This window comes from Tasmannia lanceolata, unplaced genomic scaffold (assembly GCF_043159265.1).
Source record: "Tasmannia lanceolata isolate RefF3 unplaced genomic scaffold, GAP_Taslan_0.1 ptg000015l, whole genome shotgun sequence".
NCBI classification, from domain to species: Eukaryota; Viridiplantae; Streptophyta; class Magnoliopsida; order Canellales; family Winteraceae; genus Tasmannia; species Tasmannia lanceolata.
The window spans coordinates 63,655,125-63,726,139 of NW_027518692.1; the positions used below are offsets into that span (position 1 = coordinate 63,655,125).

Below are 71,015 nucleotides of genomic sequence, written 5' to 3' on the forward strand. Positions count from 1 at the left end.
TAAGGATACCCTCTCTTTGAATTTTTACCTCAAAAGGATACAAATGGGAAGATGATTATCTCTCTGGTGGTTCTCATTTAATTCTATTTTTTCTACTTCACTAATCCAAGTCCTTGTTTGGACTGCAGGGAAAATATTATTAAAATTTCCTACGCTTTTTTTTCTTCTTCTTTAGGCTACTGATATTTGCTCAACTGTGTTTTTATAATTGCACTAACTTATGCTGTATTTTAGGAAAATGATATCAAATTCGGAGCGGATATGGCTATATCCGAATTCGATTACAGTATACACTATCCGAATTCGGATTCGACGGATATTTAATATCTATTACCGAATTCGTATCCGTCGGATATTGTTCGAATTCGGATATTATCCGTATCCGTTTATCCGGTAAATTCGAACATTTTACTGCAGCACTTCATCTTTTTTCTCGTACTTACTCGAATGAATTTTTCAAACCTTAAAACTAGACCTCAACATTTTCTTCACAAAATTAACTCTCAAACCCTAAAATATATGAGATCATCTTCTTCCTTTTAAAACAAAGGCAGAGAGAGAGAGAGGGAGGTGATGGGGATGGATGATAGTGTTGGTAGTGGTCTTTGGGTTTTTCCTTTTTTTTTTTTTTATATGATGGAATGAGTTTGGGCTATTTTGATGGAATGGGTTTGGGCTATTTTTTTTTTTATATTTTTTTTTTCTAAAAAGAATATTCACTTTTCTTATAGAAACAAAATATAGTGTGTTATTACTAAAAATAAATATTAATGATATTATTAATAATAAATAAAAAAGATTTACTTCTCGGATTCGGATGTTAAACGGATCGGATATACCATTTACCAGATTCGCATCCGCTAAGAGCCGGATATCTCATAAACGGATTCAGATAATAACCGCTTGAAACGGATTCGCTTTAAACGGATTCGGATGCGAACGGTAATCGAATTTCCGAAAATCCATTTACACCCCTATGCAAAAGCATCTTGTGATTTAGTATTTAAAAGGGCTTTCAGAAGGATATTACAGTTCTCAAAGCTGATATCATTTGCCGTATTTTGTTATTTAAACAACTGTCGAAGGTTATTATAGTTCCCAAAAACCTCTCTTAAGCCGATTGAAAAGAAAAGACAAGCTGAGTTTTTGTAATTATTAAAGTATGGTTGTGCCAATATAAGTAGCCGTTTCTTACCATCCAAAGAAGACATTAGTATATCGGTGTGGGTGATATCCACAACTCCTTAGTTTGTTATTGGCACTCGATTATTATTTTATAACTCACTGGTCCTCTTTTCTTAGGGGGCTGCCATGACATTGTACTCAACAATACCCGAGACGCCTTCCCTCCCCGATTTCAATACTACATTAATGGAGACTTTACAAAAGATTTCTGCTAAACAAAGGACATAGTAATCATTTTGGGCCTGAGAAGAATTTGTGACTCTCTGTTTGGGTATGAAGATTATAGATTTCTGGGTAGCTGTTCCTTCTTACCTTTTTGCAAGTTTTGCACAGAATATAACCTTTTGGAAGAATAGTAAAAGAGCCAACAGGAGTTTTAAAACCTGCTTTGATCTGTGATACGGGAAAATCTCAGATGAAGTGGGGACCAGAAAAAAGCATAGCAGATAGATTCAGAGGCCCATTTCCTTTGTTATGAGAGAGAAAGAGAGAGAGGCAGAACTTTCGACAACGACATAAAGGGCTAGTGGAAAGTTCTACCTTTCTCTCTCGTTTTAGAAAATGTTAGGTTGTTGCCTTCTTTCTCACCTACTTGTCTTTTTTTCTGGACTTCGAGTCCTTAAAATCAATAAATTTGATCTTGTTACTTGGGAACCTTAAACAAGAGTTTTAATATGCTAGCTTGTGTAGCCCTGAAGTCCAGTATTTTTCAAAAAATTACAGTGGGGCCCACTTTATAGGATGATCCAAACAGTTCATTTTTGGGCCACAACGTAAATAGGTAGAACATCTCCATAGGATGATCCTAACCAACCAATCATTATAGAAAGCTCTGTAGATTGGAGATGATTTACTGGATGCAGCCTATTTACGTTGTGGTCCAACAAATGAACGGTTTAGATCAACTTATAAATTGAGCTCACTGTACTTTTTTTGAAAAAATACAACTTTCCCTGCACAGCACATAAAATCTCAGTTAAAAAATAGAATAACCATACCGTAGCCAAGTTGGTAACTCAGCATAAAACCAGCAAATAGCTTCTACTCAAGTTTAAAACTTTCTTTATCTTGCTTCTTTTTTGGCATCTTGGGATTTGTTCTCTTAAACTTGGTCTGCCTTTTTTTTTAATATAATCTTGTCTTTCTCACGTCATTATAAAATAATATTTAAGAAAATTATGGATTATTCGCAGATTCATTTTTCAGTTAATCCAAAAATGTGAGAATTTTAAATTTTATAACGGGGCATTGAAAATTCGGTGTATTTCTATAACTTTTCAATTATTGAAGAATTGTATCACTACGTGCAGTATGAGTGGAGATAAGTAAGTAGGCAGTGGTAAGGCTGAGAAAAGTCTCCCGTAACAAAACTTTTACAATCGATTTTGAGTCCAAAACTGATTATTTGACTAAAAATTAAATGCAATTTTGAATCCAATAATCAGTTTTGGACACAAAATCCAAAACGAACTGAAATGGAGGTCGACAGCTATAGATTAACGTGAGGTCCGCCAACACAATGACTGCTAATTAGAAATTCGCATAAAACTATAGCAACAAGAAAGTAAAAGTATTGGAAGAATTTACTTGAAACAATAAGGTAGACAAAAACTTTCCATCTCCAGGTTATTGAAGTTCTATTATAATTAATTATTCTAAACAAAAGAGGATAGAAGCATATAACCGTCACCAGGCAAGCGAACTTATCCGAGGAGGCGTTTTTAGGGAAGATTAATAATCCTTCTTAATTGGCATTCCAATGGCGTGACTTATATGGCTCCATCCCATCTTGCGGATTCCTTCTTTCTTTTGGAGGTGGTCAGAATACATCTCTGCTTCTAGGCCCTGTTTGGTTTGCAAGAAAAAAAAATATGACAGTTTTTTCTTTGGGATTTTTTTCCTTTTCACGTCTTAGAGGAAAGCGATATGATTGTGGTTAATTTAGAAGGATATTAGCACAAATTGAAGGTTCATCTAAGTAAAAATTGAATATGGCTGGTTCAAGTTATTTTTTTCATGTGTAAAAAAAGTAGCAACTTTCAGAAATATTTACCTTTAACCCTCTAGAGAGAACATGGATTGCATTCAATTGACTTGCCCATTTCTAATGGTAATCTTCAACATGCAACTAGAGCTACCAATCACCAATAATTACAAAGGTACATTTGAAGATACTCCAATTTTTACCTGTCTTTTGCGAAAGCAACAATTTCTGGAAGGACAAATGATGCACACAGCATCCATTTTCCAGGAGCGACGAGCCTAACTCTATGCATCTCAACATCCACAGCCGTCTCAGAGAGTGCATTTCTTATCCTCTGTAATGTAAAGCGAACTACGCAATTAGAAGAAACCAAAAAGAGAGAGAAAGAAAAAGGCAAAAGTAAAGTAGGGACGGAACGTACCTCATGAAAATCGAATTCGGGATCTTGAGCCTTGGAGAATCCATAGACATGAATCTTCGGCAAGGATGAATCAATCATCTTAGCCTTGGATTTTCTTCTAAATATGCCCCTGAATGAGTCTACACAAGAACATTAGAAAATAGAGAGATTAGTTGACGCTTTAAGAAAATTGTGGCCATGATTCATCAAAACCTTTTACAAAAAAATAGCAGGTTATATACTCAGAAAGCAATAATCTAGGAATTCATCTCAAGAGATCAACTGAATTTTTTGAGTCCCGATTCTCTTCAGATGTAAAGATGTTCAATTTATACCTCCATGGTCGCTTGGGTAGAAAAATATAGGACCCCTCCATTGCAGTCAGAGGGTTGATGTTTTTAGCAGTGCCCTATGAGTCCACAATTTTCTATAACACGTTTATTACAATGCTAGATCATATTTATATCAAGGGACAGAGATGTTGGGTGATCTGGACCACTTCTGATGGACCACCATCAGGTGACACAGTGGGCTCTGATCCCAAGCAGAACGAAAATCTCATGACAATGCACTAGATTTGTGGGGTCCAACTAGATCCAGCACTGATCAGTATACAAGTGTGCAACAAATATGGTGGGGACATGACCACCCCATTCACGAGGACAACTTCAGCCTTTTAACACGGTTCTTCTTGATAAGTTAGAAAACAGCTAAATAAAAGAATAAATTCCAACTTCTCGGTAAGAAAAAGTATGAATGCTGTATTGGAAATTTAAAAGCATAATAGGACTAGAATATACGAACCAAGATACTCTACAGCATCATTCGGCAAATTCATAACCACTTGTGAGATAGGTTCTACTCTTTGGCTCGCAAATATAGCATTGATGAACCTCCTACCATCCATGTTAAATACCTGAGAGGTGATGAACAAATTTATTAGCACTGCAATCCCAGAAAGTTAAAATTTCAACAGAAATAACGACTGTACAGTAAAAAAGACAAATGTAACTGAGCATCAGCAATACTGAGGAAATAATGAAATATCCATCAGAAGTGCAAGTCACCTGATATCAAAGGTTCAATCCTACCAGTTGGCCAATGCTCAGACGGATACGAACCAGGCATACTGATTGATAGGCCTATAATTTTCTTTTTCGTTTTTCTTTTTCTTTTTTTTCATAAGGTCCAAAAATATGATTCATGCATGATTCCTACCACGATTCCTGTTAAACTTTTTTTTTTTTTTTTGAAAAAAAAGTTAACTTTTATTATTAATGATTTTTGAGATTTTGTTTCACAAATCTCTAGGGTAATTGTTTTTTAATTTCTAGTTCTTGCATTCTATAGGAAATTGGTTTACAAGCAGACATCGAAGGCTGGAATAAAAACCCAAATAGATGCATTGAAAACATAAAAACCCAAATAGATGCATAATTTCATTGATCTACCCTCAATTAAAAGCATTAAACATTAAAGGCATCAAACATTAAAGGCTGGAATAAAATAGAAAAAAAAAAAAACAAACCAAAAAAAAAAAAAAAACAATAAATGGTGAAATATGAAAATGACCGAAACTAACCCTCAAATGTCTCCAAAAGCATGCATACTTAATGAACAAATCATGTTTTTGATGATTTACAAATGATACCGAAAAGGGGGTGAAATTTAGATCATTTGCCTCAAATAAAAAAATCCCAAAATCCATTGATTTGCCTTCAATCTATCAATTCATGCTTCAATTTCTGTTTTTCAAGTAAAGTTTACTAGGATGTGGTCATAGATCCCTTAATCCCGGACGAAATGGTTGAGAATAGTCAGAAATTGTAAAAAAAAGTGAAAAGAATGAGCTTTAGGTTTTTCTTTCATGAAACCCAGATATACGTGCATTTGACAAACATGGCAACCATCTTCGGGGTTTAGGTTTTTCTTTCATGCAACCCCCATGACAGTTCCTAGTCATTCCAAAAAATATTGATGTATATATGTTGCACCCATCTTCGGTACCTATATATTTTTCGTTGAATGGTATCTTCAGTACCTAAATATTGAAAGTAACAGCTAGACTTGTGTCATACACAGTAACTCATGCTCACATCATAACCAATATTTGAATGTGAAAAGACGGGCCCCGACAGGGTCTGCCACATTTAAGTATCGTTGACGACCAAAGACTAATACCATATAATTATATGACTGCTTGAAAGGAAAAAATAGGTAAACCAGAAAGCTACTAAAAACTTCCCTCTGATTAACTAAAGTACTGGCATCAGCAGTTTTTGAACAGATTATGTGTTTTAGGGAGTCAACTTTCACATAAATGTTGGTTAAGCGAAAGATTGAGCTATCAGAATATTGGTAGTTAATGCGCATTACCTCAATTTTTCTCTCGAGCTTGTTGAGAACAACGTTTTCTTCCAGATATTCCACAGCAGAAGGATTTAAATCATTAGCATATACATGCTTTACTTTCTTTGCCGCGGAAATGGCTATTGGACCAACCCCACAAAAAACATCACCTGTTTAATAGCAGGAATACTAAGAGTCATGATGATATGCTCAGGAACAAATACTAGAATATAAAGAAACCAACAAATCTAAGTTATGGGATTCAAATATGCTTAGAGAGGAAATTACAAACAACATCTTTGCTTGTAAAGCTGTTAACGAGCCTTTTTCTTTCAGTCGCCAGCCTTGAGTTCCAATAACTGCATAGGAGAAATCAGGACAAGTGTGTCACTGTATTGCCAATCTAAACATCTAGGAATATAGTTCGCAAGGAACCAAAAAAAGTAAACGAAGGTGTTCAAGTATAAAAGATAAATAACGCCTTTCTCCAACAGCTTAAGTTGTTGGAGTAACTGGTAGTTTAACATGGTATCAGAGCCAAAGGTCTCGAGTTCAAACCTCCTGGAGCAAAAATCCACATGCGATGGTCAGCCCAAAGTGGGACCACATGTGCCACGTGTTTGCCAAGTGGGCTACACGTGCGGGGGAGTGTTAAAGTATAAAAGATAAATAACGCCTTTCTCCAACAGCTTAAGCTGATGGAGTAACTGGTAGTTTAACAGAAGGTATAGTCACTATCTAAATCCATGTATAAAAACTCGGGTTCGGACGAAAAACTGGCTGGGAAAAAGGGAGACGACTCGGACAAGAAACTGATTGACGTGATCAACTTTTCATTAATTATTGATGCAGTCAATTTCTCATTAACCCGGGCAAGTCAAATGAATTTTTGATTGACAGGGCAAGGCAAAACTCGGAATCAAACAAGACCTCAGCAAAGATTGAAACCTCAGGGAATTTTTAAACAGTGATATTGAAACCTCAGGAGTTTTTAAACAGTGATCTAAATCACTAAACTAATACCAGATAACAGACCAGACCAACCAATAACTAAGACTGATCTGGGTTGGATGACTGATCCAATGTTGGTTAATTCTTGAGGCTATAGTTTGATTAAGAAAATATAATCAATGGGTCTATAAAGTCTACACTGTTGAAAGATAGATCGAGATGAAGTTTGGGATGCCTAGCTAAATGAGCAAGCCACTATATGAATGCCTAAACTAAACGAAGACCAGCTGATAGACGGAGCCCACGAATAAATAAGATTGCATGGGGTTGAATGATCCATCAGATGCTGGTAAAGTGCAGAGATAAGAAAAGAGAATCGGTGGCTCCTTATAATCATTTCAGTGGCTTCTCAATTCTCATTCAGTTTTCTGTTTGTAATTATATCACAAAAAATAAATCAGTAAATTTTTTGTCATTACCAATTTCAAAATATAATGGAAAATAATGAAGAACTAAGAAGAGACAACAAGAAATATTGAATTAATCTAATTGTGCATGAATACTAGACTAATAGTACTATATAACACCTATAAGAAAAAATCAGAAGTAGCTATAACATTCTATAATATAAATAAAAAAGACAAATGAATCAGTATGTAGCTTAAAATACATCCTTCTTAATTGAATATTGATATGGAGACTGATTTGGGGACCTGGAGTGGAGCCGAACTAATAGCCTCTTCACAAGTTAGCAATCTTGGCTCCTTGATTTTTGGCTTCTTCCCCTTAAATGGCAAAACTACCCCTCCCATGCCATGTGGCGTGTAGGGAATTGTTCGGTTCCACTCTAGGTCCCCAAATCGGTCTCCATAGCAGCACTCTTCTTAATTTAGTTTTTTCAAGGAATAATGGTCTCTGTGTTAAGCACGAGAAAGGCTGTAGCACAACAGTTGAAGTAGACTTCATCATCCAGTCTTCAGTTGAAGTCAAAGACCATTATGATACTAAATAGAAATGCAGTTCCTAGAGTGTGTTCTTTAAGGCAGAAGGATCTGATGTGCCACCTCCAATGCAAGAATAAAAGCATCTTATGTGGGGGCTATGAATTGAGCATTATCCTTTATCCCTTTCCAATACTCAGATAGTCCAGGCTTTTTGAAGGATCTGAGTATGATAGGTTGAGGCAGGAGAAGGGCAGATAAGCTCATGAGCTTCTACAATGCATGTCCAATATATGTGTCCAGTACATGCGTTTCACACAAGTGTCTGGCACACCTATTCAAATTCAACAGAGCAATTTACAGGGATGAGAAGATCTATCACAACTGCAGAGGTTCTTATTATTACACTATGATTTGATAAATTCGTGTGCAACAAACTAGCAGGAAGCATTTAAACCTGGACTTTACAAATTCCCACGTGCCTACTTCAACCATCATCCACTTATGGAACTTAAGGTTAGAACTAGGGGTGCAACTCGGGCCGTCCTGTCGGGTTCAGTTCAGGTCGGGTTTGGGTTGTGGGCTTGGGCAACCCGACCCAAGTAAAACCCAACATTTTTTATCAAATTTTTTTTTTTTGTAAGCTCGGGTTGGTTCGGGTTGAACTCGGGTCGGGTCGGGTTGAGAAAATGGTTCCTCAGGTCGGGTTCGGGTTGGCCTCAACCCGACCCGAGTTGCACCCCTAGTTGGAACAACGACCATTCACAAAGCAAATAGCCAAAACATCTCATATTATGCTCTTCAGTATGTAGGAAACAGAAAAAGTAAAAAACATATTTAATTTGAAAACATAATCCATTGTACTTTACTTCATAGGAAAACATGCAACCTGCTTCTGTTTGTGTATCAGCTCAAATATTGAAACTTTTTTTTATTTAAAAGGTGATTTTGAAGCATTTATCTCAATATAACCTCTCTTTGATTGGAGAGAAAGATAACATACACTCTTGCTAGGTCGACCTGGAAACGAATTCCGCTCTCGATCACTGTAGTTACGAGGGAATGGTTGCCAGCTAAAACTTCAAGATGCATTGTTCTGTAATAATTTTGAATAGAATCAATCTTATTAACAACTGTTTGTATCTTTGGCTTGTTCTTATCCAAGACTACCTGAAAAGGAAAATAACCGTCTGTTGTCAAAAGATGCATCCTAGGATAAACCTTTTGAAATTTGAGCTCTCACTATAATGTTACCATTTAAGTAATATTTGATAAATTAAGTACCTGAGCAATAAGTTTCTTGTAAGATAGGTGTTCATCTCTGAGATTGAAATGTGCAATGTGGCCAACTGTTTCAAAAGCTGTAGGAATAATAATACCCTTGGGTAGCAAGGCCTCTAATATCTGGAAGTAACACACAGGAGTTAGGATTCTGCACCTCAACAAAGTACAGTAATACAAAAATAAAAATTTTCTTCACAATCAGCATATCGTTCGAGAAACACACAAAAGTTGCACTGGAAACTTAGCATTCTCATCTGCAATCCTAGTATAGCTATTAACTGTGATCCATTAACTTGACTTTACGATCATTTTCTTTGGGACATGGAAGAGTGAATGGCTGTCCGTGCCCCGGAAGAGGAAAAAGTCACCGTCAGTACCCAAAGCAGTTAGTTAGCTTTCCTTGCCTTCGCATGCCAGCTTCGGCTTTCAGACAAGTAGCTAAGGTCAATCTATTCCCTTCCTTTTCCTTTCAGAGAAGACCCCTTCCGTATACAGTGTGTGCATGTGATACAACCACTCTGATGAAATAGGTTGTCAGCAACCTGTCTAAAAAAGGACTATCCCATTTCTACTCTCTTATGGCCATAATGAACAGTAAAACATCATTATTATTTTCAAAAGCACATGAAATATATTGTACATTTTGTCATACATTATATGTGTATGACAGTTCTTCTTTAATGATGAACAGAACCAGTATGTTTCCTGCCAAACCCAACTTAGTTATCAGAGTCCCACGTAAAGGTATGTGTTGTAGAAAAAATATTCACAATAAATGATTGTACACACGGTAACACACTAATGGGCTGATGCATAAATGTTAAGCAGGCTGCGAGAAGCATGAACTCCAAAACTAGACACTAGTATTTGAATAGGAAATGCGAACAAAAATGTTTAATACCTCATTCGATTGCCAGTAGTCATAAAATAGGGTAAGCCTACACTGCACAAGCTCGGCTATTGATGTACGGTGTTGCAAGATGTCCTCTGTTAACAAAGCCTGGAGAGAACAGATGGATGGGCACATACTGTCAGATTCACACTGTGGTAGCTGGGCAAATCACAATGTAAGCACCATCCCAAATTTGAATATCATTAACATTAATGATGTGCCTTATGTCAATCAATAACATAAATACCTTCATTAACTTGCTCGTTTGAACCTACATCGGAAGAGCACTAGAATACGAGAAAAACATATTGGAATTGTGCTACAAAATAGTGTTGTGGCCAGAATGCAATCCTTTGCCACTAATTTATACGTAATAACCAGCATAGATGAAGGCAGCCAGCATAATGCAGACCCAAACACCACCAGAGCTTAAAACTACCGATTCAATTCAGAATTCAAACAAAATCATATCAAACAGAAAAAACCGGAGAATTAACAAAGCAAGAATGCATTGTGCCGCATTAAACAATTCATCAAACATAGGAGCAACTCACAGTGTTGGAACAGCCACCTTAACGGCCTGAGGGAGTTCTTCCATGCTTTTCTTCGCATAACGTTCGTCCAAGAGCAGCAACCTTGTTGAACCTTTCCACCTCATGCCTTTGAAATCCTCTCCAATCAACCCGCTCAGATCCTCATCATCATCAACATCTCCCTCTCCAACAACTTCCACAACCGCAAAATCGTTCTTCCCAATTCTCTTTGTCGTTCTAAATCCGCCTCCCTTATTCTCCCTCTTATTCTTCTTCTTGATTGGCCGCGAGATCCTTGCAAGATTTCTAAAATTCAAGTAACCACGGGAATTGAACGACTTTGTTAGCTTTTCCCTGTACAAAACCGGGCTCAAACGCTCGCCCTCGCCATCTGCTTTCCCGTAAATCCTCCGATTCAATGAATCAAAGCTCTCATTGCCGTCTTCTTCGTTTTTCCGCCTCAATATTTTTTTGAAATCCTCTTCCATTTCGTCACCAGGAACCCTAGCAACGTTACGAACACGCGGCCAGTTCAAGAGATGGCCTCGCAGGCGGTTTTCTAGGGCAAAACATTGCTCTGCAGGGACTCTAATGGCAGCTATGTCAAAGACACGTGCGAAGCTCTCACGATCGATTTCAGTCTCTTCTTCTTCTTCTCCTTCTTCATCTTCTTCGGTGAAGGAATTTTGAGGAGATTGAGAAAGATGGTGCAGATTCGATAGTTTTAGGCCTTTTTTAAGGGATGGACCGTAGGTGAAATTGCCATCTTGGGCTAGGGTTAGGGGTATGTTTGAAGAAATGGAGGCGAAGAGAGGGAGGCGAGAGGGTTTGGAAATGATGCGATTGGCAGAGGAACGGGAGAGTGCAAAAAGAGGTTGAAGTTGGAGAACGAACTTCGTAGCCATGGAGGCAAAAGGCTTTTTCTGCTCGATTCGAAACAGACTCTGGTGGGAAGAAATCAGACCCGAAATCCTCTAACTACGCTCTGTGATCGTTTTGAGGATGGAACTTGTGGGTCACACATGAATAAATATAAAGTATGATGGGCCCACATATTTAGATGATCTAAACCATTCATGGTTGTGCCCAAAAATCTTCTCCATAGGGGTGAGCTAGAGGCTCAACCCCTCAACTGATAAGGGTTCTTCTATATTTGAACTCGGGTTATTGGATTCAGAGTCTAATGTCCTTACCACTGTACCATGGAACTGTTTGTTTATTATTACTATTATTATTCTTTAATAGATATCAGAATCAGCCCCAATCAACACTGCCAAGCAATCTTTGGTGATCGGATGCAACCAACGCTGGCCATGAAAGAGAGCCCAATTTCGAAAACATTTTCCATATAGTATAGAATAAGGTTTTAACTAACTTGGACCTTGTGCAGTTGTGGGCATGACAACTCAGGCTTTCCCCTTTATTCATTTTCAATGTATTTTAAGTTATTTAGGGGCCGCAATTTGGGTCGGGTCAAGCTTTTGCTAAAAAATGAATTGTAAACAAGGTCGACCCGACCTAATTTTATCGTAAAGGCTCAACCCTAATTCCCCAAAAGTAAACACGAGCGCACCTGTTATACAATATTGACATTGATCAGTGATGCGGTTTAGGAAAATATTGAAAGCATGATTGTACAAAAGTATTGTATGATACTGTAGACCTCGGCACTGAAATGGCATAGCCCAAAAATCTCTTTAATCACACCATCTTACCGTTTTCCAGCTTAAGTCTCCATTTGTCGATGGATGGTCTGGATTATTTGTTAAAATGTTGTCTTTAAGCGACTACCATCATCTCCACGGTGGGACCACTAGATGTATATAATGGATCATGGTGTCATAAAGTGGGATGCCTTCACGCCTTTAACTTCATCACACATCGTAACACAATGAGACACATATATAATAGAGGGGCACCCGCCTTTGGCTGATCCGGACCGTCCATCTAATTGATATTTGGATCTCGAATGAACAGGAATCAGATAATCCTAACAAATGTGGACGTGGACCGTCAAAAAATGCTATATAGATGAACGGTCCACACATTTGATTGAATATAGGGATGATATCCGATTTGTAGTGATTTGCGGGCCATTTTATATCCAGCGCTCGACTCAAAGTTGGGCCCACCTTGTAAATGTGGGCCTGTGGAGGTTGCTCCCTAATGAAGCAATTCTCCAATGCCACTAGACCTGGCAAATGGGTGGGTCGGGCCGGGTCAACCCGCGGGTGATGCAGGTGCGGGTCACACGGGTCGGGTGAGGAAATGACCCACATTTTTTCGGGTCAGAATTTAGGTGACCCGCGCGGCCCGCGGGAGGGCGGTATGGCCGGCACCGTGGGATGATCCAAACCGTCCATTAGATGGCCCACAAGCTAAATAGGTGTTGCCCCAAAATCATTTCAATAGGTTGATCCTAACCCTCAGATCTATAGAAGGTTAGGATCAAGTGATCAACCCTCTAACATTCAAATCGGAGGGTTGGGATCAACCTATGGTGCTAGCCATAACCTATTCAGGCATCAAACCCTTAAAAAATAGATTAGCATGACAAAATCACCATCCTCGGCATTAGAAAAAAAAGCTATCTAACTAGATTAGCATAACAAAATCACTACCCTTAAAAAAGCGACCTGACCCGACCCGTGTTTTTGCAGGTTGGGTCACCCGTAGGGTAATTTTGACGGGTCACTAAAACTCAGACCCGTGCCCGCAAATTTGCGGGTGGGTCGGGTCGACCCGCTCGGGCACGGGTCGCGTTTGCAGTCTAAACGCCACTACTTTTGCGTTCATCTATAAAAGTAAAAATTAGTCTACATAGAGTCATAGAGAGAGAGAGAGAGATTAGGAAGACGACTCGAAAATCGGATACCAAAACCAAATCTTTTTTTTTTGCTTTCGGCGCAAAAGAGGCGACCTGCAAAAGCTTATAGCTTAGGGCAAATCCCTTTCCCCTGTTCTCTTTTTTCCCAAAACCCCTTCTCTCCCTTTATCTCTCTCTCTCTCCAAAACCCTATCATTTTGCAGAGAGATGCAACCTCCAATGGAGTTGCTTCGATCGAACTTATCTCGAGTTCGAATCCCGGAACCTACCAATCGAATTTACAAACAGGAATGCTGCATTTCGTTCGATACTCCTGTAAATTTTCTCTATTTCATTTATCTACTTTTCTTGAATGATATAGATTTTCTATTTTTTTTTTCCGTTTTTCATTGATGAGTTATTGGTATTTCAGAAATCTGAAGGTGGATTATTCGTGGACATGAGCTCGTTTCTCGCTTTTGGGAAGGATTGTGTGGGCTGGAATTATGAGAAAACGGGTAATCCGGTTTATTTGCATATAAGGCAGACAAGAAAACTGGTTCCTGAGGACAGACCTCTCAAGAAACCTACGCTTCTAGCCATAGGTATTTGGAGGTTCTTACATTTACATGCACTTTTTATTTACTTCTTTTACTTTGCATTTCATTTTCTCTGTCAAGGAAATTGAGTTTAGGTATTCTATATCTATTGGTATTGCCTTTGTACCCCCATTCATTTTTATGTGATTTAAGGAATGAAATGATTCAATCCCATATCTGCTGATTCTTTGTTTCTCATAAATACTTTGTAAGCATTGGCTGTATAGTTCCTACAAACGGATAGCTATCTATTACAGTATATGATCTTGGTGTGCCCTTTAACGGACCGGTGACTGATGACTGACGTGGATTGAGTAGTGCTGTATGTTCTTAAATTACGCTATGCGCGCGCGCGTGTGTATTCGAATTAGTCGGTGATCTGTTTGCCAGGATGAAGTGATTGCATCCTCTATCAGATGATTCTTTGTTTCATACTATGAGCACACTCGTTTTATAGTTTCTGCAAACGGACATCTATAATTACATTGTCTGATTTAGGTATTCTGTGATTTCTGGCGAATGTTCTTAGTTCCTACATGGGTGCATGTCAACAATCTATGCCGGTGTGTCCTGTCATGGGCTTGTTTTTGAAGGAAAAAACCATTTATTGATAAAAAAAAAAGAAGGAAAATTACAAGCGCACATCGCCGGGGGGGGGGGGGGGGGGCAGAAATTGCCCCACAAAAATAAAATAAAATAAAACAAAGCAATGATCGGATCGCTCTCAAAAAAAGAAAAACCAAAGCAATGATTGGATGGACAGCCATGGGAAGGAATGGGAACAGAACAGTTTTTTTTTCCTCTGAAATTCAGGGAAGAAAATCCTTTCACGGACTTATGACGAGCTACATGGGTTGGGTAATGTATGTTCCGAAAATTGTACTGCATTACAACAGAATTTTAAAGACTGGAAGTTTGACCTGATTACCTGTTACTTCTTGAGTCTCTGTTTTTCATTATGAATGTTGTTACAAGCTTTACTTTCCCGTGCAAAGGGCATGCTGATTTTAGAATTCTTGTTTTAAAAGCTGGTTTGTTCCAAGGTGTAGATACACATCTAAGGTACTTCATTGACATGTATAACTGTGATGGGTAAGTGGTTCCATATGTTTTTTATTTTTTTGAAATGGGTGTTTCCACATGTTCTTGTTGCTAGCTTGGTCTCAATCTTCACTGCATTATGACAAAAATGTGCTTGTTTTTGGTCATAAATTATTGCAATGTATTTGGGGGTTCGATTAATCTTTTTTGGGGTATTTCATGCAGAAAAATGAGCACAACTGTGTTGTGTTTGTTTTATGGGAAGAGGTTCTTCTCATAAGATGTAGTAATGTAACAATTCAAAAAAAAGAAAGAAAGATTTAGTAATGTAATTCCATGATTATTTTCTACATCAATTCATTATGGTTTGCAGGTGTGGATGGGGGATTTGATAACCACGAACCTGAATACGAAGAAACTCACAGTATTGTAATATTGCCTGACTACGTGTCCCTTCCATTTCCATCCGTCGAGTTGCCAGAAAAGGTAGTTATTGTTATTTTGCTAATTTGAAGGCAAATTACTTTTGGCTGTAGGTGTTGAATCCTTATCCATTTTATATTTTATAATCGCAGGTAAGGTTGGCAGTTGATGCTATTTTAATGGCTGAGGGTGCTGAACGGAAAGAGCAAGTAGCAAGTTGGGCAGCTGATAAGAAGAAAGTTAGTATGCATGCCATGGATCTGCAACAAATTGACAATGGTGTCATTGTGCCTCCATCTGGGTGGAAATGTTGCAAATGTGACAAGGTTGATAATCTATGGCTTAACCTAACTGATGGAATGATCTTCTGTGGGAGGAGAAATTGGGATGGGAGTGGTGGCAATAATCATGCAATTGAACACTACAAAGAGACAAACTATCCTCTTGCTGTAAAGCTTGGAACTATAACAGCTGATCTTGAAGGGGCAGGTAATACTCTCTTGCATATCATAACTAGGAAGACTCCTTTTGGTACTCAATTTTCATTGTTAACAGGTTTTAGATGGCTTTTGTTTTGGTTGACTAATGCGTTGCTGCAACTAAATAAATTGATAATTGGGGCTATTTTCCGTTCTAGCCTTCAAGTTTGAAGGCTATTATTGGCTAAGTATGTATACAACAAAATTATGGTGATGTGACTATGGCATTATTTGTAAGGGTCTTTAGTCTATGTAGAGAGTTTAAGAGACCGGGTCATCGATGTGGAACATGTTTCAATAGTTTTAGGATGTGCTGGTGATGTTTTAGAAAGGATTCAATACATCTCACTTGCTAAATTCGGAATATTATTAATTTTATGCAACTGGAAATTTTAGATAATTCTTTGGATCTGCGAATGTATTTTATTTATGGAAAAATGTTTACTACTTCTAAGTACCAAAACACTTTGAAATTTATAAGCCATTTTAGGTTCTTTTTTGGCTTGAAGATGATGAACGCATTTCTTGGTAAAGCCACCCAGGTAAAGAAGAACTCATAAAGAAGAGTTGCTATTGTTGATAACTACAAGAATCGATTTCTTCACATTGAAGAGATTTCCCATCCTTCAAAGGGATCTGTTAAACATTACATAACAACTGGTATTAGAAAATATAGAGACTGAACTTCAAATTTATGATGCTTTAGGAGTGTGCACTTGTTCCAATTCGTGAATAAATCTATTTTCATATTGGTGTAAGCCCTGCAGCAACACATGTGGGGTTCCATGCATTTCAGGAGGCCCAATCTCACTTCCCTCAAAGCGGTGTTTGTTCCTGAATTAGTACATTAGTATTATCATTTTTCTCAATGGTTCGAATTAGTACATGTGCCCAATCTCCTATTTCATTTAAAATCTCTGTTGCCCACTGATGCAGATAATAGGCCAATAAGTGGCATATTTGCCCATTAGGATTTATATTTTCATATTATTTAGTTTAGGAATTCATTTTCCATGTTATTTTAGTTTCTAGGAATTTTATTTCAATATTTACTTTTTAGGGATTCTTAAATTAGGCAGTTTCCTTATTTTAAGAACTTCTAATTGCCTATATATAGGCCTTATGTAGTAGAGATTATTAACTTTGATTGATATTGAATAAAGATTCTTCTCCTTCTAATTCTGGTTTTCTTCTTCCCTCTTCTGATTTTTTCTCCTCTCCCTAAATTCGTCTATTCTTCTCTTCTTTTTCTACTTCTCCCTAAATTCGTCTCTTCTTTAGGTTATTTTCGTCTCTTCTTCCCCTATTCTTCTATTTCTCTCCCCTTTCCTCAATTTCTCTTCACGGTCCTACATCAATTTGGTATCAGAGCGAAAGATCCAAGTTTCCAAACTGTCTCGAGCCGCAAAATCTCCATCCTTACCTCTTCTAATATTCCCTACAGATTTTTCAGAAGGCACAGAGATTTCTTCAAAAGGCCGGAGTTTTTTTTTTCCTTCATAGGAAAAGGCACGGAGAGACGATTTCAGTCCGAGAATACGCACAACAACAACATTCAGATTTAACACAAAACGCATCACCTAAACAGCCGCTTCCATCTCACCCTACACCTATCTTCCCTTCTCTGTTCAGCCACCCAAAACCATTACCATCACCCTTTGAGGCTTTTCATCGAACACCTTACAGACATAAATTCATAATCCTCGTCACCCCTTTCTTTCTCAGCCCTACAACCGAGCCGTACTAACCACCCAGAAATCAGTCTCTTTCTATCGCCCATTATCCTTTCTGTTTACCTAAGCTTCTAGGTGCAGATCCTAACCTAAAACCAGTCCCGAGCACCATCTATCTTCATCCTTCGAACCCTGAAATTGTACAGCACCTTGCTGCCCAGAAATTCACCCAAACCTGCTGAAAATTTTCAGCCAGAAGCCAACGATTTAGAAGCCCAAAGCAGCAGGTTTTCACCCTCTTTTTTCACCCATATACACGCAAATCAGTTTACCCAAGCCCATCTCCTTCACCCTTCCTTGCCTATTACCAGACCTTTTTTTCTCAGGCCACCAATAGAAACCCATAACAGACCTTTGCTTTATCTCTAATCTTCTGTACATCTTTACCCAAACCCTATTTCTGCCCAGTTGGTTCCGTGAAAGAGGAGGAAACTCACGGATTTCCTTATTCTTTCAGCACGTAATAAGGTAAGTGTTTCATCTTACCAAAATTACTAAAGAGGAGGTCTTTAAATAAAATCTTACACTCCATTCTATTGATATTTCCACTCTCTTGCTTTATTTAGTGACTCACTTAACTTTTTAGTCGGTGAGTGAAACAGACACAACATAAGAAACAAAGAAAGGCTTCTTTTCACACCCCCTTTATTCCCTCGGGCACCCTCTCTTCCATTAGTAATATTAGTTTAACCCCCCTATTTTTACTTACGTTTTCACGCGAGTCTGTCAAATGTCAAGTGAAGGGGGAAAAAAAAATAGAAATTGAATTTTCTTTTTCTTTCTCTTCTCATTCTCTCTCTACATTTTCTCTCTCCTCTCTCCATCACATTTTATCTCTCCTCACATGAGCTATTTCCACTCAAAATTGGCCCTCGACCTCAACACGCATTCAGCCTATTTTCAGCAGCGGACCGTAGTCTTCCGCACAGTTTCAGGACCCATCTCAGCCGTTGATTGCACCCATTCTTCCGATCATTAGCTTTCACTCATCCGATTTGAGATCCGAGACAGGTGTTGTGTTCCTTTCGACATGACAAATAAATCAGACGATTGATTTTAGTTTTCGACGCCGATCCCAATGGCTCCGCCCTATGTTCCATATTTTGATGGGTACGACGAAAGCTATTGGAATGGCTGCACTCACTTTCGATATTATGAGGATACATGTTTACGTTGGATTGATGCTCTAGACTCATATCATGAGTACAATGGCCATGATCACCGCCAGACTATTTACTGGGCTAAAGAAACTGTGCGACGACAAGCCCGATGCTCATGGAGCCACATTGAAACGAACCGTCGTAGAAGACGTGAACAGCCAATCTGTCGCTGGGAGGATGTTCGTGATGCATTTATGAATATTTATGCGCTCGACTATTTGAATCAACAAAGATTGAATCGTGAGCAAGAATATAGTGTTGTGTAGTGTTGAAAGTATAGTCGAAGCCCTCCTTGAACGACTAAAAGAAGACCGTCATTATATATGCGAAGCTAAAATTATAGCTGAAAATTCACTGCGTCGTATACATGAGCAGAGATAGCTTCACACTTCTAAGGCAGATATTGTAGTAGATCCATGTGAGGCTTTTCTGTTGACAGAGTTGATCGAGCATCGTCCTGAGTCAGAGCCGAGTGAAATGACTGTTGATCCATTACTTGAGACCGATGATCGCGAGCATATTACAGATGATTGCCCTATATTTATGCTGATTGATCAGATTGCGGAGACTTGTGCCGATACAGATGAACTTGTTCCGCAGATTGATCATGAGGTCCATCAGCCTGACATCACTGCCCAAGCTTCAGTCCTAGACTATGATTTTATCATTGATTCTACTGAGCCTGATGAGATAATAGCGGATGACTTCCATGTAAATTCTCCTGTGCCTACTGAGTTACCAGTTGATGTTGATTATGTGGAAGATGTTCCCCGATTGGTACCACCCATAGCTGTTTTGCCGATCATGTCGATCCAGGACCGAGTACATTGTCATCTTCCCAGCTTCCCTGATTCTCACGAAAGGCGTGTATTTTGATGATTTTGTATGGATGCTTTCTTCCATATTCCGTCGCCAGCCTTTCAGATCGCTTTCATTGCTGTCTCGAGCATTAGCCATCAGGATTGCTTCAGACAGATTGCGCCTCATTCTGCTTCATTGGATTATTTTCATATTTGACCCAGGCAGACTAGAACTCGAGGGCGAGTTCTTTTCAACCGGGGGAGAATGATGCAGATAATAGGTCAATAAGTGGCATATTTGCCCATTAGGATTTATATTTCCATGTTATTTAGTTTAGGAATTTATTTTTCATGTTATTTTAGTTTCTAGGAATTTTATTTCAATATTTACTTTTTAGGGATTCTTAAATTAGGCAGTTTCCTTATTTTAAGGACTTCTAATTGCCTATATATAGGCCTTATTTAGTAGAGATTATTAACTTTGATTGATATTGAATAAAGATTCTTCTCCCTCTAATTCTGGTTTTCTTCTTCCCTCTTCTGATTTCTTCTCCTCTCCCTAAATTCGTCTATTCTTCTCTTCTTCTTCTACTTCTCCCTAAATTCGTGTCTTCTTCAGGTTATTTTCGTCTCTTCTTCCCCTATTCTTCTATTTCTCTCCCTTTTCCGCAATTTCTCTTCACGGTCCTACATCACCCACCCAGGTAAAGAAGAACTTATAAAGAAGAGTTGCTATTGTTGATTACTACGAGAATCGATTTCCTTACATTGAAGAGATTTCCCATTCTTCAAAGGAATCTGTTAAACATTATAACAACTGGTATTAGAAAATATAGAGACTGAACTTCAAATTTATGTTGCTTTAGGAGTGTGCACTTGTTCCAATTCGTGAATAAATCTATTTTCATATTGGTGTAAGCCTTGCACCAACACATGTGGGGTTCCATGCATTTCAGGAGGCCCAATCTCACTTCCCTCAAAGCGGTGTTCTCAATGGTTCGAATTAGTACATGGGGAAAGTGATTGTGAGCGGCCCCTCATATAAGCTTATATGAGGTGACCGCTAAAAACTTGGTGGGCCCACATTTTTGGGGTGATCCGAACCGGTCATTTGATAGGCCCTGACTTAGATAGAGGGTGCCCAAAAAATCAGCTACATAGGATCATCCCAACCCTTCAAACTGTGGAGGTGAAAGAGGGGAAAATGGGCGGGTATAAATTTGCCCACTTACCCGTCCATTTCCCCCCTCTTTCACCTCCACAGTACGAAGGGTTGGGATGATTCTATGGAGCTGATTTTTTGGGCACCCCTTATCTACTGCAGGGCCTATCAAATGACCGGCTCGGATCACCCAAAAAATGTGGGCCCACCAAGTTTTTAGCGGTCACCTCATATAAGCTTATATGAGGGGCCGCTCACAATCACTTTCCCTTTAGTACATTAGTATTATGATATTATCATTTTTCTCAATGGTTCGAATTAGTACATGTGCCCAATCTCCTATTTCTTTTAAAATGTCTGACGCATGCTGATCTTATTTTATTTTATACTCCACATTTTTTTGAATGTGCAGTCTTCTAAATCCAAGATAATTTTAGGATTAATTATTTTGAACCTATTGTGGCAGTTCAGATGTTTTCTCTTATCCGGAGGATGAAAGTGTTGAGGACCCATTGCTAGCTCAACACCTGGCTTTTTTTGGCATTGACTTTTCATCATTGCAAAAGGTTATGTCCTGCTTTCATGAAGCATTTATTTGCCTAACATGTCGTCTTCAAGTTGTACATATATCAATGATTATTGAAAAACTTGCTATATCCATGTTAACATCCAAACAATTTACCTACCAGAATTACTTAGCCATCCTTGCGATTTAATAAGGGATCTTTACTTCCTATGATACACGTCTACTTTCTATGATTATTGTTCCTTAAACTATTAATGTTGGAAAATATTTTCTCGGATGGTGTTAGCAATATGATTGGGCATTTGACATCATTTCTTTCTCTCTCTCACTATCAAACGTGCTTATCTATCTATCTATCTATCTGTATATATAGATGGGGAGATTTTAACTTGTCACAGTCAGTGTATGATAACAAGTCCTGAGCAATTTTTGGACAAAATCTTCCCTTATATTTAGACTGGTGATCGCTTGAATGACTACTTTGTAGGCATGTTTTGTTCAAGTTATGACACTGCAATATTTATAATTATTTGAGACGTGTAACAGCTCATAAGAGGTCTTGTTGAAACTATCTTTTATAATTTACTGGCTGAATGTGTTTTACATGTTGGTCAATTTTACAAGGGTAAGTGACATGAATGTATTTTACATGATGGTCAATTTTAGAAGGATAACAAATACGTTTCACACAACCGGACTAAAAATTATTATTTACAAAAAAGTGCATTTTTTCAAGTTACATGCAACATCTTTTGGGTGTGTTTGGATCTGCATAATTTGAGTGCAGACGTAAATCTCTTTACCTGAAATAGATTTATAGTGAAATCTTTTACACCATTTGGATGCATATGCTGTTTCCTGTGGAAATCAATTTACACTGTTTGGATGGCATCCAAATAATTTCACTAGAATACTTAAATAATTGTCTATTGATAAAAACCTATGATTTATCCGAAACTTTGAATTTTCAGCACACATGTTTAGTCCTTTCAACACATGTAAATGTATTGCATGAACTGTTATACCTAATGTGGGCACTTCATGACGTTATTGTACTGTGTCAAGTGAAATACTATTTATTATCAAATGGTGGTGTTTACCTCCCCTTTTATCATTTACTAATATTTATTATCTCTTCTTTAACTAATGTTTGGTGTTATCCCCCCTCCACTAAACCTAAAACGCTAAACAATAACTTATTTCAACTGTTGGTGGAGTGTTGTTTGTTTCTCTTCATTTTCAAAGAGCCAATAATAAGTTGCTGACAAAGGAGGAGCGTTGTTCCTTTCAAAGAGCCAATAATAAGTCGTCGATAGAGTCGATTATCTGAATCTAATGGGCATTTTACTAAATCCATATGGTATTTTCTAAGCAATTTCACGGAAAACTATTCTGCAACTCACTTCTGCAGGAGACAACAGCCACCTCAGATGATTTAAATGAATATGACAAAATCTTCTAAAAAGTGAGCCTGTGTGGCTGTTGTCTCCTGCAAAAGTGAGCCGTGAATTATGAGTCTGAGTCTAGATTCTGTAGAAAATGTGAAGGAGCATCTACACCCGTCCTCTATCCAGCGTTCACTATTCTTTAAGTGGCCACCTTCTGCATAATATTTTCCTCTGAAACATAGATAGGGATGCGTAGAACTTATATGTTCCGACATGGATCCAAGTATCTTGCGAATATCACCTTAGCAGTTTTCAATGCTAAGGCATTTTATCATCCAAGTGCATGAGGGGAGTAAATAATTTTGTTTCAGACTGAAATGACAACTGCTGAAAGGGAGCTTGACCAGAATACCAATTTTGACTGGAATCGCATACAAGAAAGTGGGCAGGAAGTTGAACCACTTTTTGGACCGGGCTATACAGGACTTGTCAATCTTGGAAACAGGTAATTTTTTTGTCTTGAAGCTGATGTAAGTATTTGGATGCTTTTTTTTATAACATGTTTAATATTTAAATGCTATTTGGTTTTTCATGTAATTTTCATCAGTTGCTATTTGGCATCAACCATGCAAGTTGTGTTTACAACACGTTCTTTCTGTTCAAGGTCAGAATCACCACATTGGAATCCGTTTTCACCCAACAGGCTTTTAGTCAGTTGTCAGCTTCTGATTTTATTTTTTCCTTTGATTTGATTTGATTTGATTTGTTATCAGATATTATGAAAGCCAGAGTTTGAAAGCAGCATTTGGGAATGCTCCAGCTGATCCAACTGTAGACTTGAACACACAGTTGTAAGTAATCAGTGAACTAGTTTTGATCTGAAAATTAAGGGAATGAAACTAGTTTTAAAAAAAATATTTTTCCAGTCCTTCTAATGTTTAAGTGAACATGTGACATAATTCTTGTTCTAAGCGACTTGATGTTTGTTGCACAACAGAACAAAACTGGGGCATGGTTTGCTGTCTGGTAAATACTCAGTTTCAGCTCAAGAGGTATGTAAAAGCAATTTGATTTTTCGTCATCAGCTTATGTTATTTTGTCAGGAAGGATAATATTTTCTTTACTCTCAACCAGACTGATATGGGAAATTCTGCAAACTCAACTTCGAGTGCTGTAAGTTCTCTTGGTAAACTTTTTGACCTTCTGCTAAGACTGCTAAAATACTGATGGCATCTGAGAATTCAGTTGGTCAGTCTCATCTGCAAACATTTGCTGAAAATTGTATGATTTCTTGTAAGAAAATTGTCTTTAATGAGTGATTATCTTGGGAGGTAGAGTAAAGCAAAGAGTGCAATTTGTGTTGGATAAAACTTTTATTTTTGAAAGAGAAAATGTGTTGGATAAAAGTGCCAGAGTCACATATTTGAAAATCCATTAGTGTGCAAGGGGGCACTTCTGAAGCGGCTTTTTTGTGTGACTCTTTTCTTGTTTCTAAAATGAAAATACTGACAGTTGAAAATGAGCAAGGTTGTCAGTACAGTGTTGAAAAGCTATATGTTTTCAAAAAAAAAAAACTAATATCTACCGACAAACACTGGTGAACAGTGTACAAACCAATAATCCTAGCTTAACATAGCGACACCATTACTTGTTTAGGCCTTAGTGGTAAAGATGGATCAATTATTGAAGAGATTGGGAGTTTTCCATGATTTCATTCTTCAAGCTGCGGATCCACATTATTAAACCCTTTTTTTCAACAGTTGGGTGACATTTGCCATGCAACGAATATGGTTCCATCTAAAGTGTTGTATGCTGCTTTAGTTATGCAGCAGAAATTCATAATTTCCTTAAACCAAAAATTGGGTTTTAGGACGTCAATATTTTGGGAGAAAACTGGGTTGTTTGAAGCTTCTAGAATGTATGTGTGGATGGGGTGCGTGCGTGGGGTTGGGTAGGAGGAAGGGCACATTACTCATGAAGTCTACACACTCTTTCTATAGAGCAGTTATGTTCATTCTTATTGGTCATGCCTGCAACTTCTTTTGCTTTTTTCCTTTAGTGTCTTGTAACAGTTTATTTGTATTTCTTTTCTCTTTCAGAAACAGGAAGGAATACCCCCTCGAATGTTCAAGTCAGTTATTGCCGCTAGCCATCCTGAATTTTCTACCATGAGGCAGCAGGTATTCTTTTGCCCAATTTGAACTTATTTATTATGAACAGCGGGTTTTCATTTAGCGAGCTTTCTTTCTTTCTCCACCATATAAGTTCTCGAGTTTGATTCCTTTTATTTGTTCTTGAATCTGATTAGTGATTGTAATGCCGATAAACTTGTGCTTTGACTTGGTTTCAGTGGATGTAGAACCTTGAATGGGTACCTACAAGTGTTTGGTGGAATTCATGTAGAGTTGAACCACTCAAAATATCTTTGTAGTTTTCTATTTTTATCAATCTTTCAATTCAAAGGTTACTGATCTCAATTTAACAATTACATTTCATAAGCTTCTGAGCACTTTTTCTTTTTGGGAACTGGAGTAGTGAGTGAAAGAATGCTTAATGCTCTGTCCATTATATAAATCTCACTGAATTATATACATGCATATAATTCCTTTTTGGGAAGTGATATTTACGCCCCTTTTGATCACCAGGGACACCCAGTGTCAGTGTATCAATGACAAAAAGGAAACTAATGTACTTGATGTCAGAAAAATCCATTGGCTATGATTGCAACATACGCTGGCAATGGGTGTCCCTGGTGATCAAAAGGGGCGTAAATATCATTTCCCTTCCTTTTTTCCTTGATGTTGCTATGGATCATCCACATGATACATTAATATAACTTTCACTGCAATGCGTTATTTTTTTCTTAAATATTGGTTGCCATCAACTGTTTTGTAGGATGCCTTGGAGTTTTTTCTGCATCTACTTGACCAAGTAGAACGAGCCAATGCTGGAAAAACTGACTTGGATCCATCAAGGTGTTTCAAGTTTGGCATTGAAGAACGACTTTTGTGTCCATCTGGAAAGGTTGCTTACAATAGAAGAATTGATTATATTCTTTCTTTAAATATTCCGCTGCATGAAGCTACTAACAAAGGTATGTCCCTGCCATGTCAATGTCTGTATGGGAGTCATATTTAAAGATCTTTCTGGTTTCTAATGGTCTCTTGATTTGAGAATACAGAGCAGCTAGAAGCCTTTAATAAGTTGAAAGCACAAAGGAATTTGGAAGGAAAGGAAGTGTGAGTTATAAAAACACTTGACAGAGAGAACTTCATTTCCTGACTGCCTTACTCTTATTTGCACCACTGTCATTTCTAAATATTATACTAATAAGAACCAAATCTGGCAGAGCTGGTGATGAAATTGTACGCCCGAGGGTTCCCCTAGAAGCTTGCTTGGCTTCATTTTCTGCTCCAGAGGATGTATATGAATTTTACAGTACTGCCTTGAATGCGAAAACAACAGCTATCAAGTAAGCTCTATGCTATTTCTCACATCATATTTTAATGATATGTGTTAAAAACTGGTTTTTATTTTTATTTTCTTATATATTGCTGTTTTTATTGGAAGATTTTCATATCTATTTAATCTTTTACGTTATTTCAAGGGGAAATGATAAATGCGCCCCTTTTCATTACTTGGGACACCCAGCTACAGTGTATGTATGACTGGAAAGGGGCTGATGTACTTCACATTTGAAGGATTGAAAGGACCTGATTGCCACGTACAATGCAGCTGGGTGTCCCAAGTGATGAAAAGGGGCGCATTTATCATTTCCCTATTTCAAGGTGTGGTAAATTTCCTGTGTTTCATACTTCTCTAAGAGATAGTAACGAATTCTTTTGGATTAAACTCACTGTTGTCAGCCCACATTTGATAGCTTTCCAAATGATGCCATCTAATGAAAGTTGTTAAGCCATGTGATTTGTAGATAGTCATCAAAATTACTGATAGGATATACAATGCAAGAATAGGACATCTTCTGTAGTTGGTCATTGTAGATGCCCTTAATAGTCACAAGCTTTAATTGAACTTGCCAGCCTCTTTATTTTTATTTCCAGTAGTGGAAAGTGTTGATAAGCTAAAATCTTTCCTGTCTTAATGTGAAATGGTTCTATTTCTACTCTCTCATTTCAATAACTGCTCCTCCTATTTTTTCCATTTCTGATAATAGCTATGAATTAAGAAAAAGGGTGGCCCAGTGCTTGAGGCTCCCACTATTGCGGGGTCTGGGGAGGGGCTGCTTCCGTGACTTGAACCTGTGACCACCAAGGTCACAATGGAGCAACCTTACCCGTTGCGCCATAGCTATTATTCAATTTATTTTGATAATAGCTATGAATATGAGTAGAAAATCCCAGGCACAGAATTCATCAGGTTCACTAATTTTCTACTGTAGAAAATATTGTCCAAGGTTAATGACTCATGGAGGCATTGAACAACGAGAACCAAACCAGATTAATAGACTCGTCAAAACTGTGATTGATCCTCAATGCAAAAGTGAAGGCATAAATATGCACATCCTTGGCGTGTCTGATAAAAATAAAAATGACTTTCCTGGAAATTTGCTTCTGACATCTGCCATGCCTTTAAAGATATAAAAAAGTGATAAAAAAAACCTAGTCCTCTGAATTTAGATATAGAACACACGTGTAAACATCAATGCTGACTCTGCTGAGACTAAGTATAATAGTGAATCGATCTCTGATTTTTCATTTTTTTGCAGAACCACTGGGTTGACTACATTCCCAGATTATTTAGTGTTGCATATGCGGAAGTTTGTGATGGAGGCAGGCTGGGTGCCGAAAAAGCTTGGTACCTCGCCAATAGCTCTTACTTTTCTTTTACTATTTACCTAGTGGTGATATTATGTTCTCTGTATTAGCTTCTCAGATTGTAGAAGCTATTGCACTTGATCGTCATTAATCAGGAATATATTGTTATTTTTTCTATGATTTTTCAGATGTTTATATAGACGTGCCTGATATTATAGATATTAGCCACATGCGCAGCAAGGGTATACAACCAGGGGAAGAGCTACTACCAGAAGCAGGTCTAAACTCAGAATCATTGCCTACTTTCTCATTGATTGGCAAATATTTCCAATTTGGTCTGCTAAGTTTTACCATTACAAAAATTGGTCTGCTAAGTCTTGAAGAATGGTGTGTGACGGAAGTGCCACTAAACATTTGTGTTTTTTATAGTTGCTGGTGATGAGAAGATGGTGGAATCAATGAAGTCTTCTGCCAATGAGGATATTGTAGCTCAGCTTGCAAGTATGGGGTTTAATTATCTACATTGTCAAAAAGCTGCCATTAGCACCTCAAATGTCGGAGTAGAGGAGGCGATGAATTGGCTGCTATCTCACATGGATGACCCTGGTATTCCTCATCCATAATATGTGAAACATGAGTGTTGGTGTATTTAGAGTTGTATTTTCCATTGCATTCATCAGAAATGGCATGATAAAATGTTATTTGGATCTCATATTTGTTTTTGACTGGCATTGTGGATTCTTTTCCAGATATAAATGATCCTCTTTCACAGGAGTCACAGAATGTTGAAGTTCAGTCGTCCTTTTTCAATGAAGAGAGTCTGAATACATTACTCTCGTTTGGGTTTCAAGAAGATGTTGCTCGAAAAGCATTGAAGGCCTCAGTAAGAACCTGTTCCATTTAATTTCCTTTCAAGGATGTGCAGTCAAATGGAATCTCATTAAATTAGTAATAGTGAATACTATTAATGTGGTGCCATTTTTTTCCCTTTTGGGTTTCTTTTAACGAACAGAGTTACAGAAGTATGATAGTTTTAATTGGATTTGTCATTTTTGCCTACTTTTAACTTTTTTATGTGTTTTCCTGGATAGATCTTGACACAGTTTTTAGCTGCCTTTCGTGGGACTTAGTAGTGCTTCAAAATATTTAACTGCTCTGTTTGGTTCAACATTTTCACAGGGTGGGGATATTGAGAAAGCGACAGATTGGATATTTAGCAAGCCAGATATTTCCAGTTCAGTGGATAATATGGATTCCTCGTCCAGCAGTGCACATAGTACTGTTGATAAAGGACTACCCGATGGAGGAGGAAGTTAGTTTCTTTTCCCTTGTCTTTTATCATGCATATAAAAAACATTGGGTCCTCAGATTTGGCCTGGGTCCTGTTTCTATTAGTTTGCTTTTTCATTGATTTAATTTCATTTAGGCCCTATAGTATGGTTGCTAGAATTGTGAGAGCGCTATCCAATTGAGCTTCGTGCCTAACCTCAACTGTCCCAGGCATCCTCGCCATCATGTTTTAAAATTGAATTCTCAACTCAACTCTACTCAACAAAGCCTTTGTCCCAAACTAGTTGGGGTCGGCTAAATGAATCCTTTAGAAAAATTTCATGAAGAAGGTGAAAGGAATCTACCCAGCTCCAATCCGGGCTCTAGTTGGGTTCGTCTACGTGAATCATTTTCTTCCATTCTATCATCCAAGATCATGTTCTCTGTTATGTTCCTAGCTATCAAGTCTTTCCTCACTGTTTCTACCCAAGTTGTTTCGGTCTGCCCCTACCTCTTTTTACTCCATCAACTTGCATGAGTCACCTCTTCTCACTGGAGCATCCAAAGGCGTACGTTGGATGTGTCCAAACCGTCTTAAGCGGTGCTCTCTCATCTTCTCCTCTTGGTGTCATCCCCATGTTTTTACGAATGTCTTCATTTTTAATTCTATCTAACCTTGTGTGGCCACACATCCATCTAAGCATTCGCATATCTGCTACACTCATCTTATGCACATGCTGCTTCTTGGTGCTCTCTCATCTTCTCCTCAATTGGTGCCACCCCCACCTTTTTACGAATGTCTTCATTTTTAATTCTGTCTAACCTTGTGTGGCCGCCACAGTTGTAAATTTCATTTCGTTTAGTCCGAAATGGACGAAACGCTTCGGCTTCGGCCGAAAACCGGAACGAAATGACAAATTTCGTTTCGTTCCGGATTTCGGCCAAAATTGACCTAAATTTACAGAAATTTGATTGAATTTTCTGAAATTTACCGAAAAGTTTCGAACGAAAATATCCGAAATTTCGTTCCGGTGGCCAAAACGAAAAGGCCACCGAAACGAAATTTACAACTAAGGTGGGCCGCACATCCATCTAAGCATTCGCATCTCTGCTACACTCATCTTATGCACATGCTACTTCTTGGTGGCCCCCAACATTCTGAGCCGTATAGCATAGCTGGCCTCAGAGCTGTCTTATAAAACTTTCCCTTCAACTTTCTCTTCTATGAAATGGCCACCGTATAAGTGAATTATGCATATTTTTTTTTTTTGAAATTAACCTCATTCTAGGTAGCTTTGTTATTTAGCTAGGACTCTATGTATCAGCACAATTAACAGAGGTTGATACTCATTTTCACTATACTATGCAGGATACAAGCTAATGGCAATAGTGAGCCACATCGGTACTTCAACCCAATGTGGGCATTATGTCGCCCACATTAACAAAGGTGGGAGATGGGTGATCTACAATGACAGCAAGGTTGGGGCATCCATTGATCCCCCCAAGGACATGGGCTACTTATATTTTTTTGAGAGAATCAACAGCTAAAGTGCAGACATGGTTGCTTGATGATGAATCTCAGTAAAAGCCCGAGTTCTTAACAATGGAGGAAAGGATGCATGATTGCATTCACTTTGCTTTCTCGTTCATATTGAGAATCACTTCTGGGGCATCACTCTTTTTACTGAAATAAAACATTCTTTTAGCTTATCTGCTACTTTTAATATGCTCTTCATCGTACCTCTCTTGAGCTCTTTTGTTATGCCTAATTTCTGAACTCTAATAAATTGCATTAGGGAGGCTGTGGTTGGATTGTAAGCCTCATCATATTAGTCGCAACATTTTGCTGCCTGCAAGGGCGCTGATCATGGGGTGCAGATCCCAGTAAAGAGAACATGAAAATGTTGCCCAACATTAAATTCTGCAGTATCCAATAGTTTGAATTCTTACAGCTCAGAATGGGGAGTAGAAATTAGAATTTTCACACACAATATGAAGTGTCTTTTAGACATGAAGGTATGAACAGAGATCTGTATGCGTATGAAGAAGCTCTACAGGTATATCTTTTCCTTTTCTAAATTGATAGTGTGTGTGTGTGTCTCTCTGTGTTGCCGTGTTTTTTAGGAGATTTAAAGAAAAGCATACCAAATGGATGATTTGAATTAAGAAAAGCCGGACGCACTATTCTATAGTGAGCACGCTTACAATGGCTAATCCTGTTTTCAGTCTTCCAGGCTTTGATGGCCATTGGGACTCAGGTGCAGCAATCTTAAATTTATTAGATCTCTCCCTAGATAGATTGGTCCTCACGATTCTCGGGTATATTTTCGTATAAATTACACGGATCATTTTAGGATCTGTTTCTTTGAACATAAAATGGATGTAAAACAAATTTTATGCCCATTTTGCATCGAAAGAATTATCTCAATAGTCTTTTCCTGAGAAAAAATAAGCCTAAAATTTGATGTAGAAATTTACTTTGAAATTAGCATGATGAAAAATGCTTATTTAAGATATGAAACTTGTGCATTGAGTTATAATATCCACGAGTTCTTGAAAAGATTTTTGTTTTTACAAAATTTCTTACATTTCTGTTGTTTGATTACAAATGAAAAGAAGTAACGTGAAGCAACACAGTTCGGGACCTTCAATTTATATAATGGTGTCCCTCCAAATAGGGCATAACCATATCATTTCCATCTAATCGGTGGTGATGAAGGAATTTTTCTTGGAAAAAGTGTTCCATGAGAAATATATTTCTTCCTATCCAAACGGGGCCTAAATATTATTTGATATTACAGTTAAATGATTCATTTACGTGCAATCGATTGTCCAATTAGCAGTGCAATTTCCAGCCTATATCTATAGTGCGTAGTGCGTACATTTTAAAACCTCTTCTGCTCACCGTACATTTTAAAACAAACACGATTACGTATGTAGCATAGGAAGAAGTGAAGAACAACAACCTTTGGAACTCCCGCGAGCTACCAAATTAAAAATTGGATGATATCTAACATGTGGCCTTCTATGCCCGTGCATTATCCATCGAACGCTGCTTCATCCACACACCCCACTTCTCTATCCCTCCTTCATATTACATCCCAAATACAAACCATCTCCTGTCCAGCTGAAAAAATCTCCACCATGGCTGCTACTACTTTATCCACTTCCACTCCTTCACAGGTAATAACTAATAACACACACTCCTCTTCATCATAACTAAATTTGAAAATTGAAGTACTACAACGTTTTTGAAACTGCATACTCCTATTGTTGCAGCTTTGCTCTAGCAAGAATGGGATTTTCTCTCCTTGTCAAGCCCTTGTGTTTAAGCCCACCAAGACCCACTTGTTGGGGAAGAAGAAGTGGGTCCGAATTGCGTGCCAGGCGACGAGTATTCCGGCGGATCGCGTGCCGGACATGGGTAAGCGGCAGCTCATGAATTTGCTTCTCTTGGGTGCCCTCTCTCTACCTACCGCCGGCATGTTGGTTCCATATGGCAGCTTCTTTGTTCCTCCTGGGTAATTTTTTCTTTCCTTTTCTCTATTCAATTTATTTATTTATTTTATTGCTTTGCTCGTTTTGGGTTTCCGGTTTTCTTGAAATTTCATGGAATGAACTTGGGTTACTCACATAAAACACCTATATGTTTGTCAATTGTTATGATCTTAATGCATTTGTTTTATGGATAGAATCTTGATTGGTTCTTTTCTTTCTTTTTTAATCCTAATGCATTTGTTTTATGGATAGAATCTTGATTGGTTCTTTTCTTTTTTCTTTATCCTAATGCTTTTGTTTTATTCATAGAATCTTGATTGGTTCCTTTCTTTTTACTCTTGAAGTGCACCACTTAATGAAACCACACTGTGATTAATTAGTTTAGGGAAATATTCGACCAAATTTGTGTTATTTTTAGTGATCTATAATTCAGGATGTCTTGACATTTTGTGCAAAAATAAGATGCATGGTTGTGAATTTCTTCCCACGGTGCACTGACCTTAATTTCAAGTCATAATTTCTGTGTTTCTGTATGAATATGTATGCATATCAGTACATGTGTATGTACCTTTGGTAGATGGGAGCTAGCATTTGCAACATCGGATAAAAATGTTATCCATGGATAAATGTTACACTATGATTCAATGCGTATGCACGCATGTACGGAGAAAAATTCTATATATATTTATGTACAACTGCCTATCTGTTCATTCATGTATTCTCCTTAGAAGTCTGTCATCCAGGCAGAGATATTTTGATCTTTTGACTATTGTGTACTCAAGCTAATTAAAAGAGGGTGGGCCTTGGTGTTATGACCTGGTTGTTACGGGTTCGAGTCACGAAAACAGCCTCTCTGCAAAGCAGGGGTAAGGCTGCGTACATCTAGCCCTTCCCAGACCCCGCAATGGCGGGAGCCTCGTCCACTGGGCTGCCCTTTTTTTGTACTTGTTATTAAGATGAATGAACTGAGTTAAGACTCGTCTATTCTTCTCTTTTCTCTAACTCACATATGAATTGGATTATAGCTATTCTTTACATGGTATCAAAGCGGGACAATCAAGATTGACATGATCCTCTCCTCTCCATCATCAAAACAAGGCACTCAGCTATCTTTCTTCTTGTTCTCTTCATCGCTACACTTTTCTTCTTCTTTTCATACATTTCTTCTTATCTTCTAGCTTCATTTTTATAATCGAGATTTTTCCTCTTCAAGTTTCCCTTTATCCATTCCTGTCTTCTTCATATCATGTTCCTTCATATCATAGAGCTTCAGAACCCACCCTCATGAACTCCTTTTAGCTTTTCTTTGTGCATTCCATAAAATCTTCATTCTTCTCCTATTTTCTTTTCGCTAAAATAAGCCTAGCTTATGTAAGATGCACATTATCAACTCACTTGATTTTCACTCTTAAAATAAGGGCCCACATCTCTTCACTTAAAATAGGTGGACGTTATCATTCAGGAATATATAGTCAAAATGAAACCAGTTCACCACTATATAACAACCTGTAGATGACAAGGACAGAGTTCAATATGTTGATGTAGGATATATCTAAATTAAGAGATTTAGTGAGTGAAGGACTGATTGAGATTGTTAAAGTGAACTAGAGTTGAGTTTTAAGTATTTTACTATTTTCAGGTAATTTATTATATCTCATTTCAAAATTCTTATCCATTACTCATAAATTTTCTCTCTGCTTCCTATTTCCATCTTTTATTCTTAAAGAATCTATTTCTTACTATTTATCTACTCAAAATCTAAAACAGCTCAGGAGGTGGTGGCGGTGGAACCTTAGCAAAGGATGCCCTAGGAAACGATGTCATTGCATCTGAGTGGCTCAAGACCCATGGACCTGGCGATAGAACCCTTACTCAAGGGTTAAAGGTAAGGCTGGTTTATACCATATATTTTTGCACGATTTTAGAAACCAATGACAATTAATAAAATTGTTACTCTTAAATTCTGGCTCTTACTATAATGCATAATTCATTTTTTGTTCAGGATCATTGAGTTCTCCAAGTAGTTTCAGACATGAGCCTTTCTTTTTTCTTACCCCTCCCTACAAAGTTTTGGATTGTTCACCAAAAAAACAACAAACGCCGAGTAATCGAAATCGCGTGATTGAGCTTGGTGATAATAATACATATTTTTTTTAGACATGCGAAAGTGTTTTGAATGGATTGTTGAATTCTTTAGTTTGATAAGAATGATATCAGTTGAAAGATCTGTCTGCAAGAGAACTGGTTAAAAATTCCGTGAAAAAGAACTGAGATAAATACCTGCACGGTTAAGCATGGAGAAAATGCTATCCCAACATGACTCCCTATGAGATTCTGACTTCACATGGCATAGACGGGTAACCAATGACTATGAAACACGTCCGCACACAGACTCTCTCCTTTCGAAAAAAAATCGGCCATCTTTAGTCTGGTCCTTGCAAACTTCTTTCAGTAAAAACTTACACGATCCCTTTTGGTCTAACAGTAAGCACTGATCTGGCGACACTGTTTCGTATTCGAAGGGTACTGTCTTCCAACTTAATAGTGTTTTCCTCAAGCAGGAAAAATTTCTTACCTTGTTATGGAGGTTTATCCAAGAAAATTATTAGAATAGAAACACGCACAGTGTGTTGTTCCGATTTTCCTGTGTGCATGCTGCTTACATCAATAGGATAAGTTATGAACAACTATGTATGCGAATTCCACAGTGTCTGTTTCTTTCTCCCTTATGTTTGTATCAATTTCCATCACCAGACATCCTTTCTCATTATGTTACCAGTGGATCTTAATTATGGAGAATCATTGCTCACTTACCATGATATTACGAGTGGATCTTAATTATAGGAGGGGCCTTGTATCCAACGTGGCATTTTGTTTTCTTGCCTGTTGGTTTCACTTGTTTCCTGGCTGGCTTGATAAGAAGTTGATATTTCTTCAAAATATTTCTTTCTTTAGAAGGAGATTTTCAATACACCCAGATACTCTGTTATTGTTCTTTGAAGTCTTGAGATTCGGAACTTTTGGCTAGTTTGGATTTGCCATGTAATTGGATTATGGGTACGGCTTGTATGTAAACTTGTAATCTAGCCCAAATCCAGTAGGCTGCCCACACAAGTGTTGGCCCCGTTTGTTTGGATATTGCGAACCGATTGTGAATCCAAAACTGATTATTGGACTCAAAACTAAGGCCCTGTTCTTTTGAGTTTATTGCAACCGATTGTGAGCCCAAAACCAATTATTGGACTCAAATTTATGTTCATTTTTTAGTCCAATAATTGGTTTTGGATTCACAATGCTGTCATAATCTTAAACGAACAGAGCCTAAACATAAATTTGAGTTCAATAATCAGTTTTGGACTCACAATCACTTCTCAAAACCGAAAACAAGCCAGGCCTTAATTTTGAGACCAATAATCAGTTTTGGACTCACAATCGGCTCTCAAAACCGAAACTAACAGGTCCTTAGCCATAAATGTTTGATTTCATTCTTAATGGATTATTCTGAGAAGGCTATTGAACTTGCTTACATCTCACAGGGAGATCCTACCTATCTTGTCGTGGAGATGGACAAAACTCTTGCAACCTACGGCATCAATGCCGTCTGCACACACCTTGGGTGTGTTGTGCCATGGAATACGGCAGAAAAGAAATTTATCTGTCCTTGCCATGGATCCCAGTACAACAACCAAGGCATGGTTGTGAGAGGACCTGCACCTCTGGTAAGGAGCACCATTACCCTCTCTTTTTTAAAGTTAGTTAATGTCTTTAATTGTTCATTTGTTTGCTTGCATCCTAGTGACAGTGTGACACAACCCCAATCCTCGTTAAATATTATCTGAAAAATTAATTCTTGGAATGAACAATACGTTTTTTTTTTTTTTTTTGACGAGTTCAGTAACTTTGGGTGCTCACAAGATGAACATCCATCCAAACATCAAATATCTAAAAATATCCAAAACTCCCTAGAGTAGCAGTAGGACCATACCAAGTTTAATAGAAAACCCATTTTTTCTTCTTTCTAAAATAATTATTGAACTGTTAGACTTTGAAGTCCAGCCTTAGAGGAATGCTGGGTGTTTGGAAAATGATACTGAACTGTGAAAGTTTGCCACTTCTGAAGCCCTGTGAGTGTATTGTACCCTTAAATTCTTGTAATTAGAGAAATTGCATCAGACACGAAATTGGACACCTTATTTTTCTAACTGGAAGGAAATTTCTGTTATTTCATGAGCAGAATTGTACTCTCCATTTCAAAACTCAGTATTTGATTTCTCGAGAGTTCAATCGATTTCTGAAAGTTCTGCATAGCTGTTATGTTAGGTACCTAACCAATTCGCCAAAAGCCCCAGGACTGATGGAGTGCATTAGGCTAGGCCTTTTAAACTTGTCCCATACCAAGCTGGGTCTTACCTAGGCAGGTCCCACTTAGGACCATAACTAGGGCTGCAACAGGGTCGGGTTGGGTCGGGTTTTTCAAAACCCTAGCCCAACCCTGGATCCCATTATCTCGGCCCTGACCTGCAGGGCTGGAAAACCTTAACCCATTACCCCCGCCCTACAGGGTATTGTGCTGGCCCTGGCCCGCCCTGATTGGCCCTGATTGGGCAAGGCCGGGCAGGCCCTAATTGACCCTAGTGCAAATACCTGTTAAGAGTGCCCAAAATAAAGCAACCATCATATGGAACAAAATGATCAATAAACAGAGAAAGGGAACAAAATAAGACAATATGAATTTAGCAACATGCGGGCAACAGAGACAATTAATAATAATAATCTAAAGAAACATCAATCCAAGATAATAGAAAACATTAGCAAAAGAAACATGCACAGATGGTTCAATTCTATAATAGAAAACTTAGGGTTGGGCCGGGTCAGGGTACCCGAGGCATTAACCCAAAACCTGCCTGACCTGAGTCAGGGTAAAAAAAAATGAACCCTGACCCGCCCTCAGGGTTAGAAAATCCAGCCCTGACCCTGTTCGGGCTCAGGGCGGGTCAGGGCTGACAGGGCCAAACTTGCATCCCTAACCATAACATTTCACCATGCTTCTACATTCGTCGTCCACGGCTGCCCACTCTATGGTGGCTTTCACTCTGGCCAGACAATCCTTTTCACATGTCGCGCTTTCTGTGGTAGTTCACCACCTGGTAACTTCACTTTGACCTTTTTCACTCCGGCTTTTTTACGAGATAGCTCTTTCCACAGTCCTCTTTGTGCTATAATACCAAATGTTAGGTGCTTAACCAATACGCCAAAAGCCCCAGGAGGCCAGGACTGCAGAACACATTAAGCAACAGGTTAGGCTAGGCCCATTTAAACTTGTCCCAAACCAGGCTAGGTCTCACCTACTCCCATACCTAGCCAGAGGCCCCCACTTACGATTGTTACATGCTATCTATTTACTGATAATGTGTTTCCTTCGTTCCTCCTTTTTTATTCTCATTACTCATTGGATGACCATTTCTGTATTAATTGAGTTGGTTTTTTGCATGGGACAGTCCTTAGCATTGGCGCATGCAGACATCGATGAGGGGAAAGTACTGTTTGTTCCATGGGTTGAAACAGATTTCAGAACAGGCGAAGATCCATGGTGGGCATAAATCCTCCTTGAAATCATTCTCCAGATACCCAAATTTGGCTGAATGATTTGATTTATATCAGAAGTGTTCCCCAATGAACCTTCTCATGTTTTTTTTACCCTCGATGCATATATCCTTGTATTACATGGTTAAATCATCCGAACATGGAATTGTAAGCTGTGATAAGAACTCAAATCGGAGATTCGATCTTTCACAAACTGATGATTTACCTTTTTTTTAACGTTTAGATGCTCACAGTCACGGGTCTTTCCCAGAGTTATTCTACAAGGGAAATGTCCTCTGTTAAACTCCATTCCAATGATGAAAGTCTACAATCGTGGATTTTCATTTGTTTTCACCATCTAATCAGATCTAACAGCGATGTGTATTGGTGTGAATTGGGTCTCACAGAATGTGGTTGACCAAATAGGGCCCACTTCGGATTGGATGGGGTCTAACTTTCACCCATTGCGAACTTTTTGTGGCGGGTGGGTTTCACCCTGCGGACCATTTCACATTTGGTACTACCGAATTTTCTCTTTAAGCTATGTTATTGCCCTTTTATAAGGGGAATGTATTTCAGTTTTTCTAACAGTTTGGTGTACACTTGCGTAGAAGTGGAGTAAGCAATCCTTGCAGAAATTAAGACCCCCATGTCGTGTCACTGGTTGATGGTTAAGAGTTGTTATATAAACAGGCTACTGATATTGCCACTACATGTTTTAATAGTTGCACAAACTCAGCTCTTCTTTTCTCTTTTAATCGACTTGTGAGAGAGCTTTTGGGAACTGTAATAACCTTTGACTGCTGTTTAAATAATAAAAAACAATATGAGTTAGGGCAGTGATAAATCGACCCCCCCCCCCCCCCCTATATCTTAAATTGACTCCTTTTTAACGTAAAACGTGCGAGTAAAGTTTTCAAGCGTACAACGCACACGCCCTAACGTTTTCTGTTAAAAGGGGTTGATTTAAAATATATGGGGGTCGATTTATCACTCCCCTAAGTTAGTGTAATTATCAAAACAGGGTAGTGCCAACATCAGTACTGTATTGGACTCAAATTACATTAATTTTGAGTCCAATAATCAGTCACAGGGCTCACCATCAGTTATCTCTCATGCAAAAGCCCGCCCTTGAAATGCCTTAGGCGATGGTCCCTAGCAAATTCCCTTTACTAATATCAAAGAGAGTGCGATTATAAAAATGGGTATCGTCGTTTTAGCATGCAGTGAGACTGAGTGTCATTTGCTTCTCACAGAGAATGCCTCTCATATTATTAATTCACCTAAAAATTGTCCAAATCTCCCCCTTGATCATCTTGAGAACTGTCGTAATCCAAAATAAACCTATACATATTAAAACAAAACAACAATAATGAAATATAAGTTACAAATAACAGAGTTACGACTTGCAACAACCAAGCGAAACGATATCAAGTGTGTAACTCACACAGGATTTCTGGGCCCGTAATACACCTGCTGAGTCAACCCGTCGGAGATAACACCCGTCTGATAATCGTACGATTCACCGCCCTGAACCGGTTTCATCTCAATCGGTGATGCGTACATCTGTCCAACACTGACTCCGTTATTTTGACCCACCGGAACAACCTGCTGCTGGAACATCTGAGCCGGTAGCTGCGGGACCCGCTGGACGTACGGCATAGGCAACGGAACCTGTCGGACCGGTACGTTACCTGCCGCCTGCATGTAGTAAACCGGCACCGGCTGTACGGGCGGGACCTGCATGTGAGATTCCGGCACGTAATGCCACGTTGGATTACCGGGATAGCCCATCGCCACTGCTTCAACTTCAATCCGATCCTCTTTAGTCCCTTCCGCGACGGTAGCCGAAGAGACGGAGCAGTACGGTGATGGCATTGCCTGAGTCGGAAAGGGCGAGCCGGGATCGGAAGCTACAGACACGTTCTCTGCGAACCGGGTTTTCGTTTTCGGGTCTTCAGAGTTATCCAGACCAAAGAGGTAATCTGGCATTTCAGAAACTATGGAGGAGACCTCAGAGCGGCCGCGCTCCAGCGAAGCCGAGCCACCGCCATTGAGGGCGTCGAGAAACCAGTGCTCGCGCTTGGATGAGCCATCAAGGAGGGAGCTAATGCTGGTGGCGCGTGAGCCGGAGCCGGAGCCGAGCGGGAAGAGAAAAAGACGGAGCCGGGCCGTCTTAATGTTGACACCTTCCTGTGTCAATAAACGATCGTATTCTTCTATCATATTTTCGACGTCTTCGTCAGTGGTGACGGATATGAGGGCGTCAAGTTCTTCGTTTGGGAGTTGGTATTTGACGGTGGTGATGTCTTCGGTAGTGGCGGAGAGTTTGGAGAGCTTTGAGAGGAGGGCGGAAAAGGTCGTGGAGCGATGGACGGCTACGATTCGTGTTTCGCCGCCCACGTAGCGGAGCTGGTTGTCTTTGGGCCGGGGAAGGATTCGGCCTCCAAAACTGCACATGAATCGGACACGTGGCTGGAGACTGTCGTGCCACTTGTGAGAGGGGACGGGTGGGTGGTCCGATCTCGGGGAGGAGGTTACTGAGTCCGATTGGTGGTGGGTTGTCATAGTTCGTTTAGGTGCTGACCTTACCTGCAATAGATCGGACGGTTAGGATCATCCTATGGACCTGATTTGTGGCCCAACAAATGGACGGTTTGGATCATTCAATGGCGACAAAAATCCCATTTATTATGCACTACAGTTGCTATTGCCAAGTTGTTTTTCTCTTTTATTAAAGACTTGGATGCTGTTAGATTCGAGAAAGCGATGGGCACCGTCTTTTACTAAAAAAACATGACAAAACATATAGCAAAATCTTCTCGATGATCTTAACTCTCAGATATATTTCGTTTAAAATGGACGGCTCAGATAGTTTTAAAAAAATAAAAGAAATGAAACCTCCACAAAATACACGCACGCCCACAGGAATGTGCCTAATCCACGGAAATACACGGTGGATTATGTCATATAATTTTAAATTTTATAACTCAATAAATCAGAAGGTTAGGATCATCCTACCGTCCGTCGTAGAGGTCCGTTGAATGAAGGGTTCAGATCACACAATAATGTGGGTGGGCCCCACAGTATCTTTTGTGGGCTTCCAAGAGGACGATCGGCCTGCCTAATACGCAACCTTTTCAAGAAGAAGATGCCTCGTCTTATTCGAAAACTTGGAAATTGGAAGTGAAAAAAAAATAAAAAAATCTGCCTTTTCTAAACGACGGCAAAGATAGAAAGTTTCAAATGAAAAATATCTTGTCTTGGAAGTTGAAAAATCTACTCCGATTTGGACGGAGATTTGTGTGGAAATTTACAGTATCTGAATGACCAAATTACCCTCAATTCGATCGCCCTCCAGAGAATTTTCCGTTCTTCGGTTCAAGCCCAACAAAACATCACACCGTGAAGAGAAGGCTGAGAAGCCCCCAAAACGCATGCGGATATGAATAGAAACCCCAGTTTTCTCAGCAACTAAAACAATCCGCAAGCAATTATTCAGATGGGTATGCCTATCCTTGTGTGGAAATTCAAAGATCCAAATAGAGAAAACACGGAATAAGAAAATCCATACATAATCAGCAGCTTTCTTCAGGATAAAGAAAAAATAAAATAAAATTTGTTGTTCCTGAGAGTTTTCGTGGATTATAGCTAGGAAATAAACATGTGAATTTACTTACCTGTAATGTTATAGGCTTCAATTATCCACTCTTTTAAAGATATCGAAGGTAGAATTCGAGACCCGAGCTTCAGTTCTCAATCAATCGTCTTTTGAGAGAGAGAGAGTGAGAGAGAGAGAGAGAGATTACTTTATGAGAAGGGAGAAGTTATAGATGGTCGGCTAGTTGATGCTGAAAGGTGGGTCCACGTTTATTTTGTTTTTTAGACGTGGCCACACCCTATTTTTTCGTCACAATTCACAAAGCCAAGTGGATGAAATTACGCAGCACTTCTCAGTTCTCACCACAAGTTTTGTATACTCCCCACCTTCTAAAAAAAGGTTCTTATGCTCCAAAAATGAACGGTTTGGATCATCCTTTAAAGTGAGGCCACTGTACTGTTCGAAAAAATACTGGATTTTACGAGAGTACTCAATACTCACCATGTAAAAAAAAATCTAAAGATTCAATAAATTTTTTTTTGTGAGATTTCGTATGGTGTGTGGCCGTATTTGTCAAAAGTACAGTATGGCCCACTCCATGGGACGCCACAACGAAAATAGGTTGTGCCCAAAATCATTTTGATAGGATGATCCTAACCGTCTGATCTACATGGAAACTTCTATAGATCGGAGGGTAGGATCATCTTATGAAATGATTTTTTGGCATGACATACTAACTTACGGGCGGTTTGGATCATCCCATGGAGTGGGCCTTCAGACCATATGAAAACTCCAAAAAGTATAGAACAGAGTGAGTTAATGGCATTATAAAATTATGGTAGGCCCAATATCAAATCCTTTGTGCAAATAATGGGCATAGAGAGGATAGATAGGTTCACTCTATAATAGGTAGGACGGCTTTGACATGACATGAGGTGACGCATGGACCTACTGATTCACCGACCATGTTCATATGTGGGAAAAAGGTTGCTGCATAAATTTTACTTAACTTATTAAGATTATGGACATATATGAGTTTTTCGTGCATGATATGGCATACATTTTGTCATTCTGACAAAAAGGAGATGGTGGCCCCAATCATTTTCAAGGGCTACTCTCTTTGTTTTACACTAATATGATTGGCCGTATTTATGATTTGATAGCTGTTTAAAAACAATAAAGCAAGTGAGCTCCTCCCACTATCATAACAAGATTGTCCTGATCCTCTTTTTTTTTGTTTTGGATTTTGAGAATTGATTGAGTCCACTATTGATTTTTCAATTCAAAATTACATTTAATTTTTGGGACTCAAACTCATTTTTGGCACTTATGTCCCAACTCCTTCTTTGGCTACCATTCTCTACCAATATAGGCATTGAAATCCCTGGAGACTACCTGGGGTGTCTCCTGCTTAATCATTTCATGTCTGCTGATGTGTCACCCTTGTCTTCTCCCAAAGAAATTCAAGCCTGAAACCACAAATAGATGGAATTTTGCTTCGATTTCTACGGGAATGATGATTTTTCATTCTTTCCCCCTTTCTATGTGATCTCTCTCTATCTCTTCTCCCTCTATATTACTACTGACACTCCCTGCCACTACTCTACGAGTTTGCTGACCAAACACTACTTGGCAAGGTTTTAAATTTCGGTTTCGGGGTCAATTTTGGTCCCCATCGAAATTGAAATTTCAGCCAAAATCCTGAAATTTCGGCCGAGATTTGGTAACGGGATTGAAATTTCAGTTTTTTGGGCCGAAATTAGGTAAAGGATTAAAAAATTAATATTTTTCCAAAAATTTAGTCCGAAGTTTGGTACATTTCGCCAATTTTGAATTTCGGCCATTTCGGTTTCGGTCTTGACCGAAATCCAGCCAAAATTTAAAAACCTTGCTACTTAGCACTATTTAACAAGATAAAGTTCCAGGTAAATCCAAAGCTCATCTCCTCCCTACTGACTGCTAATACTACTACTCTCCGAGTTAAATACATGCAACCAAAATAGAGATTTTATGCCCCGTTTGAAAGTTAGGAAAGCAATTAGCCTTTGTTTCTTTAGGTAATTTTGAAGTGGATAGTGGGCGTAAAATTTGTTTTACGCCCATTTTATTTTAAAAAGAAAAAGAGCCTGGAAAAAAATCAAGGTTGTTGGGGGTTCGACCTAAAAGCAAATATCCTACACTGATTAAGTGAATTGATGATGATGGGCTTAGAAGGGAATAGGCACCCTCCCCTTAACGGCTAGCTTTAAGGGTGAGTTCTACGCGGGTCTCAACAAGTGGTATTAGCGACAGGGGGTGCCGGCATGGTTACCCCGGCGCGTGCCTCTGAGGGGGGAAAGGTCCCTCGGGGAAGATCTCGCTAACCCTGGTATGCCTTGGAGGATGGTGAAATTTCCTCGGAGAAGATCTTGTAGTTCCCACGTTGCCTACACGTGGAGAGGCGAGATTGTGCATGTTGCTTCCACGTGAAGGGGAAGATTGTTGGGGTGGATGGGCTTATAAGGAAATGGGCATCCTCCCCTTAACGGCTAGCTTTTAAGGGTGAGTTCTACCCAGGTCCCAACAAAGGTATAGTAGGGTCATAATTTGCCTAGAAATCAGAGGAAAACATATTTCGAAAAGGACTTGGGCCCTGTTTAGATTTCAAGAAAAAACATTTCTTGGGGAAATTATTTTCTAAGGAATTTTTTTTGTTTCCACATTTTAGAAGGAAATGATATGGCTGTTGCTTTTTACAGGGTTGTTATTATTAATAGGCCTCTATGGATAAAAATTGAAGTAAGGTGGTTTAAGTTACTTTTTTTTATGTGAAATTAAATAATGGAAAAGCAAGAAACTTTTGAAAAGTTTTTATTTTAAAAAATTGTCCAGAAAATTTCTGCAATTCAAACCGGGCTTAGTAAATTGAAACTCATTTCACTTGGAAGAAAACTTCAAGATAAAGCTCACTTGCATCTAAGCGGCCTCTTATTAGTCTTTTTATGACTGCTTTCCTTAGTTATGAAACAACTAAAAGGGAGGTAGCCTGGTAAATTAAGGGTTGGATTTATCATTTCCGAAATGGTTTCCTTGTGGATAATGGTCATGTGATCCAACGGATGGTAGATGTGGAGTTGGTCAAGGAATCAACGATCGCTCCGAGTGGAGGAATAAAACGGAATTTATGGCTACTTGCGAATGGAGATGGAGATGCAATTTATTTATGGCTAGAGTGAGTTGGAAATGCCATGTGCACCCGATTGGGTGCCCTTCGTCCTGAGCTTTCTGACCCACGCACAACTTTTGGATGGCCCCTCTTTCTTTCGTAATCAGATGCTATGGTGTTGGGTTCCATCATTGTGCCAGGACATTTTATATTTTACGATATACATTATCTTATCTACATTTTCCAGATAAGTAAAAGGTCTAAATGCAACAAAAACAAAATAGGTTACATCAGCTATGTAGTGTCAAAGGGATCTACCAAATCTCTATTAACAATGAGATATTGGTACTCTAATCTATGACGAGTTGGAGCGTATAGACAAGTCTTTTTAAAACCTTAGAGAGGCTTAGTGTATATACTATCTGTTTTGATGGGAAAAGAATATTTATTTTGCATACCCTCTAGATATTAAACATCAAATCATGACTTGTAGGCATCTATATATCTTGAAAAAATACCAAGAGCTTGTGGTCACATGTGGGGATAGAGACGGGCATAGCCCATATCACACTTCCTAGGGGCCATGTATAGAAGAGTTAACTAGTGAAGTTACAAAAATGGATATAGCACTTAAAATTAGGGCTGCAACTCGAGCCGGGTAAAACCCGACCCGCATCGACCCGACCCGAAAATAGCCTGGGTCGGGTTCAGGTTTCATGGGTTTCGGGTCGAGCCGGGTTCAGCATTCAAAAGCCCGCATGAATCTCGGGTCGAGCCGGGTTTGAAGGGGCCCGACCCGACCCGACCCGAGTTACATAAGTTATAGTATGTACATTTTTTTCTATTGTTAGTTAAAAGTTAAAGGGATAATTACATTTACACCCCCTCTAGTTTTTGACACATCCACTTCCACCCCTATAGTTTAAAACGTGACAAATACACCCTTGTAGTTTCAATTTGTTTAAGGTAGGCCCCCTCAGCTGAAGGTTCGTCCATAGATTGAAGGGTTAGGATGATCCGATGGAGCTGATTTTTTGGGCACACCCTAACTATGTCAGGACCCATCAAATGAACGCTTTGGATCATCCAAACAATGTGGTCCCACATTATTTGGATGATTTTTTGGTAGTGTTTGGATTCGCGTAAGGACCCACATTATTTGGATGATCCAAAGCGTTCATTTGATGGGTCCTGACATAGATATGGTGTGCCCAAAAAATCAGCTCCATCGGATCATCCTAACCCTTCAATCTATGGACGAACATTCAGCTGAGGGGGCAAACCTTAAACAAATTGAAACTACAGGGGTGTATTTGTCACGTTTTAAACTATAGGGGTGGAAGTGGATGTGTCAGAAACTAGAGGGGGTGTAAATGTAATTATCCAAAAGTTAAAAGTGAAAACCCACGCACCCACTGTTACTGTATGTGAGTGTAATTTCTGCTTCTATGAGTTGAGTTGATTCAAGTGTTTGATTCAGCATTGTTTGATTGTAATTACAACATTGTTTGATTCAAGTGTGATGTGAGTGTAATTACATCATTGTTTGATTCAAGTGTAATGTGAGTAATTTCTGCTTCTACGAGTTGAGTTGCCTTGCCAAACAAGAATTTTCCTTAAAAATTTGCGTCAACGTGAAAAAACCCGACCCGACCCGAACCGACCCGAGATTTATCATGGGTAGGGCCGGGTTTGGGAATCGTGGGTTTTCCGAAAAAAAACCCGACCCGACCCGACCCGAGATATTTCTCGGGTAGGGTTGGGTTCTCCAAAACCCGACCCGCCCGACCCGAGTTGCAGCCCTACTTAAAATACAAAACATTGATTAGTGAGATTTGATACCGCCATCACTCGTTGTGGGTGTGACGATGATCGTGTTGCTTTCATTGTTGTTATTTCGAGAAATACCAAAATAATACATTATTTACCTTCTCATGATTCAATCTTAATTCTAAACATTACTAACGAAAAGGCTTTAGATTTAGTTTTTCAATAGAACTATAAGAAATGATTTAAATTTAGTTTTTCAATAGATACTTTAAGAAAGAGTAATGCTGGAGAAACCGAGAATAGGACCTAAAAGGGGACCGAACAAATTGATTCACGCCACAAATCACAAGTGACCCTAAAAGGGGACCGAACAAATTTATTCACACCACAAATCACAAGTGACGTGATTTCCCTCAAGTTTAGGGAAATCATAAAAAGTAAATTTTCTTTAACACATTGCACATTCTCATTGCAGGTCCCCTGCTAGGTGGTACTCTCGCTCTCCATATCATTTTCCTTTAAGAAATGCTTTGAATGAAGCTTTAACAAAAATAGTTTTCATGGACATTGTGCTTTTGTACCCAAAAAATAAAAAGTAGTGCCATGCTTGTTGCCTTTTGCAACGATTTCAAAATCAATTATAAAGATGAGAAAATAATTCTCTTTTATAAATTTTATTTTCCTACGTAACCCCACGGGATCGGTTACTTTAGAGCATAGTTATATTCCGGTTTCAACTTAGGGTTATATAAAAACCCAAAATGCAATTAAAAGAGGAAACTTCAGGACCGGGTTGAAGGATCATCGATGTCATTTATGCCTGTTAGAAGATGAGAGAATTCAGAGAGAGGGTGTCTCTCGTGAGAGGCTAGAGATCTTTGACTTTCTTCCGCCTTGAGTTTGTTTGTTTTATTTTTCTCCGTTGTTTGTTAATCTTCGACCATCGTGGTAGCCCGGGCTTTGCCCTTTTTTAATAAAAATTTCATCATTTAAAAAAAAAATACACCTCCATCATTTAAAAAAAAAAGAAATATATATATATATATATATATTATAGCTTCTTTCCTAACACAAATTAAATACTGAAAAATTTTAATCCGGAAAAAAAAATTGACAACTAGACTTCAAAGGCAATTTTGGGGACTTTTCATAAAAGGAGTGTCCAATTCATATTATTTATATACTTTTTATTAGGGGTTTAACATCCTGATACTCTATGCGAAATGTGTAGATGTTGATCCAGATCATTAATTTTAGTGGTCTGCATCCTGGTAGTGGTAACCCATATGAAGATTATGAGGGATGGGGATTTACGGTTAACCCATTGAATGTGGAGCATTGGTTAAACTTTTAATTTTTAACTGTCCAAAATGCGTAAGGCCTCTAATTGGATTTCTAGGATTGCAGGATTAGTAGATTTTATCCATATAAGGCCCAAATCCATAATAAGACCCACAACATGAACGGCCAAGATCACATATATGTGCCATGTATCCTCAAAAAGAGAATAATCAGAAAAAGTTAGACGGCCCTACAGATGCTGAGTCAAACCGCCCATTTTATTGACCTTTTGAGCAGGTTAGTTATTAATTTATTATCAGGTTTTGAAAATAACGGTCTCTATTTTGTCTTTCATTTGCGGCGGGAATTTGAGTTTATACACCAGAATGCTCCTGCATTCTAAAAACCATCTACATCTATATATCCTTTTCAGAGAAAGAAACGTACGGTTAGTTCCGGTTGCACTTACAAGGCCAAGAACATTTGAATCTCCTCCCATTCAACACTTATCTGATCATTTATAGAGATTCTTCTACTTTTATCTCATGTTCTCATAATAAAATTCACCTACTTTCGCAGATCCCAGCTTGATATAGTTTGATCTTTTAGACTTTCAAATGATTTTCCTGTCATTTTTTCATTTTGGGCGTGTAAGAATCTGTGTATCTATTGCAATTTTCTATGTTCAAAGCGACTTCCTCTCCTTTTGAGACCATCTTCTCAATGTAAAGGTTGGTGATACGAAACTAGTTCATTTTTTCCAAAAAAAAAGCTTCAGATCTTCTTGTCCCACAAAAGGGTAGTTTTACAAACCATTTTAGAGTAAAATAACTGCAAAAAATGACATAGAAAGGCCATCATAGATGGTTTTTAATGGTAGAATATTTCATTAAGCAAGTAAAGACCAAGGTGGTCAGTACAAGAATAAGATAATATGAAGATCAGCATACAAGAAAAGAACAAGATTAATCCCCACAGATAGGAATACGAGGACTCAAGGAGGGAGGAAATCAAATAACTCCAAGCCGTCCCCAGAGATGCTGATCCGGGCAAGCCTATCAGCATCACTATTAGCCGAACTCCTAACATGCTGGAAAGATATGTTTGCCCCGCCCAACCTATCTTGAATCTCATCAAAAACAAGAAGAAGAAGATAATCTCCAAGGATAAGGGTTGGAACCTCTAAGCAATCATAGATGTTTTCAAATCTTTCATCAGTTTTAAGGGGTCAAGGAGTCATTAAGACCCCAATTGGGCTGATATTAAGGAGGTGGCACAGTAATCCCATTCGAGTTAGATGGGAAAAACCCGATGCCGGTTGCATTAAACTGAACTATGATGGAACTTCCAAAGGAAAATCAGGCAAAGCAAGCATTGGAGGACTTGCCAGGAATCATAAGGGAGAGTTCCTATTTGGTTATGCGGAACCTATAAGGAAAACTACAGCATTCATTGCGGAATTTGTCGCGCTAAAACGTGGGCTTGAGTTAGTTTTAGAGAATGGGTGGTGGAATGTTTGGGTTGAAGGAGATGCGATGGCGTTGGTCGAAATTCTAGCATACGGGAAGCAAGTTAAGTCCAAGGAAGTTCTCAGACTTGTGAGAGACATAAACCTGATGATACCCGAATTAGATGACTGTAGGTTAACTCATATCTATAGGGAAGGCAATAGGGCTGCAGATAAACTTGCTAATATGGGGCATGGACTGGATAAACTGCACATCTGGAGGGACATTCCTCAGGAAGTCGAAAGAATTGTGCGTGATGATGCCGAGGGTAAAACAATCCTGAGGAAGAGATGAATTTCCTCAAGGAATTCTCATTGTTCTGTACATATATAATTGGGTTCTATGTATGTAATTGCCATGTAATCTTACTGGGTCCAGATTGCACACAGAACTAGCCTTACCTAGGGCCTGTTTGGTTGTAATTAAGATAGTTTGTCTTGGATAAGACCTTATGATACATTGCCTGATACGTTTATGTTATGGTGTATAGGAAGTTGTTGAAAGGTAGCCATTGTAGGGTTATGCATTTTAGGTTTATGGGTATGTGTTTTAGAGTTATAGGTGTTAGTTTTTATCATGTGTCATGTTAGTGGGTAGATAGGTTGATGATGTGGCTTCTCTTTGTGCTTGCATTTAAGTTCATGTATTTCAATGAAATGAAGGAGAAGAGAAATTTACAACACAAAGGGATCTTTGTTCTAGGAGAGTCATGGCTCCTCTCCATTTCAACCATTAGGAATTCCGGTTGCCTCGAATCAAACTCTTTCTCCATCATTTTCTCTCTTTTTATTTGTTTATTTGTGTTACGTTAGGTACGTAACATTCTCTCTCTCTCCAAGTATTCTATGAGAAGCTGAGCATCCTAAATCCTTTCTTCACTTACAAGGGCATCTCATATCCTCTTTGGTAAAGAAATGAACAAAACCCGAAATGAAAGAGGCACAAAGGAAAAGGGAACAAAAACTAATTGAAAGGGACACAAAGTAAAAGAGCTTGTCATGCACTCGGCAGTGACTGTTCTTGCTTTTGGAATTTTTTAATAATATATACCAATGTCTCCTTGTTTTATTGTTCCTTGCCTCCTTACCATGCACTGGAACTCGTGTATGAGGATCGACACCATTGATTTGGTGGACCATGATTAGACCATATAGAGTTTGTTTGTCCCACTATGTACGAATGATCATAACCCCTCAACTGAAAGGAAATCTTTTGGGGTATTTCACCAAAAAAACAACCTAATGCTGTCATGGAACTTCATGGCCATCGACATTAGAATAGACTACGTTCTCTTTCTTCTTCTTTTTTCTGATCAGATAGGGTATCTCCATCCCATTTTAGGGAGGGGCTAATCCCTATGGATGCACACAATCACCCGTAACCACCTTCTTTCTTGCAATGTTTGGAAGATATCCCATATTTTCAGAGAAGGTAACAGCATTGCTGATTGGTTTGAAGACAATGGGATTTCTTAACTGATGAATTTTTCTCTTCCTTTGTCTTAGTAGATTTGGATTTACTTGACTTTTGGGTGCTTATCTTTGCCCTGGTGATAGGAGGCTGTTTCACCTCCGTGGCGACTAAGCCTTCCACTTTCTCGTGAATGGCCCAGATAAAAAAACATGTGTTTCAGCGGGATTAATCTCAGTCTTTCACTTGAAACTGATGTCGATTTGTGGGTGACGCACTTAGTCGTGATGGAGGTGAAACAATCTCTTTGTTTTATCTCCTTTTCTAATAAATTTTTGCTTTACCTGGCAAACAAGAATAAACCTTGCTTCCCCAGAAAAAACTCCGAAAGTATAAAAATCAGCATCTCCTCTTTCAATCATAAAAAACGGATCCTCTTTTCTCTCTCATGCATTTAATAGTTTCACTAGCAAGAAAAGATATGATCCTTTTATTCTGACAGACTCTGATTCTCTCTGGGCCAACATAGATGACAAGAAAAGAAATCCCAGAAACAAACAAAGACATTGTTACAAGGTATGAAAAAGCTGTGAAATAAGTAGGAGCCCAGATAACTTAGCTTTGAAAACAGCAAGATTTGAAGGCTAACAATGGATGAACTCGAGTCTGAAAAAAAGGAGGAGGAGGAGAGCGAGCCTGTAAGCACTCAAACAAGAATGCCTGAAATTGACGACAAACAAAGTGAAATAAAGGAGGAGAAGGAGAAGGAGAAGGAGAAGGAGATTGACAAGAAAAATGAGCCTTCTTCTCAATCCAGGCCATCAGAGGATAAGGGAAAGGAATCAAAGGACGGCATTCTTTGGGACTCGAAAATAGAACAACTGGAAAATATTCTGGAAGAAGCAGCCACGAAGGTTAAAGGGAGTGATTATGATGCACTAGATTCTCAAACCCAGGAGTGCTTGCTCTGTTTTGCCATGTTCCCTCAAGGTGCTGAGATAAAAGGGAGAAGTCTAATCTATTGGTGGATCGGAGAGGGTTTTGTAACACCCAGGGGATCGAAAACTGCCGAGGAGGTTGGAGAAGATTGCTTCATGAAACTGGTGGAAGGCGATTTTATTCAGCCCATTAACAATAAGAGGAGAAGAACAGTCAACACTTGTAAGATGCACCCTTGGATTCGTTGGATGTTGATACACAAGGCCAGAGAAATTCCCTTCTTCGAACTTGATAAAAAAGGTAATCCAATTACACTTCCCCTTAGATATCCTCGTACATGTTTAGTCTCAACATTAGAAGAAGGACAAATGCCCGATCCATATGATCCAAACCCAAAGCCAGAAGGCTCTAATCGTCCAACCCCAGAAGGCTCTAGTCGTTCCAACCCAGAAGGCTCTAATCGTTCAAACCCAGAAGGCTCCAATCGTTCAAACCCAGAAAAATTGAATCGTGAGCAAGAAAAAGCCTTACCAAACAAAGAAACATTTGAATCTTCAAACCCCAACACTCCCAATCAAGAAACTTGCCTTTGTTGCCACAACAGATGGAATTGTTTGCCAAAAAAGGAAACATCTGAACCTTCAAACCCCAATATACCCAATCAAGAAACTAGTCTTTGTTGCCACAACAGATGGAATTGTTTGCCAAAAAAGGAAACATCGGAAACATCTGAACCTTCAAACCCCAACATACCCAATCAAGAAACTAGTCTTTGTTGCCACAACATATGGAATTGTTTGCAAAAAGAAACATCTGAACCTTCAAACCCCAACATACCCAATCAAGAAACTAGCCTTTGCTGCCACAACAGATGGAATTGTTTGCAAAAAAAAGCCTCACCAGACCGAGAATCACTTTGTTGTTCTAGCTTAAACAGACCCAAAAGTGCCAAAAAAGAAAACATACTCCTCAACGTAAATGTCCAGTACCTGAGATTTAATCTAGAATCGTTTTCTAAGATGAAAAGTCTAGTGGTTTTGCAACTTGGAAGGTGGCAGGCCTCGGCTAAGCATCACATTGAAATAGACTATCCTGAAATCTTAGAGAAGCTGGATCTTCTCGTAAATTTGAGGTATCTTAGCTTGAGAGGAATTTCTAGAATAACAGAGCTCCCGGGATCGATCGGGAGGATCCACAAGCTCATGATCCTAGATCTTAGAGGTTGCCAAAACTTGGAGAAATTGACGAAGGGGATCACATCACTTTCGAGGTTGACGCACTTGGATGTGTCTGAATGTTACATGCTTGAGCACATGCCCAGGGGGCTAGGCTCACTCAAGGAGCTTCAAGTGTTGAAGAGCTTTGTGTATGGTAACACTAGAAGCAAAAATCAGGGCAGATTAGGTGATTTAACAAAGTTGACAAATCTGAGGAAGCTGAGCTTGAGCATAGGGAATGATGTAGAGATCCCTCATGGTGATTTGAATGAGTTGCACAGATTAGAAAACCTACGCTCCCTGACAATAATATGGAGTCTGAGGTTAAATAGAAAGCAAGGTTTTGATAAATTCACAACACTGAGGCTTCCCCCTAATATTGAAAAGTTGGATCTTCGATGCTTCCCTAAAGAAGATACACCCCAATGGCTCCTTCCCGATGAGCTGAGAAAGTTGAAGAAACTCTACATTAGAGGAGGAAGACTTAAAAGGCTTACACTTCAAAGCGGGGCTTGGAACATAGAAGAGTTACGCCTAAAGTTTTTACACCATTTGGAATCCAAATGGACGGACATTCAGCTTCCAAAACTGGCCTATGTAGAAATTTGGGACTGTAAAAAAATGGAACAAGAACCCCAAATCGACAAGGAGGGAGTGTGGATAGATGTTACGAAATTGCAGATAAGCGCAACCATTCCCCCTATTCGTTCTTTGCTTTCTGAGCATCCTCTTGTCCCAAAAGATGTTCCTGCTCCTACTAATGATCCTACACTTGCTGTAACATCTGATTCTGCATCTGCTTCTACACCTACTCCTTCACCCGCACTTGTTCCGACTCCAGTTGATCCTACTCTTACTGCATCATCTGATTCTACATCTGCCTCTGCACCTACTCCTTCAGCAGCAATTGCTCTGATTACAGCCCTTCCAAGTGTCCCTGCTCCTACAAATGATCCTACCCTATCTGCATCATCTGATTCTACGTCTGCTTCTGCACCTACTCCACCGGCAATTGCTCCAACTCCGGCCTTTACAAGTGCCCCTGCTCCTACAGATGATCCTACTCTATCCGCATCATCCGATTCTACATATGTTCCTTCACCCGCACTTGCTCTCACTCCTACCCCTACAAATGTCCATGCGCCTACAGTTGATCCTACTCCATCTGCATCCTCCGATTCTACATTTGCTTCTCAACCTGCTCCTTCACCCGCACTTGCTACCACTCCTACCCCTACAAATGTTCCGGCTCCTACAGTTGATCCTACTCTATCTGCATCATCTGATACTACATCTGCCTCTGCACCTACTCCTTCACCCGCAATTGCTCCGACTCCGGCTTTTACAAGTGTCCCTGCTCCTACAGATGATCCTACTATATCTGCATCATCTGATTTTACATCTGCTACTACACCTGCTCCTTCACCAGCACTTGCTCCCACTCCTACCCCTACAAATGTCCCAGCTCCTACCGTTGATCCTACCCTATCTGCATCATTTGATTCTACATTTGCTTCTCAACCTGCTCCTTTACCCGCACTTGCTACCACTCCTACCCCTACAAATGTCCCTGCTCCTACAGTTGATCCTACTCTATCTGCATCATCTGATTCTACATCTGCTTCTGCACCTACTCCTTCACCCACAATTGCTCTGACTCCGCCCTTTACAAGTGTCCTTTCTCCTACGGATGATCCTACTATGTTCGTATCATCTGCTTCTACACCTGATCCTTCACCCGCACTTGCTCCCACGCCTACCCCTACAAATGTCCCTGCTTCTATAGTTGATCCTATTCTATCTGCATCATCCGATTCTCCTTCACCCGCACTTGCTCCCACTCCTATCCCTACAAATGTCCCTGCTCCTATAGCTGATCCTACTCTATCTGCATCATCCGATTCTACATTTGTTTCTACACCTACCCCTTCATCCGCACTTGCTCCGACTCCTACCCCTACAAATGTCCCTGATCCTACAGTTGATCTGACTCTATCTACATCATCCAATTCTACATCTGCTTCTGCTTCTGCACCTGCTCCTTCACCCTCACTTGCTCTGACTCCTACACCTACATAGGTTCCAACTTCTGCACTTACTCGTGTACCTACACTTGCTCCTACTCCTAACCCTTCAAATGTTCCTACTCCTACTCATGAACCTACCCTTACTGTATCATCTGATTCTACATTTCCTTCTTCACTTGCTGCCACGCAAACATTCGTTAGTACTCCACTCCTACACCTACCCCTACATATGTTCCTCCTACTCCTACTTGTGAACCTACTCTTATTATATCATCTGATTCTACATTTCCTTCTTCAATTACTCTTGCGCAAACATTCACTAATCACTATACTCCTACTCCTACAAATGTTCATACTCCTACGCATGATCTTACTCATACTGCAACATCTGATTCTACTGCTACTCTTGCTCCTATAGATGTTCCTACTCTTACTCACGATCCTACTCATACTACAACATCTGATTCTACATCTGTTTCTGCACCAACACTTGCTCTTAGTCATTCCCCTATAGATGTGCCTACTACTAATGATCCTATTCTAACTGGAACACACAATTCTACATCTACTTCTGTACCTACCGCACCTGCACTTGCTACTACTCCCCCACCCCCCACCTTTGTTTCTGCGCCTACTCATTATCCTACTCTAGCTTTAACATATGATTTTACATCTACTTCTACCACTCCTATTGCATTTGTTCCTTTTGATGCCCCTATAGATGTTTCTACTCATGATCCTACTCTTACTGCAACATCTGATTCTTCAATTGTTTCCACACCTACTCATGGTCTACTTTAAGATTGTTTTTTATTTCTTGTTGTATACTAGTATGTAGTCAAATTGCTCTTTCGTTTATTCATTATGTAAATAACAACCGTAGTTGGATACCAAGGGAGGGCGGAAGCCCAATCAAATACAACTTTGTTGCCTTGGCTCCACATTCTCCACTCTTTGTATTCACGACTGATGTGTTCATTCCCATTGGGTTCCTATTTAATTTAAAAAAAATTGAAGTAAATTGTAGAAATGGTTCCATATGATATTTCTGTAGTTCATGTGTATATATGGTTTGGATGTTGCTTAATTTTTTCGGTTTTTGTTTTGGTTTACCTTGTGGAGAAAGGATGGTAGTATGTGATGTTATACGATATGATGGCTGAATCTTGGGCTAGATGAATTTTGATTATTGCCTATGATCTTCTTTGGATGTCACATCAATTTGACCTATTTGAAAATAAGATTATTTTAGTATAATCTTATTCGCAATTTGGAGATCAAAGACTTTTTGGAAGTCATTAACTTTATCATCTCTAAAAATAGGGCAGTGATAAATCGACTCCCCTAATGGATAAATCGACTCCACATGTGTCTATCTCTCTCTAACCTAGAGGAGAGAGAAAGACACATGGGGAGTCGATTTATCACTCCCCTAAAAATATTGTAAACATTATTTTCAAATAATCATATATAACTCAAAAAGCATTCTCCTATAGGAATATCTACGAAAAAATTTTGGGGGTATCTAAAGACGCTCTATATTTTTGTGTTCCACTTGCAAGTTCTTGATTGGACTGTCTATCGGATGTTTAGGATCATTCAATCTTAGCATATTTCCTGTATAGTGTATTTAGATGGAAGCATATGCAAACAACATAGAAAACTTATGTGCATTTTGTTTCTCTCTATTATTATAGTTTCACCAATTTCGTTGAAAGTTACATGTGCTTCTCGGCCCTCATGTTTGCTTTCATGGGTGATTCTATCATTCAAAACTTGCACACTTTACCCATTATATTATTATTTTCATTCCCATCAGAATCCTCTTTGCCTTCCTTCAGGCAATATTTCCATTATTTTCCAACAAGTCTATATGGTCTTCCTAAAATTATTGTCCACAGCTTAGTTCATGAAGCTCCCAGAATTAACAAGATGGGTGATATTCATCACAATCGTAGTGTGTGATCTCAATAGGATGGTGGCATTAGGAAATGTTGAAGCTACTTGTCAAGTTGGCTGAGTCAGAAACAAGGCCTTTTTGCTTCTTGTTTACTCTGCATACCTGTACCATGTTCTTGTGAATTCCCTTACACTTCCACAGGAATACTTTTGTGACACACATAAGAAGAGATGCAAAGAGAGATAGAGAGACCAGGAAGAAGGTTGAATTGTATCTATGGAAACTACCCTTGAGAAATTGGCGATGAATATCGATATTGATGAAAATATGCAGATTTTTGAGGCTTTTGAAATTTCTGTTGGAAGTCCTCGTGTTGCACCCCTCTCACTTTTTAATTTAAAAAAAAAAAAGTTTCTATTTCAGCATATTTTGAGGTTTTGGGGCCCATTTTCCAAGAAGACATTATTATAGAAGTAAGTTCAAATGAGTTTTATGTTTGAAATTTTCAAAATAAAAGTTTTGGAAAAATAGTTTTTAAAATAAGAAGTTATTTTGAAAATGGCTGTTTTTCAAAATGTCTAAGAGGTTGTTTCACCACCATTGCGACTAAGTGGTGAATGACTGAGATCGCAACTAAGTGTTGAATGTCTGACCAAAATGCGCTTATCTCATGCAAATGACCTAAATACCCTTCTCATGAAAAATGATTGAATTGTCCTTATCTCATAAAATAACCAAACATGCCTTTTTCATATAAAATGACAAAAATACCATTATATCATTGAAAATTACCAAAATAGGCCAGCACAGTAGGGTTCCCATATAATCACGATCTAAATCATTCATTTATTGGTCCCCGCCATAGGTTGGCCCACAACATTTGTTTATTTAAACCCACAATTGGAACCCACAAACTTCCCGGGATAATAATGGAAAATGGAATGTAAAACTTGTAGGATTTTAACATGTTTTATTTCTTCGAGACTAGCACAAAACTTCAAAGACTTGCTCATTCTGAAATCCCCACTTAAGAGTCCCAAACATTTCCCGGAGTAACCAATAGTCTGCTAGACTTTCGGTGCAACTTGGCGGTATTCAAAATCCCTTGAGACTATGCCCCCCTAAATGTTCCCAAAAGCCTATCTCTCAACCAAAGACTATTTATAGATCGCCCTGGAGGTGCTGCAACATGGGTGCCTCTAATCAATCATCCAATGCGATGTGTGTCAGAAGATTTCCTTTCTAGAAAATTCTAAAAAAAAGTAACCACGAGATGCTTCTCATCTTGCTACATCAACACTTGGTTCGCCATTTCACCATGTATTGTTGGATTTCTAGATGTTCTAACGCTAACACAGTCTAAACATTAAGGATCTACAAGTCTAGTAAAGGTCACCCACTTCACAATCGAAGTATGGCTATCCATTCTTTGCTCTTAGTGTCAAGTCATCAAGTAGTGTATTGCTAGCTTGTATGTTTGTTGGGTATATTATCTCTTAGTTTTTTTCGGTAGGTAAGCTGGTAGGTAAGCTGGGATTGAACCTACGACCTCAAGGTTGAGGTCATAGTTAAAAAACTCCCCTGCGTCATCGTTGACTCCCCTGTGTCATCGTTGACTCCCCTGAGCTGACATTGTCCAAGTCAGCATTTTGCTCTACAAAATCAATCAAAATTTCTTTGACTCTCCTGATCTAGGACCAAGTGAACTGAGTTATCAGCTGAGTCAACCGAGCACGTCGTGCCCATTCGACTAGGATTTGCTTTAGCTGCATTTTGACCAGCATATGCATTTTGAAACAATGTTTGAGATATGAAGCCTCCACCAATTGAGCTACAGACCTAACACAACTATCTCCTGGGTGACAGTCAATTCGTCATGTGGAACATGTAAATTTGCTAATTCTGAAGTGTCATGAAATTTACAGTAACACCAATAATCCCCTTGATCCTGTTAATGTGGCTTAATGCAGGCAAAAGGTCTCAAGCATAGGGGTGGCAACGGGGCGGGTCGGGGCCGGATGTTGGGGTCCCCTTCGCCTTCCCCTTCCCCTCTGCGGGGAATTTTCCCCCTCCCCTTCCCCTTCCCCTCTGCGGGGATGGTGGGGAATCCCCCTCCCCTCCCCGCGGGAAATATCTAATCCCCTTCCCCTTCCCCTTCCCCTCGCCGCATCCTTCGGGGACAAAATCCCCGCCCCGCCCCCTCTTTGGAACCTAATCAAACCAGCAAACAGAGCTTCTTTCTTCTACGTCCATTACAGACAATATTGTGATGAATGCTATGATTCTATTCATGTGATCAACAAACAGATGGACAAAATCAGAAATGCATGGATGAGACAACAAACATAAATAACAACAGGACCTCATCTTTCAGCAATTTTCTGCATAAATTATGGAATGATAAATAGGAAATGAGCACCAGGATTACCTTCATTAACAGACAGCCAATGTGCAAAAAGTAACTATTTCAGTAGTCACAATGAACTTTAAAAGTCCATAAGTGGGCGCTCACACACGCAAAATAATGTTCATTAGTTCATTCTGTATAGCATGTTAACCCCCAGATAAGCATGAGAAATGAGAATGGAGAAGAGAACAAAATCAACAAATGACTTATTTCTTTAACTGCAATTCAGTCTAGTGCTGACATGAAACAAATTTCTAGTAGCTAAATTTTTCTTGTTGAAAATTAAAACCTGCAATCCAACCCTAAAATTTTGTTGGCACTACAATTTTTTGATAATTGCATACACTCAGCGTCTCAGGCTCTCAGCTTGTCTTTATTATTTCAACATCTGTGAAAAGGTTATTATAGTTCCCAAAATGCTCTCAGAAGCTAATTAAAAGGAAAAGACAAGCTAAGTTTATGTTTGGGGGAATCTTGTAGCCGATCCACAGAGTTTCTAGTAGTTTTCCTTAAAAAAAAACACTTAAAAATTTACAAAAAAATGGCATTGATTAGCGGGGCGGGGCGGGGTGGGGCGGGGCGGGGCGGGGACAACTCCATCCCCTTCCCCTTCCCCTCCCCGCACCGGGGAATTTTTATAATCCCCTTCCCCTTCCCCTTCCCCTTTCAAATCGGGGAATCCCCTCCCCGAACGGGGCGGGGCGGGGCGGATCCCCGCTTTTTCGGGTGAAATTGCCAGCCCTACTCAAGCAAGACAAATACAGACTCATGGTGAAGTTATAGGCACACATATGACTTTCTTGTTGTTGTGTAAACGATCTTTCAAAAAGAGAACTTTGCAATAGCTACCAAAGTTGAAAGGGAGGCAGAGAGTCGCCGGAGTAGAGAGAGCAAAAAGGAGAGACATTGGAGAATAATCAAGGAGACAAAACACTACGTAGAAAAAATCATATTTTTGTTCGATAGGTTAAAATTTCATTTTTTTTACATTGTCTCGTTAAAAATTCAAAAATTTTATGTTGAAATATTTTTCATGGAGAGGTAGTTGTTCACCTTCATGGATTCACCAGAGAAGAAAAAAATACCAAAAAAATAATCATAAAAATTGTACTAGATGATGAAGATTTTTTTTTTTTTTTGAACTCGATGATGAAGATAAAATAGAAAATATACAAAAAAAGAATAAAAATCTCTAAATTTAGGCAAGAAGAAGTAAAAGAGGAATAAGAAGAAAAGTTATAAAAAACAACCAGAAAGATATTAAAATTTTCATGCAAGAAGAAGAAGAAGAAAAAGAAGACATAGTAAAATGAGTAAATATGGATAGTTGGTGCTAGATGATGAAAAAGAAGAAAAATAAAGATAATTTAGCTGCGGAGAAAGTCGTAGGCTGCCAGTGCCAGTTTAGTTACAGAGGAAGGGGGAGGTTGCCTGTATTAGGGGCGGAGCCAGGAATTTGCTCCAGTGGGGGCAAAAAATGGTTGCAATACAATAATCAATACCACATATAAATCTCTAATGACGTTGCAAATCTTTTAGTTGCAGAGATAATATACTGCAACATGATACAACTGTTGGTATCATGTTGCCAAGAGGCTTTCACAATACTTAAATTGAAACTCATGCAGTGTGTAGTTCTCATCAATCATCAAGGATAACCTTGAGATTAGGGTATTTGGGGACACAAAGCAGCAGGGTTCCAGACCGAAAAGAGTGGATATTTCTCATTTTAGATGATAGGAAATATGGAGTAGTAAGAACTAGTGTACTATTACAACAAGTATAATTCTTTATGGCGATCACTGAATGTCAGCCAAAAGGTAAATTCATTATCGAGCGAGTGTACTGTTACAAGTAGCAAATTGGCTTTGTTTTTTTTTCTTTGTTTATTTGTAAGAGTAGACAAATGGGTTTTATAGAAGACTATGAACTAGACTGTCGTACCAACGTCGAGTAGGAAGTTCAATATTGAGTATTGCAATCGCTGAATTTCATCAGACATGGATAAAATTATTATTGAGTGAGATGTGGTTTTTGTTATAAATCACTGATTGTAATGCATTGAGTAATCATTAAACAAAGTGCAGTCCACTGTTTAAAAGTATGCATTTGATGATAACCAAACACATTGAGGTAGGATTTGGCAGACTGTCACCTTTTGTGAGCCAAACAAGCCTCGAAATAGTAGGGGAATATAAAATTAAGCAATGATAAACTCAGCGGATAAAGTTGTGTTATCCACTGAGGTTAGATTTCTAGAACAAATATGGTCATGCAATTGATAATCAACATGCAATTCAAACTATTGCTGATTTGTTCTTCCAAAAAAAATCCAAACACATCAAGAAAGATTATCACTTTGCGCATGACAAAGAAACCCGGAGAGAGATTTTATACCATAGTTTGGCAATTGAAAGAACTTCGACGTCTAGTTATTATAGAATGATGGCCAATGATGATAATATCAATGTTGGTACTATGGTATTTTCCTTGGATCACCTAAGACCGTGCATAGGATAATTGGAGTACAATCCACATTATTAAAATTTCGGTTTTCTACAACAAAATCAAAGACTTTGAGTTGAAATTTCACTCTGTGCAGGGTAACCATGTGAGATATTAGTACCACACACACAGGATGGAAAAAGAAAATGCACCCGTGATAACAATAACTCAATCGATGAAAAAGGTGTACTGTGTATTAAAAAAATAATGAAATGCCACATCTAATAACTAGGGGTGCAACTCGGGTCGGGTGGGTCGGGTTTTGAAGAACCCTACCCTACCCGAGAAATATCTCGGGTTGGGTTTTTTTCCTGAAAACCCACGATCCCCAAACCCGGCCCTACCCGTGATAATTCTTGGGTCGGGTTGAGAAGGGTCGGGCTTTTTTCACGTTGACGCGTTGTAGAACGAAAACAAATCTCCACACTAAAAATCTCTAAATTTCTGTAATCAAGTGTATAAATTTAAGAAGGAAACTAAATTTCCACATCACAAACATGATCACCTCAATGAAAACAATTGTATCAATATATTGAAAAATAATTTGCTATGTTATTCAAGAGATAATTAAAAATATCATAGTACACCTACATAAGTCGGGTTGGGTTTTGGGTTTTGGGTTTCGGGTTTCGGGTTTTTTTTTCTTTAAACTCAACGCTACGCAAGATTGAGCCGGGTTTTTAAACTAAAACCCGACGCTACCCAAGACCCATGATTTCTAAACTCGACCCATGCTATTTTCGGGTTGGTCGATGCGGGTCGGGTAAGTTGCACCCCTACTAATAACTAGAAAGCAAGGCTGTGACGATCTTGTAGAAACAAAATAAAGAAAACACAATAATTTACATCTAGCAAATGAGACATGTGATTTACAAGAAAAGTATCACAAAACTAAGTAGAAAGAAACCTCATATCAATCAATTTTGACATGAAACAGGAGAGAAAATGGCATGATTTCCAATAATTTGATCTAAAAGCAAACAAATAAACTTCGTCAGACAAAAAAACAGAACCAAAACAAAAAATTTCAAGGGAGATTGAGAGAAAGGGAAAGATTGGGAGACAGAGAGAGGGAGATATTGTTAGTGCTTATCTGGCCCTACTTGGCTGAAATAAATTAGTTGAGATATTTCTTACTTTTAGATTTACTTTCCAGCTGTTTAGTTTGGTTTGGAGTCTTAAGATAAGGATTATCTAGATTAGAGCTTTTCTTTGAATAACTTGTATGTAGCCTTCTTTAAGGAATGAAGAAAATTGTTTGAGAAAGTGTGTTTTTGCACAGTAAGGAGGACGACCCTTCTCTCGAAGTGGGTCAAGAGGCTGATCTTCTCTCTGAGAAGATCAAATCCATTACGAACTGATTTAGGTTCGTAACAATTGATCAAGGTATTTTAGAATACCTCTTTTTTGTCTCTCGTTCCTTACCCTCTCTACCAATCTCCAACATGCTCTAGTGGCTTGATACGGTCCTGAGTGGGGGCCCGCCTAGGTATGGGACTGGGTGGGACCCAGCCTGGTATGAGACAAGTTTAAAGGGCCTTGCCTAACACGTTCCATTAGCTCTGAAGCTTTTGGCGTATTGGTAAGGTACCTAACATTTGGTATCAGAGCAGCCACCACGCCCTGTGTTCGAGTCACGGAAGGGGCGACCTGTGAAAAGGGGTACTTGGAAAAAAGGCCAAAGTGAAAGTCGTCACAGAGTGGGCCGTCGAGAATGGCGGGTGAGGAAGCGTGGTGGTATGTTACAGTCCTGAGTGGGGGCCCGCCTAGGTATGGGACTGGGTGGGACCCAGCCTGGTATGAGACATGTTTAAAGGGCCTTGCCTAACACGTTCCATCAGCTCTGGAGCTTTTGACGTATTAGTAAGGTACCTAAATGTTACGTGCTTATCTAGCCCACTTGGCTGAAATAAATTAGTTGAGATATTTCTTACTTTTAGATTTACTTTCTAGTAGTTTGGTTAGGAGTCTTAGAGATAGGGATAATCTAGATTAGAGCTTTTCTTTGAACAATTTGTACGCAGCCTTATTTAAGGAATGGAGAAAATTGTTTGAGAAAGTGTGTTTTTGTACAGTAAGGAGGACGACCCTTCCCTCGAAGTGGCTCAAGAGGCTGATCTTCCCTCTTAGAAGATCAAATCTGTTACGAACTTATTTATGTTCGTAACAGATATTTAAGGCTTGCTTTTCATTCTAATTAGCATTTGCTTCCTGCAATTTCTTCGTATTTACACCCATTTCTTTATGCCCTCTGCCATGGGAACCCTTTTACTGAATCAGAAAGGGTCTTCCACACCCTCAACAGTTATGGAACCGAAGATCAGGAACAAGTTGAACACATAAAAAAAAAAGGATCTATATGAATGCTCTAGGGAGACGACCATAAAAAGGGATCTCCATCTCGGGCGAATTCTGCAAGTGCAGAGAGAGAGAGAGAGAGATGAAACGTATGATCTCTCACAGCCCTTCTTTACACGACATCACTTGGGGAGCCGAGGGTTCTATGGCAGATCTCACCCTCGACATCTCCAACAAGATGCAAAACATGGGATTTTCTTTTATAACTCCATGATTCCTTTCTCTAGATCTGACACTAATCTCTTTCGGTCGACATTTCGAGCCACTCATTTCTCAATTTGGAGAAACGATAAATAGATATCTCCATCTCTGGAGAACTTTGCAAGTGCAGAGAGAGACCTTGCCGAACTCTGCTAATAAGATGAGAAGAGTCCTTTTTTGCTAGACCCTTTTGAACGGGATAGAGTGGAGAAGAGAGGAAGCTTCTTCACAGTTTTCGCTCATAACCAGTAAAGAGGATAGAGATATCGGGACGTTTTGGGGATATATTTTGGGGATACGATAGTTATCCCAAATATGCACAACCCAGCGTAACTGAAATTCTACCTTCAGCGTGGAATTTCAGTTGCCCTGATGTTTTGGGATAAATCATCTTATTAGGATTGAAATACTCTGGGACAAGTGTCCACCAAATAGTGATTAACTGTTTATCCAGGGTTTAGTTTTATCCAGGACATATAAACCTCTGGAAATAGCTCTTTAGGAAAGAAATTATCCCTAAATACAGATCTTGCGATAAGAAAAAGACGTGTTTTGCCCAACCCTTCATGAAAATTTTTAAAAGTGTTTTCTAACTTTTTTCCTTCTTTTTTTTTAGATTCTTCCCCTCGCCCATGCCTGCTCTGTTTGGTTGCCTATTTTTAAGGAGATTGAGGGGAGAAGATCTTCTTGAGATTGTTTGGTTGCCTTTTAAGGTCTTTGACCATTAGCGTTATCGGGCGACGGTCGGGTGATGTGGCACGCTCAAGATCTTCTCTCCAAATTTCTTCAAATCGATGAAATTTTTGGAGAAGATCTTGGGGAGATCTTTTTGCCCTTATCCCAAATCCCCCCAATATTTGCAAGACAAACCAAACAATGTTTCTTTCTTCTACTCCTAATCCCCCCGTTGACTGATCTGCTTTAGATCTTCCCTTTAATCCTTCCTTTGATCGCTGGGATATAGATCCCCCAACGAATTACCGGCATCCAAACAGAGTTATGGTTGGAGAGAGAGAGAGAGAGAGAGAGAGAGAGAGAGAGAGATTTTATTATTTGAATCCATTTTAGTAAATCACTTTAATGAAAAATATATTTAAGAAAATAATATTTATGAAGTCTAGCCGCTAGCGTCAAGCGGTTACAAGCCGTTTTGAAGCTACTCGGGACTCGGCCATAAACCGCCTAGGTGCCATTCCCTTCTATAACTAGGATTAATACATGGCAAAATAATCACTCATTTCCTGTTGACGCTAAAACTGACAGGTTGGAATTGATTTAGAAAGAAAATCCTTCTATTAAAATATCATCAACAGAATCCCTAAATAGTCTGCATTTTCCTCTTAATGAGTTAGTTTCTTGGAATTGTTTCAATGGTCGGTTTCCTATCTCCCATATAGTCATCTCCTTCGGATGATCTTAACTCTTAAATCTATTGATATTTCTAAATGTAGTTTATCTACATATTAGAGGGTTAGGATCATCCCATGGAGATGATTTTTTGACTTGTGCTTCCCAAATCAAAGTGTACTAATAGGGCACGCCCAGAAACTAATATTCGCACTCCATCTAATTGAAAGGTCTCAAATACACTCGTGACCTTGAGAGAGAGAGAATCTTAGTTCGGAGAAATTATATGGTGGCCCACATTATTTGGGTGATCCAAACCATTCATTTGTTGGGCCCTAATGTACATAGGATGTGCCCCAAACAATCTTCTCCATAGGATGATCCTAACCCTCCAATTTATGGAGATTTAAAATTAGCGGTAAAATATAGAAATCTCCACAGAACGGAGGGTTAGGATGAACGGTTTGGAGAAGATTTTTTAGGGCACACCCTATCTACATTAGGGCCCAATAAATTAACGGTTTGGATCACCCAAAAAATGTGGGGACGGTTACCATATATAATCTCGTTGGATAGATGGGTTTCTTTTGTTGACTTAAATAGCCCACAAGAAGTTGATACCTGATATACCTTAGAAGTGTCAACTAACTGTATTTACTCAGTCAGTGGGTCCCTTAAGAAAATAGTGAGAAAAGCGCATTAAATAAGGAAATGCCAGCATGGTCGAGTATTTCGACGGATTATTTTGCTGCTGTGTTAAACGTAGTTAGAGAAGGAAATGCCAACTAGGCGTTTTATGGCCTATAGAGTCCCGAGTACATTCAAGCGGGTGTTTACCAGCTTCACGCTAGACTTCCTCTGATTAAAAATGACTTTCAATGACTAAAAATTGGAGGTATTTGATCTTTTCAAGTAAATAAAAGATACGAATACTCTTAGGGCCAGTCTGGATGCCGACAGGATTTGGATGTGTCACATTTGCAACCCTTTTTGCATTGTAATTTGGATTGGATCAAAATTTTGGATTTCTAATTCGATAGCTGACAGTGAAAAAAATCACATTTTTTAAATTTGCTGTGGAAATAAGAAATTGAAAATCCATAGATCTGGCAGTTTCCTTCACCCTCTTTGCTCCTCAACCTCTCCCCTCCACTAGGAAGTACCCCCTTTCCTCTCTGTCTCTTTCTACATGAGCTGCTGGATCTATTCATTTTGTCTTCAAAACTCAATTCCAAATCCAAATACAAAATGGGAGGTATCCAAACGGGCCCTTAATTACATGAAAATATCTGGGCTTATCATATCCCTTCAATTTGTCAAGATGATCTTTGTGGCAATCCTAACCCTTCAATTTATTAAGATATTTGGGACACAATCAATCTACAGTGGGGAAGAACAGATGACAGGTTTTTGATGATTGAAAAAGTGATCCCCAACTCTACTTATGGGCCCGTTCAATTTTTCTCTCAAAAAATAAGGGCGGCACACCATATAATTTCAGTTGTATGGTGGTTCATTAAACTAGAGTCAGTAGGGGTTGCAACTCAGGCTGGGTTGGATCGGGTTGAGGCCAACCCTATCCTAATAGGAGATAGCATTCCCTCAACCCTAACTTGATCCAACCCGAGCCCAGGTTTATGATTCTCAACCCCAACCCAATCTCCCTTTAAATCTCTCAACTCTAACCCGACCTATGTAACCCATCTTTTCCAAATCAGATCAAGCTGAGTCGGGCTAGCCTAGGTCAAAAAGAAAAACATAGCCCTGGTATTTTGCTAATCATGATAAAGTTAAATGATGGAGGTCGGGTCGGGCCGACGGGCTGCCCAGTGCCTCAACCCTAACCTAATCCGAACTTAAATCAGGTTGGCTTTTCCCAACCCCAACCCAATCTAACCCAAGGAAATACCAAACCAACACGAGTCGAAATCATGCTGAACCCATCGGATTCGGATTGTGCCCGGCTCAAGTTGAGGCCAACCCTAGCCCAGCCTGAGATAGCATTCCTTCAACCCTAACCCTACCCAACACGCCCCGCCTCTAAATCTCTCAACCCTAAACTAACTCATATAACCTGTATTTTTCCAAATCAGATCATGTTGGGTCCAGGTTCACCTAGGGCCAAACAGAAAAAATATAAAAACGAAAAAACACAACCCTAAGAAAATCACTAAAAAATTTAGAGAGCGGAAGTCAGGTTCGGGTCAGGTCGGTTTGCCAAGGCCTCAACCCTAACCCAACCCAGCCAGGGCTGAAATCAGGTTGAACCTGCCGGGTTCGGGTTGAGCCCAACCCAAAGTTGCACCCACGCAAGACGGAGAGGAGTCCATGTCCCAACTCCCAATTGCCAAATTCAAGAAGATAAACGCGCACATACACCGACCCCCGTGCCCCTGACACTTGTCAACGGGCTGAAATTTCCCCTTTGAGAAGTCGAGGCAGGGAAATAAATCTGGGAAAGGGAAAAAATCCCCAAATCTCCAAAATCAATCTCTTTCTCCTCCTAAAATCACTGTTGCAAAAATCCCCTTCCCCAAACGGAATCTCCCTCTCTTAAAACCACCGGCACATGAACAGCTGCGTTAGGTTTCCAAAGAAGCCTTTCTTTTCCTGCAAAACCCTAACCCTCTCTCCATCTCTTCAAGAAAAAAAGGTTTTACTTACTCTCATAGCGAGAGTTCTACTTCCTTGAAAACTGTATCGGTTTTCGGGTCGATTTTGTCCTTCATTTCTTTCTAGGGTTAGTTTTCCGGCGACATTAATGAAGGAAGCAGAATCTCTACCGGACCATCTCCGTTGCCGGAGAAACGACGGCCGGCAATGGAGGTGTACGAGGCACGCCATGCAGAACAAAAGCTTCTGCAATCTTCACTCTTTCCAAGCTCGCTTGCGGCAGAACAAACAAAAGGTTCCAGATGATATGAAGCTTCAAAGAGGACCCAAAAGTCCCCGTATCACCACCATCTCTTCCCCAAAGAAGAAAACATCAGAACCTTTGCCGGACTCTTCCCCAAAGAAAAAAGCATTAGAAGCTTTACCAGATTCGTCCCCAAAGAAGAAAGCATTAGAAGCTTTACCAGACTCTTCCCCAAAGAAGAAAGCGTTAGAAGTTTTACCGGACGATCTCCGTTGCCGGAGAAATGATGGACATAGTTGGAGGTGTGGGAGGCGCGCCATGAAGAACAGAACCCTCTGCAAACTTCACTGTATACAAGCGCGATGCCGCCAGAAGAAACAGAAGGTTCCAGAAGATATGAAGCTTCAAAGAGGACCTAGAAGCCGCGGTTCCGCCATCTCTTCCCCACGGAAAAAAGCATTAGAAGATTTACCCGACCATCTCCGTTGCCGGAGAAACGACGGGCATAGTTGGAGGTGTGGGAGGGGCGCCATGAAGAACAGAAGCTTCTGTAAGCTTCACTATATCCAAGCGCGCTGTAGGCAGAAGAAAGAGAAGGTTCCAGAAGATATGAAGCTTCAAAGGGGACCCAAAAGCCGCCGTGCCATTGTTATCTCTTCTGCACAGAAGAAAGCATTGGAAGCTTTACCGGACGATCTCCGTTGCCGGAGAAGCAGCCAGAATTGGAGGTGTAAGAGGCGCGCTGTGAAGAACAGAAGCTTATGTAAGATTCACTGTTTCCAAGAGCAATGTTGGCAGAACAAACAGAAGGTTCCAGATGATATGAAGCTTCAAAGAGGACCTAAACCGAAGAAAGAATTGAAGAGGCGCTCGGGATTAGGGTTTCAGGATAAGGCAGGAAAGAAGATGAAGATAATGAAGGGGGATTTGGAGATGGAGTTGATAGAAATGGTTTTGCAGTGGCAAATGGAGAGAAAGAAGCGGCGGATTTCGGAGAAGAATGAAGGGGAATTGAAGGACTTGCCGAATGGGCGGCATTCGAAGAAGAAGAAGAATGGGGGGGAATCAAATGATGTGCCGAATGGGCGGCTTTCGGAGAAGAAGAATGAAGGGGAATTGAAGGACTTGCCGAATGGCAGGATGGCCATATCCCCTGCTCCCGTGGTGGTGGAATTCGGCAATGCTATTAAGCCTTGTGAAAGAAAAGTAGGTTTGGAGGCTGATTCCTTCATTGGAAGGCGAATTCGGTCAAAGAATGCTGAGTCTGTGTCAAAGAATGCCGAGCCTGTTCTGCCCGTGTCAAAGAATGTCGAGCCCGTTCTGCCCGTGTCAAAGAATGCCGAGCCCGTTCTTCCCGTGTCAAAGAATGCCGAGCCTGTTCCGCCCATGTCAAAGAATGCCGAGCCCGTTCCAATGAGTTCTTCCCAGGTTCGTTCAGTTTAGGCTTGTGTATGTTTTCTACTTCTTAGTTTCTTTCGTCATTTGGATTGGTTTTTTTCTTTTTTTTTGTTTAGATTGTTCCTTACGGTCGCAATAAGGTGGGTTCGAGAAGAATTTTAAAGAAGAAATGCCATCAATGCCAGCATAGTTGTGCAGCGACGTGCGTTTGATGTTTGTTGCCAAAAGGAATACTCTTGCATAAACTGCATAGGGGAATGGTAAGGTTTTTTTTTCTCTGTGTTCATTTTGTTCGTGTCTTTCCAATGCGGTTTCAGTACATGGAGAATTCACATGTTTAATGTTTTTATTACGGTCTTAGCTCTTAAATGGAATGTTGAATTCTTTGGATTTGGGATCGTATTTCTTTTGTTGCTAGTTGCTACTATGAGAAGAACATATAATTGATCATGTTATTGTGGAGAAGAAAAAGAAAAAGTGAGGGAGAAGATGGAGTTTCCTTGAGGGAACTCCCATGTAAAATGATATATATATATATATATATATATATATATATATATATATATATATATATATATATATATATATATGCGTGCGTGCGTGTCTAGAGGAAAGTGTTCCTGAGCTATAGCTCAAATAAGCTTATATGAGCTATAGCTCAAAAACACATGTGGCCCAACAGTTTTTGGGGGATCCAAAACATTCACTTGGTAGGCCCTTCCACGGATAGGGTGTGCAGCAAAAATCAGCCCTCTATGATCATCCTAACCCTGCCATTTGTGGAGGGGAAAAATGGGCACACATTGTCTTTCCATTTTCCCCTCCACCTTTGATTGGGTTAGGATGATCTTGCAGGGCTGATTTTTGGTACACACCCTATCCGTGGAAGGGCCTTCCAAATGAATGCTTTAGATCCCCCCAAAAATGTTGGGCCACATGTGTTTTTAAGCTATAGCTTAGGAACACTTTCCTTATATATATATATATATATATATATATATATATATATATATATATATATATATATATATATATAAAAGAGTATAGAGTTACAAATACAAAGACCAAAATGCCCTCTAACACTCCCCCTCAAGCTGAAGTGTATATATCATACAACCCCAACTTGTTACAAAAATCTTACAACTTGGATTTTGCCAATGGTTTAGTGAACACACCAGCCAACGATCTACAAACCTAGTGAAGATGGCACTAATCTCTCCACTCTGAACCTTCTCACGAATGAAGTGACAGTCGACCTCAATATGCTTCGTCCTCTCATGAAACACTGGATTAGAGGTGATATGAAGTGTTGCCCTATTGTCATAATGCAAAGGCATTGGAGATGAAGAATGAATACCAATCTGTCAGAAGAGACCTCAACCA

At 39.3% G+C, this 71,015-nt stretch overlaps 6 protein-coding genes across 10 annotated transcripts in view; 4 read left to right on the forward strand and 2 right to left on the reverse strand.

Moving 5' to 3' along the window:
* Positions 1-2,750: 2,750 nt before the first annotated feature.
* Positions 2,751-11,535, reverse strand: LOC143892991 (Met-10+ like family protein). Its single transcript, XM_077397913.1, has 10 exons — positions 10,558-11,535; positions 9,996-10,094; positions 9,095-9,214; positions 8,814-8,980; positions 6,207-6,277; positions 5,946-6,088; positions 4,374-4,485; positions 3,591-3,709; positions 3,373-3,503; positions 2,751-3,030 (listed from the first exon to the last, which is right to left on the reverse strand). Exons 1-10 carry the CDS (start codon positions 11,422-11,424, stop codon positions 3,024-3,026), a joined length of 1,836 nt encoding a protein of 611 aa, XP_077254028.1. The 5' UTR covers positions 11,425-11,535; the 3' UTR covers positions 2,751-3,023.
* Positions 11,536-13,342: 1,807 nt separating this feature from the next.
* UBP14 (ubiquitin-specific protease 14) lies at positions 13,343-30,498 on the forward strand. Its single transcript, XM_077397914.1, has 20 exons — positions 13,343-13,661; positions 13,759-13,930; positions 15,339-15,451; positions 15,541-15,877; positions 21,194-21,288; positions 23,008-23,141; positions 23,244-23,300; positions 23,410-23,487; positions 23,634-23,688; positions 23,771-23,809; positions 24,736-24,816; positions 25,532-25,730; positions 25,818-25,875; positions 25,986-26,108; positions 27,363-27,451; positions 27,600-27,689; positions 27,841-28,017; positions 28,161-28,294; positions 28,591-28,723; positions 30,050-30,498. Exons 1-20 carry the CDS (start codon positions 13,554-13,556, stop codon positions 30,226-30,228), a joined length of 2,451 nt encoding a protein of 816 aa, XP_077254029.1. The 5' UTR covers positions 13,343-13,553; the 3' UTR covers positions 30,229-30,498.
* Positions 30,499-31,706: 1,208 nt separating this feature from the next.
* Positions 31,707-37,998, forward strand: LOC143892994 (cytochrome b6-f complex iron-sulfur subunit 1, chloroplastic-like). Its single transcript, XM_077397915.1, has 5 exons — positions 31,707-31,863; positions 31,960-32,201; positions 33,946-34,063; positions 35,715-35,897; positions 37,677-37,998. The coding sequence occupies exons 1-5, from the start codon at positions 31,708-31,710 to the stop codon at positions 37,776-37,778; spliced, it is 801 nt and encodes a 266-aa protein (XP_077254030.1). The 5' UTR covers position 31,707; the 3' UTR covers positions 37,779-37,998.
* Positions 37,999-39,003: 1,005 nt separating this feature from the next.
* Positions 39,004-41,587, reverse strand: LOC143892995 (uncharacterized). 5 transcript variants are annotated; one of them, XM_077397917.1, is made up of 4 exons: positions 41,442-41,570; positions 40,783-41,235; positions 39,209-40,353; positions 39,004-39,105 (listed from the first exon to the last, which is right to left on the reverse strand). In XM_077397917.1, the coding sequence occupies exons 3-4, from the start codon at positions 40,327-40,329 to the stop codon at positions 39,045-39,047; spliced, it is 1,182 nt and encodes a 393-aa protein (XP_077254032.1). In that variant the 5' UTR covers positions 40,330-40,353; positions 40,783-41,235; positions 41,442-41,570; the 3' UTR covers positions 39,004-39,044. The 5 variants fall into 5 exon arrangements, with proteins under 5 accessions (XP_077254032.1, XP_077254034.1, XP_077254033.1 ...); XM_077397919.1 differs by lacking the exon at positions 41,442-41,570 and having other exon boundaries at positions 40,783-40,897; positions 41,101-41,435; XM_077397918.1 differs by lacking the exon at positions 40,783-41,235 and having other exon boundaries at positions 41,442-41,587.
* Positions 41,588-51,008: 9,421 nt separating this feature from the next.
* Positions 51,009-55,678, forward strand: LOC143846527 (uncharacterized). Its single transcript, XM_077354980.1, has one exon. It carries the CDS (start codon positions 51,127-51,129, stop codon positions 54,709-54,711), a length of 3,585 nt encoding a protein of 1,194 aa, XP_077211095.1. The 5' UTR covers positions 51,009-51,126; the 3' UTR covers positions 54,712-55,678.
* A 12,076-nt stretch (positions 55,679-67,754) lies between these two features.
* The window catches only part of LOC143892996 (uncharacterized), a 16,553-nt gene continuing 13,292 nt past the window's right edge, over positions 67,755-71,015 (forward strand). The window contains exons 1-2 of the mRNA XM_077397921.1: positions 67,755-69,662; positions 69,749-69,892. Coding sequence (XP_077254036.1) covers positions 68,139-69,662; positions 69,749-69,844 — 1,620 coding nt within the window. The 5' untranslated portion in view covers positions 67,755-68,138 and the 3' untranslated portion in view covers positions 69,845-69,892. The remainder of the gene's footprint in view (positions 69,663-69,748; positions 69,893-71,015) is intronic.

Bases quoted from the DNA above. Each gene is read 5' to 3' on its own strand.
- LOC143892991 (XM_077397913.1), bottom strand. From the start codon at position 11,424: ATGGCTACGAAGTTCGTTCTCCAACTTCAACCTCTTTTTGCACTCTCC. The intron at 10,095-10,557 runs GTGGCTGTTCCA...TGTTCTCTCCAG, and splicing joins AACTCCCTCAGGCCGTTAAG to GCTTTGTTAACAGAGGACAT. The intron at 6,278-8,813 runs GTATGTTATCTT...TCTCCTATGCAG, and splicing joins CAGGTCGACCTAGCAAGAGT to TTATTGGAACTCAAGGCTGG.
- UBP14 (XM_077397914.1), top strand. From the start codon at position 13,554: ATGCAACCTCCAATGGAGTTGCTTCGATCGAACTTATCTCGAGTTCGA. The intron at 21,289-23,007 runs GTTATGTCCTGC...ATTTTGTTTCAG, and splicing joins ACTTTTCATCATTGCAAAAG to ACTGAAATGACAACTGCTGA. The intron at 25,876-25,985 runs GTGAGTTATAAA...CAAATCTGGCAG, and splicing joins AATTTGGAAGGAAAGGAAGT to AGCTGGTGATGAAATTGTAC.
- LOC143892994 (XM_077397915.1), top strand. From the start codon at position 31,708: ATGCCCGTGCATTATCCATCGAACGCTGCTTCATCCACACACCCCACT. The intron at 31,864-31,959 runs GTAATAACTAAT...CTATTGTTGCAG, and splicing joins CCACTTCCACTCCTTCACAG to CTTTGCTCTAGCAAGAATGG. The intron at 35,898-37,676 runs GTAAGGAGCACC...TGCATGGGACAG, and splicing joins TGAGAGGACCTGCACCTCTG to TCCTTAGCATTGGCGCATGC.
- LOC143892995 (XM_077397918.1), bottom strand. From the start codon at position 40,329: ATGACAACCCACCACCAATCGGACTCAGTAACCTCCTCCCCGAGATCG. The intron at 39,106-39,208 runs GTGAGTTACACA...TAATATGTATAG, and splicing joins TACGGGCCCAGAAATCCTGT to GTTTATTTTGGATTACGACA.
- LOC143846527 (XM_077354980.1), top strand. From the start codon at position 51,127: ATGGATGAACTCGAGTCTGAAAAAAAGGAGGAGGAGGAGAGCGAGCCT.